The sequence below is a fragment of the Callospermophilus lateralis genome, chromosome 7 (assembly GCF_048772815.1).
Source record: "Callospermophilus lateralis isolate mCalLat2 chromosome 7, mCalLat2.hap1, whole genome shotgun sequence".
NCBI lineage: Eukaryota > Metazoa > Chordata > Mammalia > Rodentia > Sciuridae > Callospermophilus > Callospermophilus lateralis.
The window spans coordinates 52,780,405-52,852,493 of record NC_135311.1 but is presented as its reverse complement, the minus strand read 5'-3'; positions in this window follow the sequence as shown (position 1 = coordinate 52,852,493).

Sequence of the window (72,089 nt, the reverse complement as noted above, 5' to 3'; positions counted from 1 at the left end):
CATGCCCCCTCCTCCTCTCATCTTGCCTAGGTAATCAAAAGGTGGTGTAACCAAGGGCCACCCAGGGGGTATTAATAATGCTTTGCTGAGAGGAACAATTCTCTGGAGGCTGGTAACCTTGGCAACAGGTAGAAGAGGCCAAGTGCTCTGGAGGTATTAGCATTTTATTTCCTTTTGAATCAGCCCCCATCATCCTGACCCAATCATTTATTATCTAAACTGACTGTCCTTTTTGCTTCCCTGACCTCACCATTACCACATTATTCTACTTTAAACTAGTCTGATACCAAGTTAGTATAATTTGTCTCTACATAGTATGTTTCAAATGTTTTAATTTGATGATAAATTTATTTAGCATTAAACTTTGTGGAAGTGAGGGGTGAATTTAGTAATTGGATCTTACTAATGACACTGACTTAAATTTTTTGTGTGTGATTGTCTTTCAAAGGAATAAATTGCAAGTTAAAGCTATTTCTTCCCTATTTCTCCAAAGGCTAACAAGTGGTTTGGGAACAATGTAGTGCACTGTAACAGTATGTGAGATGAGAATTAAAAAAACCCCACATTTATAGAAATGTGAATTTTAGCTTCTCCCTTATCTTTCTAAGCCTTAGTTTCATTACCTGCTAACAAAAATGATGTTTGGAAGGTCAAATTCAACAGCAAAATAGAGACACATTGTAAACAGGAAAACTTTCCAGGTGATGATGCCATGTTTCAAACCTTGTATAAATTCAGGTATTATATGAGATACAAGCACTAAATGTTTTATATTTCTAATGCACATAGCGTATTTATTGAACCATTACCAAGGGTAAGTAGTTTAATCTGCTTAAGTTGCCTGTAATGAACTTTTTTTGTTGTTTGGTTCAGAAACTCATGTATATTAAACACTGGCTATGATGCAAACAGCACATTATAATGGGGAATAAAACAAAAAGTGTTCCTGCTTCATGGAGTTCACTATCTATCAGTAGAATTGGACATACACACACATACACACACACACACACACAAAAAAAAAACACGATTACATAATTGTTCATTGTGATAACTTCTCTGCAGAATCCAGAATCCCACAGAACTGAATTATGTGGGAGAGAATGACTTCTAGGGGGTGGTAGATAATTTGGTTAAGAGAGTTGGCGGTACAACCTTTGAACTTAACTGCACAGATGAGCTGATTTTAGCCAAGTGCAGACTCTTAATTGATGAGTGAGAAGAAGTGAAGGAAATGTCCAGACAGAAGAAATACCATAAGTGGGGGGCAGGTCAATGCTTGGTGTTTTCTAGGAACTAAAATGAGATTGCAGCATAAAATATGAGATGAGACTGAAGATCTGGACAAAGTCCAGATTCTTCAGAGCTTGGGGATGTGTTAATAAGGTTGGATTTCATTTTAATTGAAAGGGAAAGCCATCGAAAAGCCTAGTGGTAGAAGGAATAAGTATTCCATACAGGGCAAGTTGGTTTGCAGTGAATTTGACACATATAAATGACTGAGTGAGGTAGTTGGATGGATTTGAGTCTGTGCTCCTGGGGATCAGGACTGGCAATGCCAATTTTATGAGTCATTCAAGGTCATGGGAATGAATGAGACTTCCTAGGGAGACTGTGAGAAGGGAACAAGTACTCTGTCTGAAACCAAGAATCTCTAAATTGAGAATTTTTTTAAAAAAAGAATTAACTGGAGAAGATGACTGAAAAACACTTGTCAAAGAAATAGAAGAAAGTGTGGTGTCAAAGATTGAATGAAGCCTGTGTTTGGAGAATCAACTGGATCAAATGTATAAAAACAATTATGGAGGTCAGTGTTAACTTTACCAAGCATGTATTACATGGAATTTTGCTAACATGTGACACATATGTGATGGTGAAAGGCAAACAGAAGTTCAGGAGTAAAGTTAGGACAAGAACAAAATTGTAAAAACAAAAGATCTTGCCCTGTGGGTTGGGACGCTGAGGCAGGAGAATTCCTTTGTTCTAAGCCAGCCTCAGCAACTTAGTGAGGCCCTAAACAACTTAGTGAGACCCTGTCTCAAAATTTAAAAATTAAAAAAGTGCTGAGGATGTTGTTCAGTGATTGAGCACCACTGGGTTGAATCCTGGTACTAAATAAATAAATAAATAAATAAAGTTTTGAATAAAGACAGAGAACTATAGATATTTTTTTCTTCCTTTTAAAGATTGGAAATAGAAGAACATACTTATATGTTAATACCTAATTGAGAGGACAGTGGTGAAGTGGAGAGAACAACCAAGAAGTAAATTACCTTGGAAAGCAAGAAGGACTCTTTGTTGGGACTCATTTAATGGCCATAAATACATGGTGATACAAATCTGCTTAGTTGTATAAATCTCCATAAATATTCAGCTTCAAGAGTACGGAAACCACCCAACTGGGTTTATCCAGCTTAGTGTTTTTCAGAGCAGTACAAGAGAGGGAGAGGAGTCCATCCAACAATAGGAGTTTGCAAGGGAGTCATAATTAGTTGTGCCTAGGGTTTTTGGTAATAGACTGAAACAGACTTGACATTTTTGACAGCAACTTGTGTGGCTCAATCTAGTACCGAGATGTGCCCTGTGATGTATGCTCAATTTGAAGGTTAATATTTACTTGTTTCTTTATTGCATCTTTCCCAGATGCCTTGATGGGAACATTTTAGCAGCTAAAATGGAGAGCCATTTTTTTCTCATTGGCATTGCTCTCTTCAAAAAAATCAAGTAATCTATCTTGTAAGGATAAATAATTGTATGGGTTTCTGTAAAACTTACTTTTATGTTGAATTCTAAAATTCTTGTCTTGTAAACCTCTTTTAAAAATTTCTTTCTGAGTTGGCCCTCATGTGAAGGTGTGAGCTAAGACTAAGGCATGGTGGCCGTCAAGAACAATCTTAGGCTGACAGGAAAAGTGGGCAATGCCCCTGAGGCTCCGGCATCTACTTTAACATTTCTAATAGCAAAGTCAAGTTTACTATTTCCAGAAACTTCCTCGTTATTTGATATTATGGGTGCTTGCTTGACTTGCTGGGTGAAAAAAACGTTCCAAATTTGCTTCAAGAAATTAAAAAATATGACTTTAAATATGAATATGTTAGGTTAGGGCATTCATGTAAAAGAAGTAATCTCTCATATTTTGGAGGCTAATATTTCCCTGCTGGCAACTTATTCTTTCATAAGTCATACTTTGAACAGACTCTTTTAGATGAACTATCTAGTCTCCTACATGCACACACACACACGCACACACACACCACATATTCCACCTAGAAGACTCCATCCTTCCCATCTATAAAAATCCATACAGCAAATACTCCTTCGATCTTAGACCTGAATGAGAGTTTGAAGTCAGCCACCACCGCCTCATGATAGCCTAAGGATGACACAAGGTGAGAACACCTGTGGGGGTGGGAGAAAGCTTTTCAAATAGGGAAGCCTTCCTTGTGCAACTAGTCCTTCTAGATATTTATGATTTAATTGGATGTTTTGGTATTTCCTCTTCCTGCCCAGTATAACAAAATTTTACAGAGTGCTCACTGTCTCTGGTTGTTATAAGGTTAAGATAATTTTATTCTATGATTAATACATACATAATCATCATCAAACATTTATAAAAATCGGCAAGCAATTTAATATTTATTTATATACATGCACATATTTATATTTTAAATTTCTTCATTCTTTTCTCTATCTGTGGGTACTATAGTCCATATTTGGAAAATGAAAGGCAGTTGTTCACAAATTCTTGGAGAGATCATTGATAAATACTGAATAAATGACCCTTAAATTATCTCATTTAATTCTGACAATAACCCTTGAGAGGTGGAGGTACTGTCATCATGATTATGTACATATCATATATGACAAAATGAAGACAGGAAGAGTTTAGGAGCTTTAGTAACCAGCTTACAATGACAAAATGAGTAAGTAGTAAAAGCAGGATTCAATCCCAAGGCTTTCTATTCTAATTTCTGTGTTCCTTCTATTAAGACACACTGTCTTTCCAAAGCAGCATTGTAATGGCTAGGCAAGCCATGTGGCTGCTTTAGGTGGAGATAGGGAGATAGAAGATAAGAGTTGGGGGCCTGGTATGAGCTTCCCTTTAGAAAAAGCTTTGGAGGAAACAGTCCTTAGTACAGAAGCCCAGGACTTGGGCCATATCTGCCTTTCTTCTGGAAGGGTCTTTTTTTTTTTTTTTTGCTGTGACTTATTTTATAGGATTGTGGGATATTTCAAAGAGAATATTTGTAAGAACAAATCATGAAGAAGGCATATGATGACAGAACAGGCATTATAATGCAGCAGTTTAGTCCTAAATTAATAACCCCTAACTATAAATGTTATACCATTTATAAGGCCTTTTTTTCCACCAGAGGGAAAGTATTTATTTGTCATATAAACATGTGTGATGTACATAGTTAGTAAAACTGATAGTATTAATAAAAATCTTAATAGGCTTCATGATTAGAATAAAATGATATTTTGATCCAAATCCCTAATTAGAACAGTACATTTACCAACTGTTCTCATGGGAGATGGAGCCAGGATTCATCATTTAAAGTAATACCTAATTAATCCTTCTTTCTAACAGATGTCAGCCTTATTTTCAAATCTTTTGTAGACAATGACTTGCTGTATGAATCTTAATTGTCTGTCTTGGGTTATTTATTTTTTAGCATTATACTATAGTGGGTAAATAAAAGAGATACAGAAATAATAATTTTAACTGTGATTTGAGTCTCCTCGGCTGCTATATTGGAGATGTGGAATGTTGAATACCACAAATACATTCGTGATTACATCAGAATCAATTTAAAATAGAGTGCAGTAGTAAACCTGCTCATCACAGTATACTGGGCAGGGAGTTAGGAGACCTGAAGTCTAGTCATGATTCTGCCATGTATTGCATCAACTCCAGCAATTCATCCTATGACTTTGGACCTCAGATATACTGCATTTGTTTCATGAAACCACTGGACTATGTGCTAGAGTCCCTTTCAAGATAAAGATTTATTATCATTTAAAAAGGATGTTTTTGTAATTCAAAATCCATTTTAACTTACTCTGGGTATATGTATGTACATGCATATGCATCTGAAGAGAAACATATGCTTACTCATAGCTCTCTTTCTACCTATCTTTAATGTTTAGAATTCATCTCATACTGTCATTTGGTGAAAGAGAGGAGCACAATAGTGACAGTTGATAAAGTTACGTATGCTTGTAGATCTATACTATTTATTATTGGGATAAAGAGGACCACTATTCACCAGTAGATTTCAGCATGCATCTGTGGGAAGAATATTATATGCTGAATGCTTTTTCCTTAATGAGTTAGGAAAAATCAATTATAACAGAAATGGAGGATATTTAACATTAATTCCTATCAATGCTTACTTACTAAAGTCATGCATATTTGTGTTCCAGGAATAATGTGTCAAAAATGGCAAAATAATAATAGAAAAAATATAGAATAGATATGCAAAAAAATCAGTATCAGTATGCGCACCAATAATTAAGGGTAACAGCCTGTAAATAGGAACTCATGTATCACTACTGTTAAGGATTTGAACAATGCGGTTTGTATTTGGATGAAGATTATAAAATTTAACCTGTATGAGTCTGTTGGCTTTGAATGCTCTCTACATTGTTTAACAAAACCCCATGAATTTGGAAGCATTTATAATGTGAAAATGGCTAATCATAGCTGATCTTGTTCACAATTATCAGGAGCTCAATGTATACAAGTCTCTAAAACTTCCTAATAACAGCCACCCTTCTTTCAGTGTTACTCCTCTTCAACTTATTTTCTAGACCTTAGCCAATGTGATGTTTTAAAATCATATACATAGCACAGCTGCTAAACCTAATACCTCTTTATTACTTTTGGATAAAGTCCAAGTTCTTTCATATGCTCACCAGTTCTGCTCTCTGCTTACCCACCTGGTCCTAAATTCAAATTCAGTATCACCTCCTTACATCTTAGGTTGCTTTTACCTTTACTGGTCTAAGACCTTCACACTTTCATTTAAAAGTTTTTCACTAATCACTTCCTAAATGATTGTTACTTCTAGATAGAGTGGTGAATAAGATCAACAAAGTTTTTGCCCTGAGGTTTGGAGAGACATTTCACAAACAGAGAAGAAGTTATATTTTGTGATGGTGCTGAGTTCTATGAAGAGAAGAGGGAAATGAGGCAGATAGCTAATGGATGAACACCTACTGTGGCCTGAAGGGCTGCCTGTGTTGCCAGGTACCTGGGATGCTCTTACACTCTTCCTCAGCCATCTCACTCCACTTTCCAGCCCGGGCCTGGTTAACTTCTACTTACATTTCAAGTTTTTGCTTAGTTGTTGCTTGGTTGGAAGTCTTTCTTGACTTCACTCAGTATTAATAAAAAACAGGTGCCTCTCCACCGTACATGCCGCAGGTTCTCTGTGATTACTCTTTTGAAATACTCACCACACTTTAAATTATTAAATTCAATCCCTATGCTGTAAGTTCTATGAGAAAGAACCACTTATATCTGGGTGATATCTCTGTAAAAGAGACAGACTCATAAGTTCCCCACTCTAGGGAGCTTATAGTCATAAGGAAAAAGTGCTTGGGAAAATTACATAATTAAAGGAGTGAAATAGTATCAGTTTGGAACAAAAGTTTATAATATTATTTAATTAATCACTTTGATCATACATTTACCAAAAAAGTATAGTTTTTCAAGAATCTACAATGGAAAAATATTCCCATCTCTGTAATTTCAGCAATAACTTCCATGAGAAAGTGAAACGCTGAGGCTTGTATCTTAGTCTACTTTCTATTGCTATTTAAAAAAAAAAAAAAAAACCGAGACTGGGAAATCTTTAAAAAATAGAGTTTTATTTTTTTCACAGTTCTGGAGGTGGAGGGTTCAAGAGGTATCTGGTGAGGCCCTTCTTGCTGTACCATAACATGAGAATCTCAGGGATAGACAGAGCAAGTGTGTCAGCTATTGTCTCTCTCCTCATAAAGTCACTAATGTTGTTGTGAGAGATCCACTCTCATGATGTTATCTAATCCTAAGTACCACTCAAATGCCCAACCTCCAAATGTCCATTCACACATGAATTTGAGGAATAAGCTTCCAACACATGAACATTTGGGTAACATTAAAAACACAGCAGCCTGGGTGGTGAGAGTTATCTCGTAAAGATTTTACTAGACTAGATGAGAAAATCTCTCAGCATAGCATGGTGAGAGTGATAGAGACCAAGTTCAGGGTGATAATTAAACTGGGAGTCAGAGGCGTTTCCCTAAGGACATAAAATTTGAGCTGAGAATGGCAAGAAGGATAATTAGCATGGGGATAGTGATCTAAGGGAAGAGTAGAGAGAAAAGAGTTCTGAAAAGTAGGCAAAAAGACCAGATCACAGAGTGTCTTTATGGCCATTCAAGGAACTTGGCCATTATTCTATGTGCACTAAAAAACCTGGGGGATTTCAGACCGAAAAGTGGCATATCACTTAAATTTTAATGTTTCTCTGGCTGTTGTCTAAGCAAAATATTTCAGGAGACAGGAGAACAAAGAACAAGAAGAGTTGAAAGATCATAAGAAATGTAAGTGATCCCCTCTGTAAAATAAATGAAAGTTCATTCCTAATGAGGAAATGCTTTTTGCCTATCATAGCAGTGATACATGGGGAAGACAAATAAATATGTTTTCCTTTTCTTCATTTAAAAGACGAGTCCTCCATTTGAGAATTAATATTTGAACTCACCAATAACTATTGATTTAAGAGCAGTGATGAGCATTTCATGAGTGCCTACTATCTGTCAGGCACCATGCCGGGTGCAGAGGCCAAAGTAGGAAACAGGGCAGACCAAATTCTTTTTTTTAGGTATCTTACAAGAAAAGATAGAAATGAAACACATGATTGCACAAAAAAGTTATATGACATTAATTTTGAAGAATCCTGCAAATGACAAAAATCTTTAAAACACGTAACAGCAAGACATTTTCTAATTGGAAGTTTTAGGGAGGAGTTTCAGAATGGCATTGCATTATAGAACTGATGGTGCACTTTAGTTACACAATTATTTATTTGACTTGACTTTTTCAAAGGTGACAGCTTTCAGAAAAAGTCTTGACAGGAATTGGAAAGAGAACTCATGAGGCAAAATTTGGCCAGAGGTAAGAAATTCTATGCCAGGAACTCAGATAAATAGCATATGGGCATTGTGATCTATGGTGGGGCAAGGGAGATTTGCAAGTTCACTGATCATTCTAGGCAAGCAACAATGCATACATTCCAGAGTGTGGAGGGGAGTTTCATGTTTGTTACTTCACACTTATTCTTTCTGGCTTCTAAGATGTTATGGGCGTAAGTGGAGGGAAAAGGGTCTAGACACAGGGATGTTGGATTTGTAGATGGTTTAAGAATCTGGCTAGCTTTTTCAGTTAGGGTGAATTGAGCAGTTCCAGATTCAAATTATTAAATGATAATTTCTCCTTGCTAGTATTTGTAAAAAACTAAAGATCTGTTTAGAGTTCATTTACAGGTGCCCTCATCATACTATGAACATTAAAATATAAATTATATTTCCAAAATCTATGCTGATTCATAGACAAAATACTCAAAAAGATATAAAACATTGTATTGATTTGTGTGTAATTATCTCAAAATAATTTACCTGAAAAAAGTTATATAAATTCAAGCAGGATAAGAAATTCCAGAATGTAAGGTAGCTAGTGCTCTATCCCAATTTTGCTATTTTCCCAAACTTTCAGATTAAAATGAAAGTAGAAAGTGTTCAAAATACAGCCTTGATCAAACATTGTATGTTAGAAAGAGAATATCAAAATAAAAGTTTGGAGTCCATACTTTCATTTGTCAAATCCATCTTAAGCACATTAAAAAACAAATAAAACAGCAATAAACAAAGAAAAGTCCAAGTCCATCCTCAAGAAAAATATTTTTGCATTTAAGAACTCTTCACTGGGAAGGAGTTTTCACTAGCTACACTCATTTTCTGGCTCTCCTGCTTGCATTTAGAGATGGCCAAAGTTGACAGTGTTCCTTCCTGTATGCTGATATGGCTGAAAATCCCAGAGGCCAATCAGTAGTTTTTGCACACTCTGGTTTCCAGTCCAGTGTCCTTTGAGCAAGGATTCTAAGTGCAGCTTGCCAAGCCAGCTCTGTGGGTGGTCTTGGCCTCAAAGTCAGAGCCACGTCAAACTGAATTGTTTCCCCTCTGATCACGGAGCTCCTCCTTGTCCTACAGGCTGCTCTGCCTTCTCTGTGCCCTACAAGGTTATCGTCCTTGAAACTGGGTCACTGGAAACATTTTTCTTGCTTGCTGCACATAAGCCAAATCTCCTTCAGTTCTCTCTACTTGTTCTTCTAATCACCTGGAATATTCCATTCTTTCCTGGGAGAGAAAAGTTTAACTTTTAAAAAATGTTCATAAAGACAGAGCTTTGTCATTTGGAGATGTTCAGCCTTAACAATGAGTCAGGACCTAAGGCTTTTCCTTCACTGAAATCACACTCACTGGGAGAGTATACAGCAAGGCAAACCTGTGGCTTAACTAACTGCATAGGGGCTTACCATCCCATGTGCTGTTTGAGGACAATCTCTCAGCTTCTGCTGTCAACTTGGTGTCCATATTATGTATACTCACAAGAGTGCAAGAAAGATCCTTCTTCAAAGGCAAAGTTGAATCTTACTCTGATCTGTTACTTTCTTTTATTCATTCCCCTTCCATGATTTGGGCTCCTTGAACTTCTTAGAGGGAGCATCGGATTAACCTGGATTTTTTTTTCCTGCTCTTCAGTACAATGTTTAGATGTAAAATGTCTACCAAACTACCTGACACATAATAGATGGTGATTAAATTATACCTTTATCTCATTTCTTCTAATTCACTCCTTTTTAAAAATAATCGAAATATTAATTTTTCTCTTAATGATTTTTATAATATACCATTACCTTCCACATTATTTTAAATCAGTGGAATTAAAATAGCATACTTAATATGGAAAGATCTAGAGTTCATCAGAGAACAGAGTTAGGACTGGATTTCTTTGTTTGCAGCTTTTACAATTATAGGAAAAGGAATATACTTAAAGAATGAATTCATCCTTTTTAAATTGAAAATAGTAATTTTTTTGCTGTTTTATAGGAGGAATCTTTGAATCAATAAGTAAATCATACATTTTAAGGTCTTCTTGAAGTGATAATTCATGTTACAAAAATCTCTCAATAATAAATAACTTTAAAAGGTTTTACCATTAGTTTCTATAAAAATTGTTTTTTAACTACTATATATGAAAGAAAATCCCTCTTATTTCATTGTTTCAGGAAGGCCTCTTCCCTCCTAAAGGGAGATGTTTTTATCCACTCCTAATGGCCAAACCAACTCTTTAGATAAGTGGCCTTTTGGGGAACCAACTATGTTACCATTGTTTCACAGGTTTTTCTATAGGTAGTTCAAAAAAGGGTAGAATTTCTTTTGGGATAGATATTATCATGTCCCTGAAAGTGCTACAGATTTTAAAAAGAATTCTTGAGAAAGCCAAGAAAGAAATTAGTCTTAACTTTTAGATACTGTGCAAAAGGGAGTAGAGCAAGAAAAAATATTCACGGAGAAAAGGAATTAGATTGGATCATTTTGTGCTTTCTTCCACCCCAAATTCACCAAAGTCCAAATATCTGCTTACATCAAATACTTCTATGCACGGGTAGGAAGAGGCACAAAATAAATACTTCAAAACTTTAAACATTATAAATTACTGAAATTCAATAAACTCAGAGAAAATCTGTGTATATAAAGCAGATTTATTTTCATTATGTGAGCATGAAAATTAAAAAGAAGTTTCTATAATTTTAAAAAAGCTGAAATGATTTTCTTCTATAAAAATTGTGTTCTCCAGTTTCATTGCCTTGTGCCAGTTTTCAGCCTAGAGTGAATTTTTATGGTTGAGTCATAAACCTCTGAAAGTCATACCACTGGTTTATAGTGAAAGGCTGACATGGCTTTAACCATAGTGAGGCAAGGGCTGGGGTGAGAAGCCTGGAATTAACCCCTTCATTCTTTCGAGCTTCAGAGGTGGGTGGGGCGGCCTTGGTGGTGTGGTGCAGTTATAAAAATGCATATCTCAAAAGTCATCAAGCTTGCACATGGGTTTTATTTGTTTCTTTTCCCTTTTTAATAAATACTGTCTTTAGCAGGGATGCGGTGGTGCATGCCTGTAATCCCAGCAACACAGGGGGCTGAAGCAGGAGGATTGCAAATTCAAGGCCAGCCTCAGGAAGTTAGCAAGGTCCTAAGCAACTTAGTGAGACCCTGTCTCAAAAAAAAAAAAAAAAAAAAAAAAAAAAAGTAAAAAGGACTAAGGATGGAGCTCAGTGGTAAAAGCAACCCTGAGTTAAATCCCTCATATCAAAATAAAATAAAATATAAAATGTAAGTAAATAAATAAAAATACTGTCTTTAGACTTACATTGAATAGTTTCATTTCTCAGGCTGGGATCAAAGCAATCTGCCACCTCTCAACCATTTAAATGGTCGGGCTTTTCCCTCTTCTGATTTCCTGCACACAGCTTGATTAGGTTGGTCTGAGTCTCTTTTGGGCACTTTTCCTTTCATTAGACCTGACAGCTCTTTTGACTTGCAACTTCTAGACATACTCTAGGATCACTTATGTTCTTTACATTTATAAAAATCAACTCCTGGATTTCATAGGATGATATAGATGGAAGTGCTTTGGAAACATGAAAAGCATTTACGGATACAGTACTGGCATTTTATCATTTGGGAACGTTATTTTGGGTAAGTAAACCAAATTTCTTAAGCTTTTTTTAGGGAACATATTTCAGACCTGGATTGACAAGCTGCATTTGATGACTGTTATCACAGGGATCTTACTTTGGACAACTGATTCAATTAAATTAGAACTAGTTAGGTCTTCTAATTTGAAACTGAGAAATGACTTCAAAGCTCATACCCCACAAGAGAAAAATCAGTTTTGGTTATAATTGCTTCTTTGGCGACGTTGTCCATATTTTGATGAACAAGGAAATGATCAAGCAACTGTTTAAGAGGATCAATGAGCTATAAGTGGCCTAAAATAACTGACTCATGAAAGCAGCAGAGCTCTTTCCAGGCATCTTAGGGATCTCAAATATGTAGGAAGTTTCTGCCTTCACTGATAGGGCATATTTGGAATACAAACTGCTGAGGGATTACAACCATGTACTATAGAGCGCTTAGTACATTGTGAACACTTAAAAAAACATAAATCAATTATAATGACATGTTTGGAAAAAAAAGAGTAAAGGAAGACAGGCATTTTCTTTGTAGTGAGATACCTAGGAAATTTTATCCTAAAATGGCTGAGGGTACAGCCCTAATGAAATAAGCTAAGCTGGGACAGATCCATCAAGTCAATAACTACATTAGCAATTACATCCTTTTAGTGAAAAAGCAATCTGGGCCATGTCTCCACAGCTATTGAGGGGCAGTCTCCTCAGCTGTGCTGGGAGAGTCCAGTACCTTTGGCTGCCTCAGCTCTCTGGGGCTTTCAGTTAAAGCAGTTGATGGATTAAGTTGGCAGCTTGCAATAGCCAGCCACCAGGGTTTAATGGGTCTGGGGTTGGAAACTCATGGAAAATGCTGAGGGATTCTACATCCAAAGCATAGAAATGGATTTTGTGAGCCCTGAGAAGTTTCCTTTCCTTCTTGTTTTTCCTTTTCAATAAACTACTGTCTCAATGAAGACTGATAATGGCAATGTGAATAACTGCATGCTGCTAAGAATGGAAATGCTGATAAACCATGTTTTCAAGGTGTTCTTCACAGAATCACAGTCCCGTAATGAATTGTAGAGAAAAGTCTTGTTCAATGACTTGCCTAAAGCCACAGAACTACTTAGTGGGGAGAAACTAAGTCTAAACCCTAAGGTTTGTGAAAACCAGTCAGTGTTGTACTGTTTCTCACCTTTTCTATCTCGTTCATTCTTTTTGGGACTGGCCACCAATTGAATGAACTCTATTAATGTCCTATTGCTTATTTACTGTGGAAGGTTGTTTCCTTCAGTCATTCTCTCCCATTACCTTTTCTTCTTTCCTTTCCCTCCCTATTCTTCTTTCTCTCTCTCTCTCCAGCTACAACTGTGTGATTTTTAGGGATCTTTTGCACATTTACTTTCTAATAGGTACGTGATGGAAGGTGCACAATAATAATACTAAGGAAGATCTTTTTGAGAAAGTCTCTTAAGGTGACACTACATCTATTGGATTTTAGGATGACAAGTTTTAGATATCTTATGACAAAGAAAAGTCTTAACTTCTTCTTCCTCGTATCCAACATGTTGTTGTAATTGGTTTATATTGATTGAGAACTCACAATGTACTAAGCACTGTGTAATATTGGGAAGTGGGTTGAATGGTCACATGATGTTGCAGAATGACAGTGAGTTTTACAGCCAGGCATGGTTTTGAATCCTGCCTCTGATCCTTTCTAGGCATGCAGCATTAGGCAAGTAACTGAACACCTTGAATCATAAATAGTTATCTTTTTGAAAAAAGGTGTTAGTAATTTCTACCACACAGGCTGGCTAAATGAATTGTGTAACACATAAAGTATGTAGAACTATGCCTACAAATAAGTATCTCTGACCCCAAATCATTTTCTAATTACAGTGAGTGGTTCTTAAAGTGTGGACCCAGACCAGCAATATTACTATCATCTTGGAACTTTTAGAAATGCGAATTATGGATCCCTACTAAATCTTACTAAATTAGAAACTCTGGGGTTTGGATTCAGAGATTTGTGTTTTAACAAGTCTTTAAAGTGATTTTGATACTTCCTGAAGTTTCAGAACCACTCTCCTAAGGCCACTGGTACAGGGACCATAATTTATTTCATAATTGTCTTTAGCATGCATTTTTTTTTCCTAATCGGTAGTCTTGCAAGTCATAAAAATGGTACATATATTTTTGAGTATTAGCTATCAAAATAATGAAATCCCATCATTTATCTCAATATGGATGGAACTGGAAGTCATTATGTTGGAAAAAAATAAGTCAAACACAGAAATACAAATACTATATGTTCGCACTCATTTGAGGAAATGAGTAACACAATGGAATTAGTGGTGGTGGTTGTGTCACTAGAGAGCGAAAAAAACAGGGAGGAAGGTGATGGAAAGAAGTTCCACAAGGGCCACCAAAGTACAGTGAGAAAGGAAGAATTAGTTCTGTTATTTTTTTTCTATAGCACAGTCGTTATTGATTTAAATGATCTGTGATATATTTAAAAATGACTTGAAAAAAAGAATACAAATTTCCCACCATATAAAAATGATTAATGTTTGTAGAGTTAGAAATGCTTTTTATTACACATTATATTCATGTATTGATTTACCACAATGTACTACATGAAGATGTACAAACATTATGTCTAAATAAAAAAAAATAATGCAATGGGTATGTTGGCCACTATCTATTTTTATTTTCCATCCTGTGTATGGAGTCCAGTTTGTGTGTGTGTGTGTGTGTGTGTGTGTGTGTGTGTGTGTGTTTGACAATCCACCAGGATTAAACCCCATTGTCATTCCAGATTGCTTATTTTGTCAGTTTAGAATTTCCAAAATCTGACAAGTGACAGTGAGTTAAAGCCAATACAACCAGTGGAAGATGAAAAACCATTGTTTTAATTGTTTTGGTGACTGGTTCTGTGAGAACTAAATTAGTCAGTCTTCACTAAAAGTGGTTCTAGTTCATCCCTGTACATTTAGCCCTGCTTAGAATTGCTATTTACATTATTTAAATGGTTGAAATATCATTTAAATGGTCAGGCTTTTCCCTCTTCTGATTACCTGCACACAGCTTGATTAGGCTGGTCTGAGTCTCTTTTTGGGTACTTTTCCTTTCATTAGACCTGACAGCTCTTTTGACTGGTAACTTCTGGACATACCCTAGGATCACTTATGTTCTTTACATTTATAAAAATCAACTCTTGGATTTCACAGGATGATATAGATGGATGTGCTTTGAAAACATTAAAAGCATTTATGGATACAGTACTGGCATTTTATCATTTGGGAACGTTATTTTGGGTAAGTAGGCTTGGAACAGTCAGGTGGTTCAACTTTTACTTTTGCTCTGCCTGCCTCTCTCCTTCCTCCCTGGGAATTTCTTTTTCCTTCTCTGAAGACTGGAGTAGTTTTTCCACTAGCACAAAGAATAAACAAAGCAACAGAGTTAGTATTTGGAGGAAAACAACCTATTGACATGTATTTGCTTTTGGAAATAGACAAATCTATTTAACCAGCTTTATAGTACTGGAGAAGCTGGATTATGCTGCTCTCTCAATAGCAGCATAGAGAGAGGCAATACTGCTGGCCAGGATATGTCAGATGGCCAATTTTAGGGGATGGGGATGTGGAGTCAGAGAGTTCTCAGGATTCAGATTAGTTCTAAAAATCATCTACTTGGTGATATTTCTTATTTCTCAGTTTATTTCTATTGAAATACATAGGAGAGGCATCCTGTAGGGAAAAAATAGTTAAAATTTCTATGAATTAATTTTATATTTCTGGCTTCCACAGTTGCCTGGTGCCTTTTATGTAGGGTTTCTTCCAAAATCAAATGGCAAAAATATGCAAATAGCTATTATATAAATAACACACTCTGAAGATTCAAAGATGCTTCTAACAGGATGCAGTAACTCCGGGTGAAATTGCTAGTGAAAAAGAAAAATGATTAAGAATATATGGCAGAAAAAAGAGTAAGCAAGCTCAAACCCTCAGTTAACAGAGTTAATACCATGTTGGCTAATGCACAAACAGCTTCAATTCCCTTTAATTAGTTTGGAGTTAGGTGACAACGTATTTAATCAGTGAGCTAACAAGTGCAGCTACTGATTGCTCTCACCGCCCTGTGCGTATGTGTTGACTGAAAAAGTAAATAAAATTACTTTCACTGCAATAATAAAGTGGCATCCTAATTTTATTATAGTAGCGACCTTTCAGAAGTACCATGCAGCAGTGAAAATTGATTATTTCCCAAGTACTTTCCCCTTTCTTTAACATGTCACTGTTGTTTAACCCTTTGGAAAAGTGATGGCTAAATTGGACTCCATCTTTGTCAAGGAGACAGATCACATCTTCCCCATGTTCTGTGTCTTTTCTGCAAGGTACTGAGATGGTTTGAGAGTCTTGCTTGAGTTCACATTAGCAGCTATATTCCTAGGTGGCAAAATATGGCCCTGAGCAGACACACAGATCTGTTCAAAATTCAGTGTCGTTCCAATTAGTAGTTAAACACACCTAGAAACTGGCAGAGTGTCTGCTTGTGTGTGTGTGTGTGTGTGTGTGTGTGTGTGTGTGTGTGTGTTTAAGTTCCTTTGTCAGTGAGAAGGGAGTAGGTGGCATTTTTCTCACCCTCTTCATGACCTATATGGATATGCCTATATTTATTTTACATTATTTATCTTGAATTTTGCTATGATTCTTCTAGGTTTGCAGTGAACTCTCAAAAGCAGCGCTACTCATTCAGGAAATGTTTCTCCCTATATTCTCAGTCCTTGAGGTGCCACAGTGTTTAGGATACTCTGTAGCTCAAACTGTTTGAACAAATAAGATATGATAAAATTGTCCAGTAGTGACCTGCTCCTTTGCCATCATAATGCATACGAGGTGAAGGACATTATCTTCAGTAGATTTTCTTGCCTTCAAGCCTCACTGAAAATACTGAGACAAAGACTTTACTGCAAAGCACTTTTTCATTCTTTTTTTTTTTTGGTAAAGATTCCTGATCTAGCATATCAGGAGGAATTTTGATTGAAAGAAAGATGGAAACTGATGTGTATTATCTTCTTCATCACTCGTTTTATCTTTTGCTAGATACCAGGTAATTCTGGGAAACAGACACTATCATAACACCCATTTTTTTTTTCATAGAGAAGTGAATATTGTAGTTGTAGCTGAACTCAGGCTTGCACTTTCAAGTAATGACCCTCAAAATTATCTAACCAGCACTATCATACATCTTCCTATCCTGTAGGCATTGAGGATTCTCCAACTTATTTTGGGTATCCTGAAGGTTAGAGAAAACTCTGAGTTTTCTCTTATCTGGCTAGTAGGACTCATAGTTTTCCTCATAGGACATATCTGCATAAAGCCCTCTGTTTCTCAGCAGACCTCTCAGGACCAGAGATGGATTCATGGGGGAAGTCACTTATTTTCTTCTTCAATGACACAAACTCTTCTCCTTAAGCTCATTCAAAAGACAGTAGAGTCACAAGCCTTGGAGCCAGCAGCATGGGTTCAATCTTGGACTCTCTCATTGTCGATGTGACAAATGTGATATTTACCTTTTCAACCCAAACCTTTTTATCTTTAAAATGGATGTAAAAATACCCAATATATAGACTTATTGTGAGATTTGAGATCATAGGGCTATTTTAAGGTAATCCAAGCTATGTATGGAAACAAACAACCTTGAACTGACATCTAAAGCGAAAACACAAAACAAAAATACCCCACACAATTAAAATAAACCAACAAAATGTTATGTCCTATAGACTTGCTCCTCATGTTTATAGTTTGCATATGGTTGGTTAACAGATATTAGGAAGACTGAGATCATAATCAAATGAGGAGAAACTAATTATGTTTTTATTATCTGTAACTCAGATAATATACAAGTGCCCTGGCTTTTGAAATGTCTTTCTCTATTTCTACAGGTTGACTTTTATGCTTTACAATTTCTCTTAGTCCCTCCCAGCTCCGGATTTCTTCTTTCTTCAGAATTTATTTGATTGTGGATTACCTCAACATCACAGGTATTAGAAGCTGTGTTCCAGTGACTTTTCACACCTGGATAACTAAGTCCTTCATGTTCTAAGTCCTCAAGGGACCCAAGGCTTTGTGGTTGGCACTGATGGTTGTGAGCGATAGATTACATTGAGGTTCATATGCAAAACATTTGAAATTGTGATTTTATTTATTTTTAAAATTTCTTGGCTTGTTCTCAGGACCTGGCTTGTTTAAGGCATCTGCTTTTATACCTTGGCTGATTTTCTCTCTGGAAACCCATTACCCTTTCCAGATCCTTCTGGAAACACACAAGTTTGTATTTAATTATGCACAGAAATGAATTCTTTTTTCTCTTCTCTTTTAGCTTTTATTTTTTCTCATCACTTTATTTTGACCCATCAATGTGCTTTGTTAAATTCCAGAGAGTAATTTTGCTGCTCTCTCAGGAGGCAGTAGGTACTGTAGTCAGTTTTTAGTTTGACATCATCTCCCCTTTCTTCCGTAATTGTATGTTAATGCATAAAGTTTTGAACCACCTATTTATTAAATGCTCATTGCAACGGTAAGCAAATGAGGAAGGATAAGGTAAGCAAAAGGGTCACGTACATCTCTGCGCTTGAGCTGTTCACCCTGGTCACCTTTATTATTCCTGTCTATTAATAACTGTTGTGACTTTGGGAAACATCAATAAAGGGAAAACTGACATAAAATGTATTCTTTCCCATAATGTGGTATCATCAAAATGTCACTAAGTCACTGCCTTCATAATAGAAAAGCCAAAATACTGCATTAGCATTGCTACTCTGGGAGTAATAAGGTTAAAAAAAAAATTACTACAGACATCAGGGAACGATCTGAGAAGAGCTGGGTCCTGAGGGCTTCTCATAATTGGCCAAAGAGGGAATGGGGTTGTAGCTCTGTGTTATAATGCTTGTCTAACATGCACCATGTCCTGGTTTGATCCCCAGAGAAAAATGGCCACAGAAATGAGAACGAGAATGTGGGCTCTAGTTAAGGTTTTTGTTTTCTTTTTTATTCTTAGATTTCCAATTCTTCTTCCCTTGTCACTAATGGCATGATATATCCGTGTTTTCTTGTCCCCTTGCAATGTTCATTGAGAAGACATTATGAGCAAGTTGGCAGGGGATTATTTATTGTAGCTTCTTAAAAGTAGCTGGAAAAGTCAGAAATGTTGATATGCAACTGTGAAGAAAGGACTAAAAACTGTTGGAATATTGATACATTAATCTGGGCTTTCAGTTTGTAAATTTTGTAATAACCCCAATTTAGCATTCTCATATGTACACAGAAGTTCAAATTCCTGTTTTCAATGGCAGTGATGATTGAAATGAAGTTATATTAAGGCATCCAAAAGAGGTTGTTAAACTGTAACCTCAACTGTGATGATAAAAGGCTTAATGTAGAAAGCTAACCTATATATCAGAGGCATGCTAATCTATAAAGTATTACAGGATTCTCAGAACAATGGCCCAAATGGACATTTAGCATTAGGATATTTTGTTTGTCTCCTAATAATTCTTGTAAAAAACATTAAGTAGTTTTAGGTGGACATCAATTTTGCTATTCAGCCCCTGTGGACTAGGCTATTTTATCATCTGCAGGAAATCAGAGAAAAAAATAATTGTATTGTAAAAATGATTTTGGCTAGCTTAAGTCATTTTAATTGCTTTATTTTTTCCCCCTTGAAACACCTGATATTTAGTAGGCAGAAAAAAAGGATGCAGAGAATAAACATTTTTATAAATAAACAATAAACACCAAAGGGTATTATTGACTGCAGTTAAGCCTCCTACAAAAATAGATTAATGCAAAAAAGTAAGACTTTTTCCCACAAATTGGCAAAACAGAATGTGCAGTACTAAAGTTCTCTCCGAGACTGGGAAATACCATCATTTCAGTGAGGAGCACAGGCTAAGTAAATGGTGGTTGCTCCTGACATTTCTGTGCAATGCAGGCATTTCTTTCCTCCTTGTTCTAAGTCCAAACACAGGGCAGAACCAGCCAATAGAAAAAGATATGGAAATATTTCTCTGAAGCATATCCACTGGCATTTTCCTGAAGTTTCAGCACAGACTGGGAGCTTTTCTTGCTTTCAAGAAAGTTCTTTCATCCTCAGAAGATCCATGATTGTGCCCTGTTAGTAATGTCTCAGAAAGAGTTAAGGCTTTTCTTCCCATTAAAGTCAGCTTCTGAGTAACATCAGTTTTCACCTAGGAATCAGGCTTGTCACCAAGGGAACAGTTTTGGAGGAGCAAAGGCCTGTAGGTGCATTTTTAAGTCGGAGGATTTGGCTATTACCAGGATTTCTAATGGATAAGCCTAAAGGTTGAGATGATTGTGTAACAAGATAGTAGTTGCCCTTTAAAAAATAAAGTTAAACAACATTTACAATTTGGGTTAAAGCTGAATTAGAATGTCCTTAATTTCCCTTGAAAACATCGAAATTTCCTTTGATATGAATCCTGGCACGTACACATCGCTGTTTTTGTCATCCACGATTTCTAGAGGACAATGATGCCAAACAGAGAATCCATTCTTGAGGATGGTGGGGGAGAAATATTATGCATTCATACTTAAAATAAACCAACCAACCAACAAGTAAATAAACTGAAACAGCTGGAAGTAGCTGGCTGAAATTCATCCTTGCCTGTGGCTTAATATTCTATGAAAACTGGGAAAACATTTTTTTTTTCTTCCACTTGGTGCAGTGAGTAGTTTTCAGGTGGAAATGACAGATCAGAGACAGATTCCTTCCTTGGTTTAGTACAGAACTCAAAACAATGGAAATAACACATAGCCAAAATGGTGGAGGTGAATAACTAAATGTTTGCTTCCCATTCTTTCCCCCTACTCAGCTCTTGACAGAGCTCTTCCTATAAGAGAGCAGTGTACGGGCTCAGTGGTGGAGCATTTGCCTCGCATGTACAAGGCTCTGGGTTTGATCCCCAGCATCACAATAAAAACAAACAAACAAAAAATGTAAGCTAAAGGCCAATAAAGTTAAGAAAAAGAGAGAGAGAGAGCAGTGTAGTAAATTGTTTATGAATACGAGCCAGGGCAGCTTGAAAGACATTGCTCTGGATTTCAGTTTTACTAATCTGTCACCCTGAATAGCCCAATTTCCTTTTTTATAAAATGAGGATGATGACTCTATTACATTGTAGTGTTGCCAAAAAGATAAGGCATGTGAAATGTTTGTCACAGTGCTAGGCATGTAATAAATGTTCAGAAACTGATAGTTGGGGTGAGGGTGTATAGTTCAGTGGTAGAGCACTTTCCTAGCATGTGCAAGAGCCTTGGTTCTATCCCCAACAACACACACACACACACACACACACACACACACACACACTCACGAGTCATTGAGTTATTGATTAGAACAGAAAGAAATATGGCTGTGGCAGTCTGATTAAGTAAATTGAATTTACCAATGGATTAATTAAACAAGGTACTGATAATTGTGTGGGATGTTGTGGTAGTCTTGGTCCTATAGTAACGAACACAAGAGCCAAGTCTCTGCCCTTGTGGTATGTTGGGAAGAGTGGATACAGGCAGTAAGTTGATAATCATACAAATTAGTTATATGACTATAATTGTCAGTGCCTTGAAGAAAATTTCCTTTATGTCATGAGAAAATATAACAGGGACCCTCTGAGCCCAGGAAATGTCTCCCTCAGATGGGAACAATGGAGCAGAACTAGAAGGATCAGAGGAGTTAGCTAGGTACAGGAAGCTAGGACTGGTAGCATGTGCTTTAAGTAGACAGAATACTGTGTACCAAAGGATAATGTAAGAAGGAGCTGAGATATTTGAGGTAAAGAGAACAGGCCAGTTAGAAGAAGCAGAGAAAGTGAGGAAAGAGTCAGAGGAAAGAAGTTGGAGAGGGAAGCAGCAGTCAAGTTACACAGAAACTTGTGGGTTTTTCTATCAATTTTGACATTTTTTTTTCCCTGAGAAATGTCAGAAAGAAGATAAAGGGATTTGAACATAGCGAGTGACATAATCAGACTTGGCATTTTCTGGAGGTCATTCTGGCTACTTTGGGGGAAATGAGTGGGAAGAAGAGTGGAGTGAAGTTAGACATCCACTGGAGAAATCCTTGTGAGAGGCAATGGAGTCCAGGACTAGGCTGGTGGAAGAGAAGACCGGGAAGGGTGAATGGATTCGAGCTGTGTTTGGAAAGCAGAATTAGGAGTTGGTGATGAACTGCAGCCTCTGGGATGGAAGAGATGCAGGGCTCCAGGAAGAGATGCAGGGCTCCAGGTCTTGGTGTGAGCCTAAATGTGAATTCCTGACGAGCTAGTTCAGTTAATAGCAGGGCTATCAGTGAGGTTTGCAGGTATCTTTTCAGGATTTGCTTGCCTACTATAGACGCACAAATTCGTGCTATCTGGTACTGGTACTGCACATTTAAATTTAGAAACACATATTCAAAATTTTTCACAATAACCTTTTGTAATATGTTGCTAGACAAATAGGTTTCCTATAAAAACTCTCCCTTTGCATATCCTTGCTGTGACTCTGGTGGGTTTTGTGTGTTTATTTCATTGTTTTTTTTTTTTTTGTTGTTGTTGTTGTTGTTGCTGGGGATTGAACCCAGTGTCTCACACATGCTAGGCTAATGCTATGATACTGAGCTATATCCCCAACCCAATTCTCCTTTTTTTAAATAAATTTTATACATATAGATATTTTCTGTTGTTAAGCATTTTTTCTGTCTTCCTCCTCCCTGTCCTTTTTTCCCTCTTTACTCTTTCACAGCATGTTTTCCTTCCTCATTAACACTCATTTTCATAATAGCTGGCTATGAAAAAGGCCAAAAAGATGGATAAAACCAGCCACTGAACATGAGGTTAGAGAGCACAGAGGGCATTCTTGAGACCTCCCTGTGTTCGCTGAGAGGCAGTAGGAAAGGGATTCTCCAGCTCCAGGAGGTGGAGAACTGTGGGACCCTCAACACTGCTGTAGCCTCATTCTCATTCTCAGGCAGACGTGAAGATAGCTGCTGTCTTTTCTGCTCCATTGGTGAAGCTCTACCGGTAGCGACTGCAGCATTTTGTGCTGTTGTATGTACTGTCATTGCCCAGGGTAGTGGAGGAATATGCAATTAGGGTTTCTCTCGCAGTCCTTTGTTATTGTCTTTATTTTTGTCAGTCTTTGATGTCTTTATTATGTCTGGTGCAAAAACGTTAATTCAAGCAGCCTCCTAATTTGTTTGATTCTAACAAGAAACTTTGGTACTCTGAGTTGTAGTTTATAATTTAAGTGTTTAAAGAAATGCCTTCTGCCTTAAAATTTGATAAGATTGTACTAAAAATGTTTATAAGTCAATAATTGAATTTTTACTGTTAAAAATAAACATATAGGGGCTGGGGTAGTAGCTTAGTGGTAGAGTACTTGCTTAGTATATGTGAGGCACTGGTTTAGATTCTTAGCATGGCATATAGATAAATGAATAAAATAGAGGTGCATCAACATCTAAAAATAATTTTAAAAAATTAACACTTTCAGAGTCCTGAAACATAATGGGCTTGTTATATGTGCAATACTAATATGACATGGGTCCAACCGTTTAGTGTGCTTTTGTGCTTCCTAAGCTGATAATATTAAAAAGGTTCTGATAATATTTTTTAAAAGACCTTTCACTAGGTTAGGCATATACTTTTTATATTGGTTTTGGACTTGACACTTTTGTATTTATCCTTGTATTGCTGGGCATTATGTTTGGATAAGAATGTGTGTGTGTAACAGAGAGAAAGACACAGATTCTATAGGTTTTTTGTATTTTACTGAATCATTCACAAAGGAAATGAGAACTGACTCTTTTGAGTTCTAACTGTGTATAGGCACTGTGTGGGATGCTTTTTTTTTTTTTTCAGAGTAGAAATTAGAAGTTTATTAAAGGACAGCAGAAAAGACTTCTCCCGGAGGAAGAAGGGGGCCCAGGAGATGGAATCCACTGTGTGGGATGCTTTACATGCTGTTTTTACTGGTCTTTACAGGAACTTCTTTCATACATGAAGAACCTAAGGCCAAGAGAGGTTAAATGATTTGCCCTTCATTACACAGTGGGTAGAAGGCTGAGTTATAATCTTAATCTTGGTTTTTGAACTTCAGATTCCGAGTTCTTTTCTATATTTCCTACTGGTTCTGTGACGATTTCTTACATCTTCATCCAGTTCATCAACTGTGGCAGTTTGCAGAAAACTGACACTTGGATCCTGCCTGCCTCCTCAGGGCAGAGAGGACACTGCATACAGCACAGTTGTATCTGGTGTAGACATTCATATCTATGGACGAATAGTGCGTTATAGTTAGTGTTAGCTGAGAATAACCTATGAAGACACCACACACATGCAAAAACACCTGCACGGTTATGAAGACTTAGAGTGGCAGCAGTCCATGAGGAGTTTCTCATGGATTGTGACGTAAGGCAGAGCTACCTCAAGGCCAAATTGAAGAGTCGGCATTGATCACATTAAAGCTCTTCCACATGCCTCTGAGCTCAGCTCAAACTTGGAGTAGGATCTGGGAGCTGTGCGTTGAAGTTCCCAGTATTATGTTTGTAGGATTCTGCAAGAAGCAGAACCAGTTTGCCCAAAAGTCTGCAAAGCTTACACAGTTTTATTTAGGCTCACAGGGTAAATATGATTCAATTCCAAATCATTACTTTGTTTTCCATTTTTATTTGGATGAACAAGAGCTCCAATTTCTGCAGAACTGATGATAAATTGAGCATGTTTTCTGTCACAAAAATTGACAAGATTAAGTGTCCCGTGGTCATCACGTTTCTGATTATGGAAGGATCATTAACAAGCAAACATCTGGCCATTATTCCTGATGAATCTGTTCCTTGATATCTCTTGACAAGGAGAGTGGGAGGGGGTCAGTGGATTCAAGCACAGATGAGCTACATCGTGATGACCCTGGCCATTGACTCTAGTAGTTATTGTTAATGAAGCATTCTGCATAATTGATTATTTGATACCAAAAGATATATTCATCATAATATGTAGTAGTGCATGTGCATTCTCTCAGAAAGAGAAAATCTGCTCAGGAGATTGTATGTTTGGAGCTCTGGAGGGTGATGCGGCACAATGAATGAAGAAGAGGTGTGAGGGATGGTGTAAAACATAGATTGCTCACAGGTCCTGACATGGAGCTGTGGATAATAAAGGAAAACGTGCAAGGTCTTTTCCAGTACCCAGAAAGCCTTACACTCCATGAGGGGTATTCATGGGCTGAAGACAGTCCTCTGATTGACTACCTGCCATGCAGCCAGTGGCAGCTGACACCTCAGTGACTTGCTGAGCATACTGTCAAGAAGGACATGCATCAGGGCAGTCTCCTGCCTGGGGTGTGCTATTTCTGGACCTTGCTGCATGGAGGCAGACTGTTAAATTACATCTTTCTGGAGCCGCTTCTGCCACCTCATCAGGCCATGTGTTTAACTCCAGAGTTCATGGAGGATAAAGAACAACCAAGCAGGTTTCTCCTTGAGCTCAGACAGAAGAATAACTTCTTCAAAACAGTGTCCCTTCAACTCCAAAGATGTGTATACTAATTTTGTGCAGGGTGGAAGCATCTTTCTACCTGGCAGCCCCTGACCCTTGGCTCCTCCCATCTGAGATTTTACAACCCCTGCCATGAGAGAGGAAACAGGCCTTAGACGTCATCCAGGCAAGGACTCTTGTTACAGAATGGGAGGACGAGAAACCAGAGAAGTGACTGGCTAGGTAGGAGCCAGGAGGGAGTCAGATGCAGATCTTGGATCAAGCACAATGTGCTTTCGACTACATTCTGGTTCTTCTGTGTGCAAAAGGGTAAGTCTTCCATCTGAAGGGAAATGTGGAAAATAAAGGCAGATACAATTGTCCTTTAGTACTTCCTAAAAAGGAGGCATTCGGTAGGTGTTTTAAGGAGTCTTTTGGGTCCTGTTTGACATTTCCTCTTTCATTTCTTTTCTCTACTTCTCCTAGTCATTTTGGTTCTCCCTTCATAGAGACCCTTTTATATGTCCCATATAAGACACTGAATGCCCCCGCCTGGTTCTGGTTCAGCATGAGTGCAACAGCACTCTTCTGTCTCCCTCCCTCCAGCCTCTTCCTCATTCTGTTCCCTTTTTATAGTGCTGCTCAAATCAGATTTCCATATCCCTGACTAGGATACTCTGCTGTTCAAAGTTTTTCAGTGTCAAATCACTTCTTAGAAAAATAAGAACCTTAGGAAAGTATTCAATTTCATCCATTATCTGTCCCCAACTCTCTTAGGTAATGGAAAGTGAATCAGCCTGGGAATCAGGGAACTGAGGGCATCTCAGCTCAGCCATTAGCTGTGTGACATGGGGCAGGCGCTTAATCTCTCTGTGGTTCAATCTCCCTGCGTGCTATGCAAGAGGTTACAACTGGATGGTCCCTCACACATTTTCAGGTTGTTCTAATTCTACCCTCAGCACAAACTACTCTTGATCACAGTCCCTGTGCTTTGGCCAACCACACCCCCAACTATTTCCTAACACAAACCATTCTTCTTATTACTTAATTTCATCATGGAATGGCCATTTCATCCTGTTGAAATCCTATCCATCCTTTAAGATGCAGCCAAAAAGCTACTTGGAGCCATTTCTGATTGCATTTTTGAAGAAATAGCAGCTCCTGACTGTGTTCTCTTATACCAGTTCTTAATGGAAAATGTTCTCATTTCTGTACCTCTTCTATAGCACTTTTATATGATGCCTGTCTGCGCACCTACCTTCTTTTTTTCTTCTCCTTAAAGACAGAGCTGTGTCTTGTTTATCTTTGTTTTCTTTATAATGCCTGGCTCACTGCTTTTCACTGAATAGATGCCCAATAAATATTTGCTGAATTGAAAATCTGATGTTTGTTCCAGAAAAAAATGTGTCCTCTCTTCCTGGAAACTGATGGAGGTAGTATCTAAAACCAGCAGGAAATTAAGTAATGAGACTTATCTATAACTCACCCCAATATTTATGCTAATTGGCTCATTTAGGTGTTGTTGGAGCATTCAAAACTAAACAGATCTCTTCATTATTGGATAATCTGCTGCACCTGTATTAATTGGTGACATCCATCTTCTCTATTACTTTCTACTTTCATTTTTGTAGAAGGAGGTCTTAGCTAACATCTGAGTACATTTCATAACAGAACTGGACACATCTGGACATATCTGGCAGATGGATGGGAAGTTCCAAAGGATTTCTGTTTGTAGAGGAAGTGAAGAATAGAATGAATGCTAATGGCAGAGGATGTTTGATAAGCTTGGTTAGTAATAAACACCTACTGGTCAGTGAAGAGATTTCCTTCTGAAATGCTGCAAAAATGGCTACCATTTAGTACCCACTGTCAAGCATGGTTCTGAGGGCTTTACATAGTTATGTCTGTTTATTTCTATCCTATATTATTAAGATGGGCCTTATTATCCACCTTTTAGAAATGAGGAAACTTAAATCCAGTGTGTTTGCTACATTTAGTGAATGGCAGAGATAGAATCAAAACTAGGTGAGTCAGAGTTTGGGCAATGACAGACCAAATTTGTTTTGTGGCCTGTTTTTATGTAGCTCTGAAATGAAGAATATTTTTTCCATTTTTAAAGGGCTTTAGAAAAGCAAAATTAAAAAAGAAGAAGGAGGAGGAAGAGGAGGAGGAGGAGGAGGAGGAGGAGGAGGAGGAGGAGGAGGAGGAGGAGAATATGGAGTACACCAAGTTCCAAAGTATTTACTACCTGGCTCTTTATGAAAAACTTTTGCTAAGCCCTGGGTTAGAGCACCCAGCCCAATTCCTGTTCTGTATACCAAGGCCTTTAATATAGTCCCTGGACTTAGTTCCCCAAGGGACTTTTTTTTTTTTCAAAACTAGGGGACAAGGTATACTGAATAATATCCCAAAACAGTGATTTTAATGATGATTCTTTAAGATATTGGGGGATAAGAGCATTTCCTCTATTATATGTGGCAAAATATGACACAAGGAAAGAACAGAGGCATGGAATGCATGCTAACTTCACTTCCTAAAGGTTGCTGAGACTACCACAAGCTTTGGTGTACAGAGAGCTCAGAGCTTCAGCTGTGCAGGGCAGTGGCTGATGTCAACACTTTGTGGCATGAGGCAAATCTTGAACTTCCCTGAGAAAAGAGAAAATAAGAAAAAAAGATAGGTAGTTTCATGGTACCTGACTATCCATATTTTTATGAACAAATGCTAGTTAAAACCCACATTCTATCTACAAGGGAGGAATGAATAGGAGAAGCACAGATGTTTAGAGTAGCGAAGCTATTTTGTATGATACTATAATGCATGTCTGCCATTATGCTTTTGTAAAAGCCCTAGAAATGCTCCACAAAAAGAACTCACCGTGATGTAAACTACATGATCTTGTTAATAATTATAAATATTGGTTCATCAATTATACCAAATGTATTGTACAAATAAAAGATGTTAATAATGGGGAAACTGTGCAGGAGATTGGAAAGGGAATATATGAAAGTGTATTTGTGCCTAATTTTCCTGTAAACCTAAAACTGTTCTAAAAATAAAGTCTATTAATTAAAAAGAAATCCCTAGGTCCTATCAATAAAAATATCCTTTATAGTGCTCCTCTTCCCAGAAGACTTGTGTGGCCTAAGGAAAACCATCTATGTCCTAAAATTTATTAATTAACTGCAAATTTGTCATTTGGAATGAAAATCATGTAAAGTTTCCCTTACCAAAAAAGACATTCAGTAGTTAATGGAAAAAGAAAACTGTCCCTCAGAAAAGAGTTGGTGGAAAGTTTGAACAAATGTATCAACAAAAGCAAATATTTATTAAATTCTCATCAAGTGACCAATTCTGTGGTGTCATTAAGCATACACAAAGAAATGGCTGTTACCCATAAAGAAAATGGTAGGCCAGCTGAGTGATGGGATCCAATGTATATGCACATGAGTGGGATTGCATTTTTCACTTAAAAATTAATTATGAAGTCTCTACTTGGTTCCAGATACTATTTGAGTCCTCTAGGGAAAGGCTCTCTATTCCTTTGGAGGTTATAGTTTAGTCACAAAAATCAGATAGTCAGATTTTTTTTTCTTATTGACATGCTATTTTTAAATTTATATGTAACAGTTGAATGCATTACAATTCTTATTACATATACAGAGCACAATTTTTCATATCTCTGGTTGTATACATAGTATATTCACACCAATTTGTGTCTTCATACATGTACTTTGGATAATAATTATCATCACATTCAACCATCATTAATTACTCCAGATGCCTGCCCTTCAGTAGATGAATGGATAAAAAAAATGTAGTATATATACACAATGGAATATTCCTCAGCAATAAAAGAGAATAAAATCATGGCATTTGTAGGTAAATGGATGAAGTTAGAGAAGATAATGCTAAGTGAAGTTAGCTAATTCCCCCAAAACAAATGCTGAATGTTTTATTTGATATAAGGAGGCTGATTCATAATGGGATAGGGAGTGGGAGCCTGGGAGGAATAGACAAACTCTATATAAGGCAGAGGAGTTGGAGTGGAAGGGAGGGGGCAGATAGCCAGATTTTAAAAATGAATGAAATAATTTTAGTTAGAATGTATAGACTTTATACTTAGGAAAGTTTCCCTGAGCAGGTGACATCTAAACCTGAATTGTAGAAGAGGTTATATATTGATATCGTAGGCACGGGTGAGGTGGATGGAGAAGGTAATTTCTCACTCTCATGCCTGTCGTTATAGAAGGGGAACTAGAGCCAGAGCCTACAACTCCTTTCCTCTACCCTTAGTTTCTCTTCTCCAGTGGGAAGAGTGATGTATCTAACTGCTGATGATCTAAGAATTTCATGGTTCTAAAGACAATAAGGCGGGGATTACTATACCCAATGGCTTTCACTTCCTGAGTCCTATTATGGCAGGCCTTTTTGGTTGACTCTACTGAAGTGTGCTTGGCAGAATCTTGTCTCCAATTCTGTCTGCGTGCTGCTGGGTTTCATGTTGGCCATGACAGGTAGATTGAGCTGAGCCATCCTTTGTTGAGCCTTGCTGTTTCTCATCAAGGGAAGGAACAGGAATTCCCACTTCAAACTGGGGTCTGAGCTTTGAAACACACCAGCGTTTATGAATGTTATTTATACACCATAGTTTTTGATAAGTTACAACATTTCCCCCCTATTTTTCTGGTTTAAATTTTGCATGTATTTCTCGACAGGAGGAGTGGTGAGTGACACTCTGAGTTCTCAGAAATAAAGATATTAAAGAAAACAAATCAAAACAACTGCTGACAAGAAAAGAGTGGTTTGGGATCACAGAACACTTATCTTCCTATTGTCTGCAAGTACTTCATCGACACTGCATTAACCTTCATACATTATGTTTACTGTGTTATAAAATATGAGAATACTAAAAATAAACTCTGAGAAAAAGATAGTCCTTTAAAATGCCTTTTTAAGACCACAAACTTTGAATTTAAACCAGAGTTTGCTATTTTCTAGTTGTGTGTGTGCAAGCTACATAACCTTTCGGTGTCTATTTTCCATTAGCAAAATGAGGATGATGTTCTTATTTTGAAGGATTTTTCTGAGGATTCTAAATTGTGACAAGTATCTAGACTCTGCCCACTCGTTATGGCTATTTAGTAAACGGTAGTTAGCAATGGCTTACAGGAAGAGGCACAGGCTGGTTCTGACTCCACATGTACTAGAAAGATACGTACCACTTGCCTGGAGTAGAGTTGTATGGGCCGCCACTCTACACACACGCACAGATCATCTTTCTGTCCATTTGCACATTAACTCATTCTTTCACTGAATGTTGACATCCACTGTGTGTTGTAGGGATGCAAAGAAAAAGAAGTCTTGATCTCTTTTCTCAAGGAATTTCTAACCCAGAGGGTAGGAGAAGATAGGACCTTACAAACAATGACACACAACTGAGTTTTAATTAGAAAATGAATTTGCTATGGGAAAACTTTTTTTTTGTGGTCAATAACTACAGCAAAAGTTAAGGTTTGTGGTGAGTCATCCCGTGTCATACAAGAAGACTAGTCATCCTTCATTGAACATTCTTGTGATGAGGAGATCCTGGTCCCAGCCCTGGGGGTTAGAGCAATAAATTTCATGCAATACACAGATGTTGAAACAAGCAACAAAGCCATGCTTTTACCAAACACATGGTTACTGTGCAATACTCCATTTACATTTTTTTCTTAAAGCTAGCTTCAAACCAGGAGTCCTTGAGAGTCTCTGAGGTTTTCTACCAATGAAATTCTAAATTTAAATAATTCATCATGTTACCATTTTAAGCTCTATTTCATAGGTAATTTATTGCAACGTGCATTCTGATTTGATTGTGTTAGATAAGTGAGCTATATAATAATGAAAATGCTAGTTTGAGTGATTTATTTCATAATAAAAATAGAAGACACTTCTAATTTGTTCAGTTTTCAAAAGTAGAAATTTGGTATGAATGGTTAGATTTTATCTTTCATTTCTTAGAGTTCACAAAGAAAGAAGAATTTAAAAATGAGACTGTAGAAAAAAATAATCTTCTTATTCCATATATAAGTTCTTGGAAGACAGTGTTTATGTCATTGACTATGATTGGCTTGATTCATTATCCTTACAGCATTAATATTTATGTAGTTTCCACTAAATTTCAATTTAAAAATATTTCATTAGTTGTCAATGGACCTTTATTATTATTTATTGATATATGGTGCTGAGAATTGAACCCAGTGCCTCACATATGCTAGGCAAGTGCTTTGCCACTGAGCTACAACCTCAGCCCCTACATTTCAATTTTAAAGAAAGCAGTCTTTAAATTATCTGTTGATGAATGATTATCACATAAATATTGAGTCTGCTGGTAAGATTTTAGTTGCATGGATTATTACTGTTATCATTACTACCACTGGAAAAGTCAAATGTTTTGAACAATTAGTTTTTCCACTGCTGACATGTCCTCAGAGAATTAAGCCACAACATAGGTATGGGAAAATTGTTTATGAATATCACCTAGGTTTTCATTCTGTAAAGCAGAGTGATCTTTGGCTAACAAGGATGCTTTTATGTAACCCTGAGCTGATTAGCTTCAACTCTTGGTACATAGTCTGCTCTTTGAAAGTGTAATTTCTGAAGTGAGACTAGCAGGATTCAGATTCTGTTATTGCCCATGCTACCAGTATAACTTCTGGTGAATTAATTAATGTTTCTATCAATAACTGTCCTCCTCTTTGACACGGATTGGGGGGGGAGATAATCATCCCCATCTCATGTGCTTTAAATATATAAGAATTAAGCGAATAAACCCCCGAACATGGTACTAGGCACATAAGTGTCTATTGCTAATAATCCCCAACAATTTTTGATGATGGTTAGTTTCACCCCTAGTCTACAGATGAGAAAACTGTAGGATGTAGAAGTAGAGGCCTTATCTATACACACAGTTTAGACAGTAATTACAGATAGACTTAAGGAGTCTGACCCTAAAACTCATTCAGGCAGAATGAGCAATAACAAGTTTTAAGTTTTTCAGTATAGTTTTTGTCCCCATGTATGAAACAATCCTTGGAAATCTCATGCTTGTTAATATACATCTCAAAATATAGCTGCAAGAGGAATGTGCTGGGGTGACACAAACAGAGGATAAAAAGTGTCAACATGCTTTTTTAGAAATATAGTCATGTGAGTGAGGGAGAGAGGAGGCTGTATAGTATAGCTCAAGGAAATAAGCATGCCAGCATGGTATATTATTGTATGCCGGCCCACTTGAGCTTTAAGACAAGTTTGGGTGGAAAGAAATTTATTCCTTTTACTGCTAGGTTTAGGATCAATGTTTATTAAAAACTTAGAATTTCATGCATATAAGATTGTGTTATTTATTGTTTGTGTTGTAAACCCCCCCACTCACATTTTGCTTATTGAAGAACTCTCTGGTGTGTGGAGTGCCATGTTTCCAATCAGCTAACATTACTGGTGTTTTCCTCTAGACACTTGGCTCCAACCCCCAGAGGTCTAACCAGAAGAAGAAAGAAAGCTGATCTTTGTGACAGAATATTACTATAAGTAGATCAAATATTTGTAAGTTTTTTTTTCTTAAGGGAGATTATTGGGGGAAGGGAAACAGTGACTTAAGATAAACACCAATAAAGATGCAGCTTCCCTCAATCATTCTGACCCAGTTTTAATGTATGTGCACATTTTCTAAGTTCTGGTATTGGTCTAACTCAGCTCCCAAGATTATGTGATCTCAGAGATGCCCTTCACTCCTGAGGATTTCATACACTCAATGGTGAATCAGCCAAGAAAGTCCTACAGAAAAAAAATGGCAGAGAAAAAGGGGTACTATTAAGCAAGCTCTTTTGCAAAGAATGGCTAATTATTCCAAAACATGTTTCTGTTTCTTTCAGAATATTCAGGCTGACTACATTTCCTAATTTCCCTTTGTAATGTGGACAACAGTGATGTTTGAAACTTTAGACTTGGCTTCTGAGTGTCCAGTGATCTTCTTTTTTCCTCTTCTGCTGAATGAATGCAGGGGATTTTGAAGACTTTCTTCTGCTGCTGGACATCATGAGAGAGAAGTGAACTTATTTTGCATTATGTCTTTGAGGTTTGGTTATTAATCTATTCCTGATGGTGGAAGTTGAGAGGAACCTTCTTCATGAAGGTACTTCCTTAGAAGTGAAGTACTTTTTTTCAGGTAATGCTATTGGCAGAGAGCCCTCTAGCTCTCAGCCACCTTGAAAATACCTACACCAAAGAAGCCAGTCTTGTTTAAGGTCATCCTTCTTTCTGGGAGTGGCTTTAAACCAAAGACTGGTGGACATTCTGGTATAAGGACTGGGTCCCCTCAACTCAGCTGGTGAGAGTGTTGAAGAGTCATCTAGATGGTAGTGCTCACATGAGGTGGAAGAACTTTGTTGAAACTGTACTGCAAAACCTTTTTTTTCTTTGTAAAGCAACTTCTCCCACTTTCCACAGGTGCATCCATGTTTGTATCAACATGGCCAAACTCTGTCTCATTCTGTAAGGTAATGGTAATAAAAAACATGTCAGATATGCACTTTTATATGAACCTGCTGCCTTATTCGAAGTGCATCTCTTTGCACAACAAGGATTTAAACAGTCACTTATTTTAGACCCAAATATTTCCTTCTTTTGGCTTCTGTTGTAACACAAAGGAAAAATTGAAATGAGCAATGAAAGATTGCAAATTAATTCAAAATTAATTCCAGCTTATATGTGTATTGGCTTAAGTTGAGATTTTAGTCTCTTAGTGACCTGACTCCAAAATTCAGATTTCCTATTTTCTTCTGTGGGAACTCAGAAATCTTACCTTCTTTGATCTTTAGTACCTTAATCTATAAAATAGTTAAAAGAGTTACTGTGGGGATTAAATGTAATGCTAATATTTGTAATACCACAGTGCTGGAAGCATAATATCTGAATATCTGCTTAACCATGGTTGGCTATTATCATATGGTCTCAGTTTCCCTAAGCCAAACTTGGCTAACTTGCTGCCCAACTACATAATCCTGTATTCCCTTTTGTTTTTCTCTCATTCTTCTTTTGCATGTTCTTCTTATCCTTCAGGGTCCACCTGAATTGCAATCCCTTTACAAATTCTTGGCAGCTCTATCTGGGAAAAATCTCTCCTTTTCCTGAGTTTCCATAACAATTTACCTTTACTTCTCTTATGACATGCATGTATTGCCTCCACTGTTAGATTATAAGAAGCTCAAAGTCAAGTCCCATATCTAATTTAGTTTTAAATTTCTTAAAACACTTGTATAGTGCTTTGTATAAGGTAATTGAGCCATACCAGTAAATAATGTTTATTGATATAAAATCAATAATATCAATGAATAATTATTGCATAATTGCAATGTCCTTGCCTATAATTTGTGTGCATGCAAAATAAATCAAGATCAGAATTTTATACAAGACTTGCCAAGTTGAATAAGATATTATGGTGTTAAACAGAAAAGATTATCCCAAAGCAAATGCCAATAGACTATTTCTAATTTTTTAGACAGGATTAAAATGCAGCTAAATTTAGAAAAGAGCAAATATATCATGAAATATAAGGGAAATCATTTACTTGTCAAATACTTACATTGTCTTATATTATGTGACAAACAGTTTCCTATAATAAGCATTTATAAATATAATTTAATCTTCATAATAACTCTGTGGAGAAGATGCTGTTGTTAGTCTCAATAAATCGTTAAACAAACGGATAAGAGAACTTAAGTAACTTACTCAGAGAACAGTCAAATGAAAAGAATGGTGGAGTCAGTTACCAAAGTCTGTGCCTTTGCTACTACTTTCTGCTTTCTTCTTCCCCATTGGGGACATTCTTACTATGACATAAAATTTTGCTTTTCCTAATTTGTATTATGGTAAAATCATGCTCTGTTCACTGATGAGAATGACATGTTAATCATTGTGCATTGAGTTCCTGGTAAGCAGAGTTCATCTCCTATGTCATTGCTCAGTAAAGGTAAATCTAGAAAATGATCAAACAAAGGGAGTACCTGGAACGATAATCAATGCTAGGTGCACAGTGGGTAGACTTAAAAAAATGTTATTGAATAAACAACTGAGACTGGAAAGGATAGGAAGGCTCTTGTTAGCAAGCCATAGAGTAATCCCAGATGCATTTGGGTAGTTAGCTGCAGACTCATAGACTTGAAATGTTATGCTTTATGAGAAAAATAAATCAATAGGCAATGTGCTTGGAGTTCAGCTCTATCTTTTTTTAAAAAAAGTTTTGGTCTAAAAATATACTAATTTTGCTATCCACATATGTGTTTAGAAATCACATGCATCTTTCTGCTGTAAATGACAATATACTTAAAACACAATAGATCTTAACCATTCTGGAAAAAGAACTTTATAGCTATTGGAAAAAAAGAAATTTGCTAATTCTTTGTAGTACAATGCTCAGGGCTCAGGGGATGAAGAATTCCCAGAAGAAGAAAGCACAGTGTAACATATTTTTTATATAGTTCAAAAGCAACTACATACTTATATATGATAAAAAGAAAGGAAAATCAACAAGGGAATGATAAAAAGAGAATTAAGTATACATGTTACTTTGGCACAGTGGGGCAAGGGGATGTTATAATAACAAATAACACAGGAATATTCTATTCTTAGGTGGTTTGATGGGTTCACAGAAGTCCATCCAGTAAATAAGCATACAAATAAACTAATAAGAAAGAGCATTAATGACCAATAAAGCCAATGCTCATGAACTATGTATTAAAATTAATTAATCTATTCTAGCACCTCCAATATAATAAAAATAAAAAGTGATCATATATATTTGTAAATATAAAATGGTATTCAAAAGTTCTTCTTCTTTGTTTTTAATGTCAGGGACAAATAAGCTAGAAGAAGTCAGTCTTGTACCAGTTTTAGTGACAAATTAAATCCCCCTGGAAGGAGTGTGGTTTGATATTTAGTAGATAATGGCAAATGCAAGAGTTCATTCATTCATTTACCCTTCCTTTATCCACTGAGGAACTTTCTATCAAGCACTGAATATTGCTGTGGAACAATTACATGGTGAGTGGATGAAGTAGAGGACATTCAAAGGTGCACTGACTAATTCATTCATATGCTTTTCAATTGATTCAGCACTTGTTTAAGACCCTGTTTTGCAAAATTTGGGTGCTGGTGGTGCTGTGGCAAGTGAGACTATTATCTTTGCTTGCACTTTGGTAGTGAAAAAAACATATTCTTTAGGTTATTACCATGAAGTGTGACAAATTTTGTGATAGCAGAAGTACAAGTTACTAATAGAGAGCCATGAGAAAGAAAAGAAGTGATTAGTCATTTTAATGCTTGTGAAAAACACATAGAAAGTAATATTTAAGTGGGGTCTTAATGGCTAAGTGAAGGTTACATGGTAGAGATGAGAATGGACATTCTAAGTAGATAGGAATATAGAAAGCATGAACATAAGAAGATAGCAGGCTACTTACTCTTAGTAAATGAAAATAGTTTGATATGGCTAGGACATTAAATTTATGAAAAAGAAGGGTTGTAGCATAAGTTGAAGCAAAGAAGAGTCATGGTACATTTTTGAAATATTACATACTGTACTAAAATACTATATACCATGCTAAAGAGAGGAACTTTTTTATAATAAGTAATAAGGAAAGACAGATAATTCTGTTATTAAAAAAAGTGAAGATTGGAATGGAAAGAATGGAGTCAAATGGAAATTAACCTAGCAAAATTTATAAATAATTTTTATTTCCAAATCTTTGCCATTGGAAAAATATGACTATAGAGGGAACGATTTTTTTTTCTAATAATGTAAGAAAGAATTCACACCCTGTCTAAGAAATCAACTGTATATATCCCTATGTGTGTACCTTGTGGGTGTAGGTATGGTTAAACATTTAACATTCCTCTCCAAAAGTCATACTGCAAGGTTTAAGAAATATAAGGAGAACTCTTAAAAGATCTGCGGGTGGTATATTTTAGATGGAGGGGATTATTTCAGTGCAAATATTTTCAAGATGAGCTGTGAAGGAAAAGAAAGGACTCAGTGAACAAGAAACAACATATTCAGAGAAAAGACATAAATATGAGAGCAAAATTTCTCAGGAATTCAATTGGGTTGGGAATTATGACAGAGATGGAAGAATTTTATAAGAGGAAAATTTTGTTCCTTAGAAGATGAAAAAAGAATAAGTAGATGGGAGGTAATGATTAGCATTTGGGGAACTGAGATGTATGGTGGGTAAGGAGCTCAGAATCCTTAATGAAATTGAAATGAGACCATCTGCAAAGAAGTGAGTGGTGCATGCCCCAATTCCAGCAATTTGGGAATCTGAGGCAGCAGGATTACAGGTTTGAAGTCAGCCTCTGCAATTTAGGGCAACCCTAAGCAACTTAGTGAGACCCTGTCTCAAAATAAAAAGTAAAAAGGACTGGCAATGTAGCTTATTGGTAAAGTGCCCTTGCGTTCAATCCTTAGTACCAGTAACAACAAAAATCCCCCAAAAGTGAGATTTTAGATATTAAAGAATTAGATAAGGGGTCGATTGTAATCGAGTTGCCTAATAATCTGTGTTTGAGCTTTCAAAGTCCAGTGGCAGTGGGAAGTGAAAAGTAGCAATTGTAATGAATGTGAAGTGGGATAATATCCTGTAAAGAAGTGATCAGAGGCACAAGATGATGTAAGCCATGTAATACTAAGATCTAAGCATGGTTAAACTCATGCACCAACTCAGTGATGCAGGAAGAGGAAGCTGTGGGCTGATTCTGGGAGGCTATCAACTGAGGTTGAAAGTTGGTCATGACATTGATGTGAACGTTATCAAGAATGAAAGGAAAGATCAAGCAGGAAAAAAAATGTGTACATAGTTCTGCATGTAAAATAGGTCCTGTGGGGTTGTAGATAATTGTTCTAATGAAACAAAAACACTGTAAAATGCATTGGAATAACAGAAAGGGTGGTAGAATCAACATTTTCATTCATATTCATATTTAGCTTCCTTGGTCCATGACCTAGGTTGCTCTTCAGATGATCAAGATAATGCACTTTACTTTGTTTTAGTTCATTTGTGGGGCTAGAACCTCGTGCATACTAGGCAAGCACCCTACCATTGTCCTGCATCCTAGCCTAAGGTAATGCATTTAAATGAATTTTATTTTTAAAATTAAGCTCATATGAACAAAATATATAAATACATAAGCATAAAATGTATAGCTTATGTTATGATAGAGGTTACATTGTCATGTTTAGTCTATACAAGTCCAATTCCTTCTTTCATTTCTTTAGTTATTCCAGTTCATCTCTACTCTTAACTTCTAACCCTTTCCTTTTCCTTGCCATAGGCAAATTTTCTAATGCACAAAAGCTGTATCTTTTGGTTTGCATAAACTGTTACAAAATGTGTATTGTTATTTCAAATATGCAATTTTAATGACCATAATAGCATTATGCAATATACTTTGTTCTGCCTCTATTTTTCACTCTGAGCAATGCCATTAAATGCCATCTATGTTGCAAGGGTAAAATCGAAAATGTTGATTCTTAACTGTACATTCTATTCCATGGCATGTATTTGAAATATTTTACCTGTTTTTCTCCCAATAATGGACATACAAGTTAACCTCCACAGAAAACACTTTCAAGAATACACTTGTTCATGGCCTCTTAGGACTTCTGCTCAACTTCTTTGGTATATATTCATCCAAAGTAGAATTGGAATTTATAGTGTCTTTGTATTGACTGGTTAGAGTCAGATTATTTTCCAGAATAGCTACTCTGGTACTCACCCCCAACAATAGTGTCGATGGATCTGTTAGCTTACATTACTGCCAATATTTAGCACTATTCACATTTCTAATATTTACAGAAACACTAGGTTTGTACAGCTTCTTATTCTGGCTCCAATTTGCATTTGTTTATTAGAAAAGTATAACATTTTTTCACATGCTTCCTGAAGTTTGGGATTTTTCTCTCCTATATTTTCCTATTGATTACTTGTATCTATTTTTTTTTCTATTGGGGTTACTTTTTATCCTAGCTAATTTTCAGGACTTGTGGCAATATTCTGATTATAAATACCATGTTAGTTGTAGATATTGCAAATATCTTCTTTATTCTCTGTGTCTTTCCTAACTAGATATAGTATTTTTGTGGAACAGAAATCTTTATTTGTAACGCAATCATGCTGGAAGAGGAATGAGTCGATAAATTCTGATTCTGTAGAATTTTAGATTTTTATATGTGGGGAGAAAATGAGTTATTGATATATGAGATACCGTAACATTAGCATGAACTGGTACTGAATTTCCATGACTTGGTCCTGTCCTTTACCTTTGGGAGAATTGATATTTTTAACTGTTCCTTATACCTGTGAGATAGCTTAATATCATTTTAATACCTTTTTCTATTGCTTATAGTCAAAAGAATCTTCAGTGATATAGGAGATGGGGAAAATGAGGACAAAACAACATTATCAGGATCACAGTTCATAAAATATGATACAAAGCTTTGAGATTCATAAATGTCCAGCCACCAAGAAGTGTTCCCTTCATAGCTCTTCAAGTATACAAAGAGCAATACAGTGTATTTCCACACAGTGAAGTTTCTATTATATTATTGATGGGTAAATGCACTTCACACTCAGTTACATAATTATATTCTGTTATAGATACATGCACTAATAAAAACATGACAACCTGAGCATTAAGTAGCCTAAACTCTATTTTAAGTTCTGGACCTTAAAATAAAAATCTCAAGGTCTTTTTTAAAGGAAAAAATCTGATTAAGAGAAGTTTTCTTGATTTTTAATGACCCACTAATCCTAGCAGCCTTTGCCTTATTATATATTTGGATATACTTAGACATTAGATATATCCTCTTTCCAGCACAAGCATCTTTCAATATTTGGAAACATTTAGACAATAAATACATCCTGTTTCCAGCACAAACTTTGTGTCTTATCAACAATCAACTAAGCTCTTGTAAGGGGGCAATGCATTACTAAATTATGTCAAAAAATGTGATTGCCTTAGAGAAAAAAGAGAGAACAATTATTCGAGTTTGGATGTTAGGTGTCTCCCAAAAGCTCACATGTGAGACAATGCGATAGGGTTCAGAGGGGAACTGATTGGGCTGTGAGAGCCTTAACCCAATCAGTAAATTACTCACCTGATGGGAATAATTTGAGTAGTAACTAAAGGTAGGTGAGTGTAACTGGAGGAGGTGGGGCATTGGGGGAGTGGCTTTGGGGGTATATATTTGTATCTAGTAAGTGGAGTTGCTCTGTTTTCTGATCATCATGTGAGCTGCTTCCCTCTGCCACCCTCTTCCGCCATGATGTCCTACTTTACCATGAGCCCCCAGGAATGGAGCCTGCTGTCTATGGATTGAGACCTCTGAAACCCTGAGTCCCTAAATAAACCTTTTCTCCTCTACAATTGTTCTGGTTGGATCCTTTAATCACAGTGGCAGAAAAGCTGACTAAAACAGAAGTGTTTAAGGAATGCAGCTTTGTGTGTGTGTGTGTGTGTGTGTGTGTGTGTGTGTGTGTGTGTTTCTGTTCTTTAACTAGTAATTGAACCATGTTAGATCCTAAAATGAAGCTTCCTGGGAACACGTGATTGTAGTTCTGTCAATAATGATAGTTTGGTCTGTTGTTAACTATTATGGTTGTGATGTTAGGTGTCTCCCAAAAGCTCATGTGTGAAACAATGCATGAGAGTTTAGAGGTAAAATGATTGGGTGATGAAAGCCTTAACTCAATTGGCAAATTAACCCTCAGACAGGGATTAACTAACTGAAGGCTGGTATGGGGTGGCTGGAGGAGTTGGGTTCCTGGGGTCATTCCTTTATTTTGTCCTTATTGAGCAGAGCTCTCTCTCTGCTTCCTGGTGTGATGTCAGGGGCTGCTTCCCTCTACCACACTTTTTGGCTATACCACACTTGCCTTGAGCCCCAGGGAATGGAGCTGGTCAACTATAGACTGAGACCTCTGAAACTGTGAGCCTCCAATAAACTTTTCCTCCTTTAGAATTGTTCTTGTCAGGTCTTTTAGTCACAGCCCTGAAAAAGCTAAGTAAAGCAGTTACATTACAGAAAATAAAATTTTCAGGTCAGTGAAAGTGAGAATTTCTTTACTCTTTATTCTAGCACTTCATTAGTCACAGACTGTCATGGGTTGGATGTAAGATGGCCATGAAAAGCTCACGTGTGAGACAAGCAAGAAGGTTCAGAGGAGAAGTGATTGGGTTGCAAGAGTCTTAACATAATCAGTGAATTAATCCCCTGAGATAGGGATTAATTTGAGTGGTAACTCAAGTGGTAGGATGTGGCCGGAGGATGTGGGAATTGGGGCATGTATATATTTTGTATATGGAGAGTGGAGACTCTCTTTCTGCTGCCTGTTAAACATGTAAGCTGGTTCCCTCTACCACACTCTTCCGCCTTGATGTTCTGCCTATCCTGGAGCCCCAAGGAATGGAGCAGAATTTCTATGGACTAAGACCTCTGAAACCATGAGCCCTCAAATAATTTTCCCTCTTTTAAAATTGTTCTGATCATATATTTTAGTCACAAAAGCAAAATAGTGGACTAAAACACAGACTTTGCTTTGAGAGTTCTAGGTAGGACTCAGGAATCTATACACTGAACCAGCACTCAAAGTACTTCTTAGGAGAAGATCAATGGGCAGCCCAAGGGGAACACTATATTAGTCCATCAGAATGAAATGGAAAGCTCTTCAGGCTCCAGTGGATTGGTAGACAGTTAAAACTGTAGGTAAGGGATTTGCTAAGCTGAATTGCTTGGAGTGAAGATCTTTGAGAATTTCATGAATTTATTGTCTATCTAGAATTTATGAACCACTGTGAATTTATTAAATCTATAAGCTACAAAAGTATCAGATGGCATATATATATATATATATATATATATATATATATATATATATATATATATATATATATAATACACATGCACACACAGTTTTTGCTAGTGGGAATTTGATGGGATGGCATATGTGAAGCAGTGATTTTATTCACTTACTCACTTAGCAATAATATACTGAGTTCCTACTGTGTTAAATAAAGTCAGTGTGGAAGATGAAGGTATATGGAGATTATAAAAAGTGATCCCTGACTTCAAGGAGTTTATGGAACATTGGAAAGACCAATGTGGGGCAGTTAATTGCAATTATGTTGAAATGAGGATTACACTAGGTATACAATGGTAGAAAACAGTAGTACTAGGATGTAAGTTCCTTTTATTCATTCAAAAAATTGTTAATCAAGTACTTGCTATGTCTAAGGTAGTATGTTAGGCATTAGTAACACAATTGAGAATTAGATGAAGATGATCCCTGACCTTATGATAATGACAGTCTAGAGGATGGCAGGCACTTAAGAGTTAACAGGCAGTGACAATGTAGTACAGTATGACTGGAAAAATACCTAGTATTATGAAAGCATATTATGGGAACATCCAGGTTATACTTTTGGCTATAAGAAAAGATGTACAGACTGATAACTGAAAGTTGATAACTGAAGGTCAGGAAATGAAGTGGAAACAGAATAGTCCACATAGAAGGAATAGTACCTTAGAGGAAGTGGCAGTGAGGTAAATGATGGCATATTTGAAGATATGATTGTGTGACTGAGCTTAGCATGGGAGAAAATGCACTAGAGGTGTGTAAGAGCTAGAACTATGAATCATATTGAGTTATTTGGATTTTATTATTCAAGCTATGGAAGAACATTGAAAGATGTTATGTAAGGGAGAGATATGATCAGATTTACATTTTAGAAAGCCACTCAGGCTCCAGTGCAAGAAGTGGATTTGTATGCAGTTAAAACTGCAGGTAAAAAGGGTCTGGGGGTGTAGCACTCACCTAGCATGTATAAGGACCTGGATTCAATCCCCCATACTGCAAAACACAAAATCTAAAGTGAAAAGAATTGTTGGGCTGGTATATTATCCGAGTTGAGATCAGATGGAGACCTGAAATTAGGACAATTGTTTGGTTATAAAAAGAACTGGGAAGGTTGGAGCAGAGAGGTATGAATCCTGTAGAATCAAAAGCACTTGGATATTTTTATCATGTCTCATGCAGTGCTTTGCTCATTGATGACTCTAAAAAAATTATATATAATCTAGAAATGATTTGAAGTATGAGGGAGGATTTTATGTGCAAATATTACATCATTTTTTAAATAATGGAATTGTACATCTGTAGATTTTGGAATGTGCAGGGTGGGGGCAGCATGTCCTGGAACAAATTGCCTTAGATACTGAGGGATGATCATATTATCATTATTATTGGTATTGCTGTTATTAGTACTATTAGAAGATGTTTCACAGAGTAAGATTATATTGAATTTACAGTTAACTAAAAGCCTTAGGACTTTTCACATGAAGGGTGAAATCAGTTTTTATTTTTTTTTATTTTTTGTTATCTTACACATATGAATGAAATAAGCTCAGTCTTTGCTGTGCTTTGGTTCTTTTGAAGGTTGATGGGAAATTCTGAGGTGTACCAGACTTAATGCCTATGGCCTTTATCCATAGCACTGAGAGAAGAATATCTAGGTGAAGACAGATAAAAATTTGATTCTAGGTTTTGCATTGAAATGGATCTGGTACTGTGCTGTTTATATATATAATACTGGAGCTATTTTCTCATTCAGCATTTGGTTTTCTGGAGAAAGAAATCTATGGAGACAGAAATTTGCTTAGGTTGTTAATTTTCATTCTTTCTGTTTGTTTCTCTGTTTTAGTTTTTGTTTGTTTTTAACACTATCAAATGACTAGTGGAACTTTTGAGTTTAGAATTCACTTTTGTTTGCTTTCGTTATAATTGTTACCTTAAGTGGCTCATGAAACATTTCTACATACATTATCTAATTTGGTTTTCACAACAGCCCCATAGGGTGTATAGGTCATTCTTTTTCTCAATTTTACTAATTAGGAAATGGAGCCTATTTGTGATCACACAGGTAGTAAATGGCATCTATAAGATTCATATTTGTATTTTCTTGTGTCCAGTTTAAATTTTAGAGCAAGAAAATACAAATACAAATATGAATATAAATATGAATACAAATACAAATATGAATACAAATACAAACATTCTCAAGCTGTTATCAGTTTCAGGGATTCTTAGAATTTACTTGGTGGTGACGATAATGAAACAAGAAAGAAATTCTGTGTTATAGACCCAGTTTTTGTGGGTTAGGCATGGTGGTAGGCCCTATTAGTTGTCATCTCATTTACTCCTCTATGTGGAAAGCACAGAAACAGAAAAAGAAAAGTTAAATAACTCAGCAGGCCTCAAACTATGCACAGGCTGCATGCCAATTTTTATAAGTTTGTTTAAAGCTCAGAAGGTTTCCAATGTTAAAATTGATGGTTAAGTTCTCAGTCATCTTACAAATCCTGTTATCAAATACTATTTTTAACGTTGGTTCTGAGGCAGGGTGAGTTAGGTGTGACATTAAACCTAGATGTACTGGAAAGGATTTCCCTGCATGAGTCTATCTTCTATTAGGGCTCAGAAAAATCATAACACAATGTTTCGTGGAAATTACAACTTGTCTCACTAATGGTGATCTTCTGAGAAAAGAATTGTCATAACCAAATTTTCCTAGCAATTATTCTCAGCTCTTCAAAACACTTAAAAAATATAATTTAAATATATATTTTAATGGTTCCGATTAAAGTATGAGTAAGGAAAACTTTTGAATCAGTTATTTTTGCCCAAGCTATTAAAAATTTAACAAACTTCCTCTGTGAAACAAATGATCATTAAACTTTTTTTGTAAATTGTTTATGTTTATAAATTTCAAAGAGAAAATTTGGCTTTCTGTGCATGTACATTTCCCCCCACTTTATCACAAACCTGTCAATATTTTTTATCTATGATGGCTTTATAAATAACAAAGTTATTTGGTTTTGCCTTAGTTATTTCTATGTACCTTGGATTTTTACTTTACTTTGTAAAAATGTAAGGAAAAGAGAAAGACTATCTGTTATTTGTGGCTGAATGGCATTAGATGAATATTTTATAATCAAGTTATACAAATATCTTAGAAACTTAGGCAACAGGTATATGTTTATTATTCAATGCCTTCATGAAAAAATAGATTTTTTTAGCTCCCGAGGTTATACTGGTGTACATAATTTAAAATAAAACCTGAGAAAAGTAAAAGAGATTAAATAAATATTCATGAAAATGCCCTCTTCAGGAAATAGGGTCATTTGAACAGTCTATTCCATTAAAAATCACTTTATTTCACTTAAATTGGTTACCTCGCAGGGAAGGAAGACATAAGAATACTAAGGGATTGATTCTGAAATCTACACCAAAGAAATGACTTTGAAGTCTCTCCATTGCATTAACCAGATGGAATGTATTATAAAAAAAAATCTAGAACTAATCAGTTATTTTAACCTATGTACTCAGAGAAGTACCAAATACACATTTAAGTGCTATGTTATAATTTTATGAAAACTTAGCATACTAATAATAAACTGCAAATTAATATTGATTTGTATAATATTTAAGGTGATCTAAAATGAGAAATTGCCTCAAGGTAACATACTGACAATCATTTATAATGATCATTAGAATTAATTCACAATCAGAATAACAAAGAATAGATTGTGAAATCATTAATACCATTTGATTTTTATTTATGAAAAATATAGAAATTAAACCAAATGATCTTTATTCAAGAGATAATAAACTTGAAACTTGAACTTTTTAAAAAATTAAATATCAATAACCATACTTTGCAATCTAGAACAATTTTGTTTGAAAATTCAATCTAAACCATTTATAATTATTATATAGTTTCTGAGACTTCTGTTTATTCTATCATACAACTTTATACTCCATTTCTCTTTTTCTCCTTTTGTCTACGAAACTGCTCCTTTCGAGGTCCATATATTTCCCAGACCTTTGGGAGCTATTAAAAGAATAATGGAAAATGTAAAAGGTTAAATGAAGCTATCCTAGATTGGCAATAGCAGCATTATCTGAAAGTTTGTTAGAAATGCAAATTCTAGACCGCTTCCTATTAAATAAGAATCTATGGTAATTCATCTGCAAGACAGAGCCGAAGAAACACTAGGAAGTACCATGAATACTTCTGAAGCTGTGTACCAGATAAATTTCCCTTCCTGTCCAAACCTCTTGGTCATCTTGAGTTAGAAGTGTTGTGGGATAAGGTCCAGGTTGTCCTCCTCTTGCACTGGAGAACAAATGCCTTTCTGTTTTCAAACCTGCTGCTCAATCTGTCACTGCTAGATTAAAGGGCGGAGGCATAAGAATGTACTGCTTTCTGAAAGATCCAAGAGAGCAGACAAGATTGAATTAATCATGATCTGAACGTCCTGATCAGGAATTCTGTTATCATTCTTATAGCCTTAATGCAGAACCAAGTTTTGGGTCTGGCACAGGTCCTGGAAGTCATTGCTAGAATGCAGGCTACTTGGTCTATGAAGATAGAGAACATTAAGACAGAATGGCTACTTCAGTCATCCTAAGAAGACACAGAATGGCTACTTCAATTCTGCCATTCTATGTGACCACTTCTTTTTATTTATGATTAAAATTTAAGACAGAGCACATATATTTTTTAATTTTTGTAAATTTATTTATTTATTCTAATTTGTTATACTTGACAGTAGAATGCATTTCAATTCATAGTACATATATAGAGCACAATTTTTCATGTCTCTGATTGTACACAAAGTAGAGTCATACCATTCATGTCTTCATACATGTACTTAGGGTAAAGATGTCTGTCTCATTCTACCATCTTTCTTACCCCCGTGCCTCCTTCCTTCCCCTCTCTCCCCTTTGCCCTATCTAAAGTTACTCCATTCCTTCCATGCTCCCCCCCATTCCCCATTATGGATCAGCATCCTCATATCAGACAAAACATTCGGACTTTGGTTTTTTTGGGATTGGCTTACTTCACTTAGCATGGTATTCTCCAACTCCATCCATTTATCTGAATGCCATGATTTTATTCTCTTTTAATGCTGAGTAATATTTCATTGTGTATATATACCACATTTTCTTTATCCATTCATCTGTTGAAGGGCCTCTAGGTTGGTTCCACAGTTTAGCTATTGTGAATTATGCTGCTATAAATATTGATTTGGCTGTGTCACTGTAGTATGCTGTGTTTAAGCTCTTTAGGTTTGAACCAAGGAGTGTGATAGCTGGGTCAAACGGTGGTTCCATTCCAAATTTTCTGAGGAATCTCTATAGTGCTTTCCAGATTGGTTGCACCAATTTTCAGTACCACCAGGATATAGGTAATATATAACATATATATATATATATATATATATATATATATATATATATATATAGTGTGTGTGTGTATATATATCTATATAGATGTATAGATATATAAAGAACTCAAAAGTCCTGACACCAAAAAAACAAATAAACAAATCAATAAATGGGCCAAGAAACTGAACAGACACTTCTCAGAAGATGATACACAATCAACAAGTATATGAAAAAGTATTCAACATCTCTATCAATTAGAGAAATGCAAATCAAAACTAAGATTTCATCCAATCTAGTCAGAATGACAGTTATTAAGAATACAAACAACAGTAAGTGTTGGCGTGGATGTGGGGGAAAAAGGCACACTTACACCATATTTTTGTTTGGAAAGTACAAAATTTAGTATGTAGAATAATATTTTTGGAATTTGAATAATCTATTTAAAAATGAAGCTCAACCTTTTAAAATTATTGACCATTTGTTTTAAAACTTAAAACTGAATTGAGAAAATAAAAATGTTAGATTAATGGTACATTGTGAGCAGATATTTTGTCTTTATTAAATTTGCTTACTAGAAACTATAGCATTATTGCCTATTATTGCTTAATTCTAATAAGTATGTTTTTCTGTTTTTTTAATGCATAATTAGAAAATTAATCTATTACTTTTTCTTTTGGTAGTATAACATTTATTTAATTTTGAAATAATTTTTACTGGTATGATTTCATATATAAAGTTCAAGAAAAGAAATTCTCATCATCCCTATTTTTCTATTGGCTATTTTAAGTATTCCTTTCATGACTATAACTGGTATAATTTTTTCCTGTGGAGAGAGTGTTCACAGTTGACCTGCACTGGGTATAAAGACACTAGATACACCTCTTCTCCCAGACATTTTTGCCAGAAGGGGCTTTGCTTCAGTGCTGCGGTTTCTGATCTTCTTTGATTTCCTGAACTTGAGCAGTAGAGTGACATAGGTTTTCCCTAGTGCGGAGCAATGATTGCCCCTGGAAACAATTCTTTATTGGAAGTATTTCATTTCTATGCTTTTTTCAAAAAAAGACATTATCTAATTACATCTGGGAGTGATATAGGACTTAAGAAAATCTGACCTAGAGGGATTTCTTAATTTCACCATGTATTAATTTGTATCCAGCACTTAACATGAGGCTACGAATGGATAAAATATTTTCTAACCCATATGCTCTTCTCAGAAGGCACTGGGTGCTCTTAAGCTTTCAAAATTTATAGGTCTCCAGAAGTGTTATTGTTTTGAGTTGCCTATTTTCTTATTTATTTATTGGACATGGAAAACTTTGAATGCATTGCTACTTGAATTTCTGCATTTAGTCAAGATTGAGGAAAGAGGAAATTGATATATTTTTGAAATTTTAGAAATAAGAAAGTATATCATGTCCAGATTGAATGAGTGAATTAAAGAGGCAGTTGTGTTTTCAATTGCTATGAGGGTCAGGCAGGGAGCAAAGAATTGGGCAATGGGAAGTGGACTGGTTCAGTGTAAATGAGGCTGATTCTTGGTTCAAACTACACAGAGTTGCCAGATTATTTGTCAGAAGCATGAAATATTAATTTTTGCATGGCAGTTCTCAATGTATCAAAATACTTTGTAAGCTAAGAGAGATGTGTCTCATGGCCAGAATCAGACCACAGGCCACCAGGTTGCCCCCTCTAGAGAAACAGATTTCCATAGTACTTTCCAATAATTAACAGTTGCTTCTCTAAGGAAGTTATTTCTCTCAGACACTATAAAACCAGTATGTGTTAATTCTTATCCTTTTTCCCCCCTGCTTTATCCTTAAGGAAGAAAACAATGCCTGTGATCCATTTTCTGCGTAAAAATGCAATGCATTTAAAAACTTGAGCAATCCTGTGGAGAACCTATTAATCTCACAGTGAAATGATCGCAAAATATTCTTATAATATTGCTCACATACAATTTTCTTAGGACTTTAGCTAAGAGGATTTAATGGGACCCTGTTTAAGACAGGAGGAGAGAGTCACATCTTCTCTCAGTAGGGTTTCTTTAAAACACTAAAGGAACTCCTGATAGAGCTGAAAGCTTTTGATATGCTTAAATTTGCTTAATTAGCCCTAATGCTGAATGCTTAGTCAAAACATATTGTGTCATAGAGTGAAAAAAAAAAAAAAAAACCTCAAAGACTGTTCCTAATAATGGCAATTGCTTTGGATAAGGAATGTGCTGAAACCATCAGGCTTCTGTATTCGTAAAGATGTTCACACTGGTATGAATGCAGAATTCAGAAAATGAATTTTTTTTGTACATTGATGGGATTCAATTTGATATCCTCCTGCATTAACTATTTTATCTGTATGTAAAACTTACTGTTTTATTAAATGGTATTATTTATCAATATCTTTAGTCCTATTCAATCCTTTTCCCTATAGCAACAATTTAAAAGCTTATGGAGACAATCAGACAAAGATAATTATTACTTCAAGGTATTAGGGCAAGTTTTTATATGCACTCTGCTAAATAAGAGTATCTTAAACACATCTAAACTTCAGTTTTCCTATTTATATTATTATTGTTACTTTTTAAAAACTAAGAATGAATTTTTTAGCATTTTTATCTGAGAGAAAATAATAGTCCCTGTTGGAAGAAGATGGTGCCAAGTGTTTAGGGAATTGAAACACTTTATTCATAGATGTGCATTTTGAAGAAGCTGGTGCAGTGCCTTGCACTCTGTAACCACCCAGTGAAGAGCTGAGTGAGTAAGGAACACAGCTGCCCTATTTCTAGGTCCCTGTCTAGGCCTAGTTGAACCCAAGTTGGACATGGAAAGCCTGTCATTAAAGGCAACCCTTTCAAAACATGAATGCTCCTCATCTCCTTGAACTTTAAAATTCCAATCAAAGTAAGAGAGGTAACTTAAAGGAGGTTAAATGTGAAGAATGTCTGCTTCAAGAATCCCACTTTTTTATTCTTGTAGGATCTTTCTTTTTAAATAGAACACATTAAAACCTACTCACACATTTGAATTAAAAGTTATGTTAATCATCAAGCAAATAATATATCAAATTTAGAAATCCTACTCATTTCTAATTATAGTTGCCAGAATGGCAGGGCTTTGTGAACTAGCAAGCAAACATGGAAAGACATTCTTGGTAAATCAATAAATGAAACATTTTTAGAGATATGTGATTAATTATTTAACACAAGGAAACATTGCGCAGCTTGTACTGTGTCTACATACAATTGCGCAGATTCTTTTCTTTCTAACTGAAAGCTAATTGTTCTTTTTAAAGTGCCTAGGGTACAAATCACTTGTTTCTAAGTGTGTGTCAAACTAGCATGGTCTGTGCCTGCTTGTGAATATACTGCAGAAGCGAATGTGGGAATAAATGGATTGCACCATTTCCAGTCTTCTTTATACCACCTCAGAGGCATCTATTATATAGGTAAGCATGCTGGAGTAACAACTCTGTTCCTTAATACAGGGCTCCCTAAAAAATAGCCTATTCAGAATATGTTGCTCATTCAGTAATGATTTCCGATAGTTTATAGTAGAATGTAGGGAGCTATGACAATGATTTATAGCAAGTTATTAAGTCATTGCAATGTGACATTAATTAAAGTATTTTCTTAAAACTTCAACCTAGAAAAGAAAAAGATGTAGACACAGAAATGTGTAACATTTGGATAATTTCATGGGCCCTAGAAAGAACTTTCTGGGTTCAATTTCTGCTTCCACTACCTATTAACAGGATGCATTTATTCAGTTTATTAACTTGTCAAGGATGTAGTTTTCTGAGTTGGAATGTGGGCATAATGATAATAACTGTACTCATTGACTGTAAGGATCAGATCAAACAATGCATATAAAATGCTTAGGCCAAGCACGAAATATTCAATGATTTTTTAGCTGTTATTGTTTCAAAATTACGCTGGAAATTGGGAGTATTTTCATCATTTCCAAAAATATTTAACCATTATTTGAAAACCAGTGCTTCATATCAGTCTTGTCTTATAATTATTCACAATAAATACTAGGAAGCACACTCTGCTGTCTAGCAAAAGGCAAACACATGTATAGATGCTTTTTTTTTTCTTTAAGAAATCCACATTATGGCAACATTGTGGGTGCTTACTTTTCACACAGTTCTTTAAGAAAATTACATAATCTAGATTCCTACCAAAGATATCAGAAAGCAATTAATTAGAAATATGAAGATTGGCCATGTTCTTACCATTAAAAATATAACTAATTCAATTACAACAAAAAAGGTAGAAAAATTATAAAAGGGTCAAATGTTTTTCTTTCATATGTAGAAACTAGGGGGGAAAAGTGGGAGTAGAAGAATCCCATAAAAATAGAAGGGAGATCTGTGGAGTAGAGGAAGGAGATTGAAGGGCAGGAAGGAGGGATGGGGAAAGGGAGGAACCGTGGAAGGAAATTGACCAAATTATACTATGTACATAAATGATTATACTACAGTGAATTGTATCATGTACATCTCCACGGAGCACCAATTTTAAAAGTTATAAATGAAAAGAAGGAAGACCAGTAGAATAGAGAAAGGGGAAGAGAAGTAGAGAGGAAAGGAAGAAAGGAAATAAAGCAGTATTAGAGACTGACATGGAGCAAATTATATTCCATGCATATAGATTATTTCCAGATGAACCCCACTATTATGTATAATTATAATGCATGAATAAAAACATTTTTTAAAAAGGCAGAATTTATGCTTTGTGTTGTCTTAGAACTTCTTTTGTACCTCAAAATAGTCCAATAACATGTAAAATTATCATAATACAGAATAATTAAAATTATAAATAGTCTGAATCATCAAGAAAGTTAATTGGCTTTATTGGTATTGTTTTACTTAAGAAGTTAGGGAAGTGTTATATGTAAGAATTATCAAATTGATGGTCTACAGGAAGAATCTGACCAGTGAATACTCTTTGTTAAGTCATTTTATTTTAAATAATTGAATTATCTGCTAATATTTTAAAAAATCAGCAATTGTCATCTAACAATTGAATCTTTCTTGAAAAAATAAATTTGGTGATACTGAATCCGTATTCTCACTTTTCAATAATCAGGTTTAAGATATTTATTTTTCATAGCTGACAGGAATAAAAAATGCTATCAACACTTTGGAAATTTGTTTAACATTTTTTTTATAAAGTTAAATATACAAGTAAAGTATGGCCCAGAAATTCTACTCCCAATTTAACCATGAGAAACAAATGAATGTGTCCACAAAAAGACTGATGTAGGAATGGGCATGGGCATTACAATTTTAATCATAACTCAAACAAGAAAAAACACTATGTCCTTCAACAGTACAGTGGTTCAACAAACTGGGATAGCCATGCCGTGGAATGCTACACAACCATTAAAACATATAAAAATCAAATTATGTTATTACATAGAAAAATCTTAAAAGCATTAAATGGAGCAAAAAAGTGACACACCAAAAGCATATTCAATATGATTACATTATGAATGCAGTTCGAAAATAGGGAAAATTGAATTTCAGAAGCTAGAAACAACAAATAGCAATTGTCGGCATAGGGGGATGCGGCAGAGTAATTATTGACTAGAACGGGATATGTGTGGACAAAAGGATATATATATATTTTTATATGGGTGACAATTAGGTTCATGTGCCAATATTGATGAAGTTCCATTCTTAAGATTTCTTCATTTTGTGGCATGTACCTTGTTTCAACAAGTACTATTAGCATAAAAACAAACGAATATTTGTGGCTGAATATCTGCCATATCTGTTAGCCAGCAGGACTCTTGTAGGTATTAAGCTTGAGACTATTAAGGAAATATTTGTTACTTAAATGACAAATTTTAGCTCTCTGGAAAACCGAGCTGTTCACAATAGTATTTCCTGGAAGGTTCTGGAGAGCTGCAATTTTTGACACTTTTTCTAGCATGTTTTTCTCAATGTCACTCTCTGAACTTGCTTTACTGTAGGCATTTCAGTTGTGTATCTGTTCTTATACAACAAGTGATTAACTGTTAGCACTCATAACATTTCAAACATCTCAAATTAATGGAAGCATGGCTCTACACAGCAGGTAGCAAGCTTATGGTGAAATAGTGAAACTTTTTACCCTGAAGACTTAAGGCACGTTCAAAATAACAATAAAAAATTTGCTGAACACCATAAAATACAATTATTTATTTCAAATCTTAGATTTTATATCTTAGCTCACAGATCCATGACAATTTTCTAAAAGAAGCTATGAATGGTTTCAAGTTAATGACAAAGAGGTCAACCAGTTTTCTTTCATAATACATTTTTTGTTATTTCTATCAAGGACTAAACTCTAAGCTGAATGGATTAAATTTCTGTCCAAGTCTGAGGATTTCATATACATTACATTCAGTCTCTACCTGAATACATTTTTTTCTTTATAAAATCATAGCATAAATCTTTATATTTTTCAGAAATTTATATAGACAAAAACATAACCATATTATTGGTCAAATTTGTTTACATTCAGAAGCATATTGTTATTAGGAACTTCATAGAAGGGTGACCTATTCAAGGTCAACTCTTACATTTGATAATAAACATTAAAAGTCATTTATGGACAACACATGTTAATAATTAATAATGCACACACAGTTAAGTGTTGAGATTAAGCAATATTTATGCATGTAATGCATTCTTTCTTCAATGATTTATGAGATAGAATTTTTATCTAACTGACATTCCCAGGTATCTAATCAACCAGAAGATATTGCATTTTCATCACAAGGCAGAGATGTTTCAAATTTAATTATAATTCATTGACCTACAGCGGTGCTTTCAGGTTTGATTTGCATAGTCATCACCAGTAAGTTGAAGCTGACCACTAATTAGAAGAATTATGAGTCTAAAGATTTATAAATAGATTGTAGTAGTAGGATTTTATTTTTCCAAGTTTTTTTTAATGCTCCAAATTTGGAGATGTTACCCTGAAGTCACATTGCTATCTACTCCACCTTGTCCCTGCTTATGAGTTATTCCTGTATAGGGTTTCAGCATCCTTTGTGCCCAGGATATTACAGTACATTCGTACCTGATGCTCCTGCTTCCAAGCACCCTTGCTTCGCATTGCCCTCATGAGGCAGCTTCATCTGCCTCAAAGACCATTTTCACAAGCTTCTGTGCTATTGAGGATATTTCTAAAGTCAGAAAGCAGTATGAACCCCTTCTAAGAGCACAGATGGAGATTCCGTGTAGGATCTGCCACGATGCAGACAGGCAACCTTATGTAAGTCTTAACTTTGTGACCTTATTTTTCTGACACATGGATAGATATATTAAGTGCTACCTGCTCTGCCACCTCATTTATTCATCTGATGTTTTCAGTGTCTGTTGCACATAACGAAGGTCTGAAAAATACTAAAACACCAGTAGCTATAACCGAGCCTTTGATAGTATTGAAATCTCCAGAAGTAATCCCCATGAATAATCAAGATTGAGGTGTAATATTGTCATTGAAGGAAATTGTGGAAGAGCCTTCTGAAGTGGGTACATTTTCTAAAAGCAGTAAGCATTTTTTAATGAAATCATGTTTAAAGCACTTGTTTTCCAGATTTTTTCCCCTGAGTTTTATTGCCTTTTTACTCAGTTTCTCTATGACAATCTGTTCCTTAATGTCCTCATGTCCATAATAGGTCCAGTTCTATTATAGCACCTATCCCAATATTTTACACACACACACACACACACACACACACACACACACACACCAACACACACAGAGGAGAGAGAGAGAGAGAGAGAGAGAGAGAGAGAGAGAGAGAGAGAGAGAGAGAGAGAAATCTGTCTTTGACCACATCTGAATCACCCCAAAGATATTTTTGGTGTATTTGTGTTAAAAGTGCTTAGTCTGAAAGCTTATTGTCATTAAACTGTGAAACTTGATGCCTATGCTCCAAAACATATTTTATTACTTTATCTTTTTCTTGGGCTTACTATCACTCTCATCTCTGTTTCTTTTTCTCACTCTTCATGCCATTATCTCCTCAAATGAGACTTGAAACTCACTTTTTTTCCTTACTATGTTGTACACATCACGATGCAGCCATGCAGGTGTTCATTTCCCCCCAAATATGAGGGCCATTTAAAACATTAAATTATCATTATTCATTGCACTGCACATTCATGTGGGCTAGTTTTTTTTTGTTATGGCAGTGGGCTCTTTGAAGGAGTTCCCATGGGTCGGGCATGTTTCACATTAAGTGGGAAGCAGGGCAAGTTAATGTCCTCTTTGTGAAGGAGACTTAGCATATGCTCTTTGGGTCATTTTTTATATCTGGAGTGTACCTTGAGCTTAAACCAAGAGGCTCCTGTGAGCAATGGCAGCTTGATTTCTCCATTTCATGTGGAAACTAGATTGCCACTGATTTTATAGAATCAGTTAATAAGACCTGGATTGCAGTCAACTTATTTCATAAGGATGTTTTTTTTTTCTCTTTTATATGCTCTCGTCAGGGTGCTATTGTTTTTATGATTGAATTTGAACTGTAGGAGAAATGTCATGTACACACTTCCCACATTTCTTTTAAAAAATTTCATGGTGATATGGACACACATGATGGCTTCTAATCTTAAAAGTTACCAACTGGTGTGGGAAATGATTTTCTTTTGGTACCAGTGTAACCAACATAAATCTGTGACCAAGTGGCAGAAGAGTTGGGGGAAAGTTGTTACAGATGCAAGGGTTTCTTCTATTGTAGTCACCCAAAATGGAGAGAATACTAAGGTAGGTAATGATAAGTACTCTAAGACTTTCATTATTATGATACAAAATCCAAAAAGAAACAGCAAAAGTTAGTTAGTAGCATTCTTTGGAATTCAGCATAAACATAAAGTAGCATACTTTGAGAAATTTCTGGGACTGTGAGTATTCAGTGACTTGATGGATGGATCGTCTTTCAGAATCTCTAACTTTTCAGAAATGATGCAATGGGTAGTTTCTAATGAAGAAATGCAAGGCTGAAGAAGCCAGACTGCATGTTCTTTGTGATAATATAGGTTGAAAGGGATGACAAAGGTGGAGTTTTTTTTTTTCACCTTGGTAGACATAAATATTCCATAAGCGTATGTGTTAATTCAGACGTGAGATAGACAAATCAGCTTACACATTTGACAGCTTCACGGCAGCTGGCTGCAGATATGGATCTTATTTTTTTTTTTTTTTACCCTTGGGATTTTACAAGGAAAACATATAGTAGAGTGAATTGTAATGCAAGAAAACTACCCTTATTAGCGATTGACAGCTGTATGTTTCTGTCATCTTTAAGAAGGAAAGAAGTCTGGTAATAAAGGAGCTCATCCATAAATCTGTATATGATGGGAAGAAATCCTGTTAGAATTCTGTACATGGGAGCATTCCAGCATATTGCAGGCAGAGGGTTCTCCATCTTACTCTCTTTCTTAAACATAATTCCTGTCTCCTAAGGGCTTCAGAATTTTGTGTATCATTAAATAAAATTAATCACATGCTGTAACTATAAAGATAATGCAATTATTTGACTTCATTAAAATACATTTTTTTCCTTTCCTGCAAAAGTGGTGAATATGTATTAAGCCAACTATACCTGTTTTCTCAGTTTATTCCCAGTAATAAAAAATAGGCACTTCTGAAATGGCCAGATGGAATTATGGTTAAAAAGCAAGAAAAGATGAGTGACTAACTCATCTGCTTGACACTCCAAATACTTAAACTTCTTGGCATCTTTTAATGCCAAACTTATTGAAGGAGTGGGGGGTCCAATTGCTTCCAATTCCTGCAATCTAATAATTCCTTTCACCACTGTGGTGAGAGTGCTCACTAAAATGGTTTCAGCTGACTTCTTCATTTGTCAAATTCAGTAACCCTCTCTTGGTCCTCATGCTTAATTATTTTTTAAAAAATATTTTGGTGCAACCGATGTGATTGATGTGATTCTGCAATCTGTATTTGGGGTAAAAATGGGAGTTCATAACCCACTTGTATCTAATGTATGAAATATGATATGTCAAGAGCTTTGTAATGTTTTGAACAACCAATAAAAAAATATTTTGGTGCATTTAACACATTTGATCACTTTCTCTATCATAAAACTCTTCCCATGGTATCATGACAATATGATATTTTGAAGTATATATTCTTATTTCTTTTCTGTTTCTTATTCTTTATTTTCTTCCTTTTCTAGGAGATCCAAAGACATGGTCATTTTCCTTGCTTGTTCTCAATGTTTCAATCAAAGATTGTACCTCCTCTGTCTCTTGTCCTCATTGCTAAGGAGACAACTTCCAAGAGGGAAGAAAGGAAGGGCAGAGGGAAGAGGAGGGAAGATAATCACAAACCTCCTGTGGAATTTATTTGCTAAAATTCCACTAGAAGTCTCTATTGAAGTGAAAATAAGAACAGAATCTCCTTCTGCAATCATTTTCTGATCCTTATGATTTTTTTTTTTTTTAGAGAGAGAGAGAGAGAAAATTTTTTGATATTTATTTTTAAGTTTTTGGTGGACACAACATCTTTATTTTATTTGTATGTGGTGCTGAGGATCGAACCCAGCGCCCCACGCATGCCAGGCGAGCATGCTACTGCTTGAGCCACATCCCAGCCCATGATTTTTTTTTTCTTTGTCTGACTCCTTTTTCAAGGTAACATTCTTTGTCTCACTGCCTCAAGTCTGATTCTGAATTTCTTTCCATCATTTTTGGGTCATTGCAATAGCATTTAACAAGAAAGCTATCCCTATAGGTTTCCATTTTGTTGATTATTACTACATAATTGTTTTCTCAAGTATAAATCATATTAGGTCCTTGTTCAGTGCCATCTGTATGTTTCTTTGCCCAGTGAAAACTTTATGATTACCGGGACTTTACTTACCTCATTTATTTTTATTATATCCTCAGTCATTAGATGACTGGCTAATAGTAAGTTTTCAATGACTTATTGAGTAAATAATAAAATAAAGGATAAACTCTGAATACAGACTGAGTTCAATGTTTTCCACAGTTTAATCCCATACTATTTCTTTAAAATAGCTATTTTTACTCCTCTCTGGGGATCCTACTTTCCAACAGGTTAATCTACTCCCTAATCTCCAGATGTATCCTTGTAGATCTATTCTATCACTCCCTTTTGAGAATTCTCAGAATAATTTTCTCTTCCTAGAATTCTGCCTTATAAATGTTGCTTTGTAATTAAAATTCTAAAGTCTGACTTCATTAATATCATCCGAAAACCATATCTTATTCTTGTTCCTATGTTTATGGAAGGCTCCTACTGTTCTGCTATGTGCTTTCCATGTTTACCCTTGACATTTCACACCCATTCTCTTGAGTAGGTATCAATCTCACCAATTTTATAGCTGAGGACTTCACAGCTTTGAGAAGTGAAGCCACATGGAATTTGAATTGCAGAGCTGAGATTTGGGCCCTGGGCTGCTCAACTTCAGAGCCTAGAATCAGTTCCATGGCATTCCCGGTCATGACCCTCCCCCTACACTCATCATATGCAGTCTGCATTACTTGCTTGTTTTTTTTTTTTTTTTTTTGTATTTCCTTATATCATTGGGTAATTCATACAGAGAGCATGTATTGCCCTTTATCTCTCACTGTGTATAGCATAGATTTGAATAGAGATGAACAATAATGATCTAAGGGTCATTATCACTTCAAAAGATTTCCTACAGATCAAAACATATACTTATTGGCTTGGCGAACTAATCACTGAACAGATATTACCTGTTCAGCACTTTATACTAACATGAGTATGAAATCCAGTTGGTAATATACACTTTCAGAAACTTCAGTAGGCATAAAATAAGAACACCTTTTTATTTATGCAAATAATTAAGAATAAATGTCAGGCATACCCCATTCCTGCTCGTTTCAGTCATTTTAATGATACATGAAATATACAGAAAGACTTTGCCAAAGGTCTCTAAGGAGAAAGGGCAACACCACTAAATAAAGAAGGATGGTCATGCTGGGGCAAACTTGAAAGGAGGCGGCATTTATACAAAATGCAATTTACTCTGACAGTAATTTTCCGAATTTCTCTGGTTATTATTGAAGATATATGTGTGTTTGAATAAGAATGCTCCCTCTTTCCTCCCTAGCCAGCTGCTCTGTTTGATCCTGCAGTGAAGTCACCATCCTGTGTTAATGGCTTCACAGTTTGTTCCTGGAGAAAAAAAAATTATGATGATGTCACAAATTTGTCATTTTGACTTCACTGCGGGGTCAGGCTGAGGGAGAAAATGGGTTGTAAGGGATAAAATCTTTCAGGCAGAAACTTTTTTTTTTCCCCTCCCTGTAACAAGAAATAGCTAGTATTAGGACAGACACTTAAAATCAAATAGATGAAAGGGTTCATGACTTTAAATGTTCACAGGTATCTCTTCAGAAACAATCCATCTGAAATTCTCTTACTTTTTAATGATGCCAGGATAACTCTATATTTAGCCAGTCTTTCTTTCCCTTCTCTAATACACCCCAAAGTCCCCAATTTTAAAAGGCAGTTTTCCTTTTTGGAGCTTTTTTTTTTAAAGCCTCTTAAACTGTTTGAAAAATCACAATAATATAGCATCTTTGCATAATTATCAAAATGCTACATGGTCCCAGAACTTTTAACTGAATGCACATGAACTTCAGGCTTAAGATAGAAGGGTAAAAGCAGTTTTATCACTTGTCTTTTCTCAACTCCATCAAAAATAATGATAAGTTATTTTTTTAAAAAAAGACAAAGTAACTTCCAGCTAAAGTGAAAGAAAAAAATAGCTATGATCTCAAAATATGAACTATATGCACATCTACCAAATGAGGTGAAATCTGGGCCAAAACAGGGCAGGATGCCGAGAGATCACACAAGCTTCCTTGAACATTAATGGGTATAGATTTTTTCCAAAAGTAAATGTTACAGTCCAGAAAGGCATATACAATGATTCTTTGATTAAAAATGACAAGATCCAGGGGGTTTAGTGACTGTAGAAAAGTGCAGAGCGTCCCTGTAGAATCCAAGTTTAATAGCATAGAGTGGCAGGGGAGGTGGCACTGAAGTAGAAACTAAATGAATGCTCACCGTTAGTATTGACTACAGCCTCACCTCCCATGCAGGGTGCACACCAGGGGTGCAGCTGGGTGAGGAGGCAGCAGCACAGGGAAGATTTGCTATAAAAGGACTTTCCTGAGTAACTATGATTACTTGGACACTAAGGGGAGGTCTACACCTAGGAAAAAGGAAACACAAATTTCAGTCCATACTCTACATTTCCTTATCTTATAACCCGTTCCTTTCTAGTTCTCTCTTTATTACTTTTCAGCAGACAACTGGTCTCACTTAAATGTGAGTAATATTTAGAATCAATAAAATAGAGAAAAAATAGAGAAATAGTCATAAGTCATATTAGCTAAATAGATATCATGAGAATACTTAGCCCCCACTCCCATGCAGGAAGAATTTAGATAAGTAACTTTTTTTGGACTCCTCATCTAAGGAGTTAGAAAAGAAATGAAAGATCACAAATAAATGCATATATATTATATAGATAGACATAGATATCTATCTATCTATCTATATGCATATGTATGTATATTTATGTAGCCAGGCCATGGTTCTTTAGGTGTAAAAGGCAGACCCACCTTCACACATAGAATTTAGGAAATTCAAAAAGGATGACATTAAAAAAACACTGAACAAAACCAACCAACAAGCAAAAATTACTGGCTGGCTCCTGCCAGCCAGAAGATTAATCAAAATGTGCCTGATAAATACAAAAACAATATGAAGTGGGGGAAAGTGAATTCTGAATTTGTTATGATATAAAATTGTGACAATCATGAAAAATGTAAGAAAGGAGATGACAGAAAGCTCAAGACAAGTTTATTCCTCTTCCATGACATTCAACCAATAGTTTTGTATAAGTTTTAAACTTGCAGTTGAAAATTGTAAAATTTCAACCTTTTAAAACATTTTTATTAGAGTAAGTGATGTGTATTTGGAAATAATATCTCTTTACTGAAAAGCATTTATGGAAGTTCTAGTACTTTATTTCCAAAAATAAACTTTTTATGCTCTTAAATTAAAAAAAATAATTTCATATTCCTATTAAATTAGCTTATATGATATGATTCCACTTTTGCAAAATAATTATTTAAAGCATTTTTATCTATCTATATTTAACTACTTGTGAATTAAGCCACATAGGTCTCCTCAGATAACTTCTCAAGCATACAGCTCCAACTGCATGCATCCTTATTTATGATCTTCCATCTATACAGATGTAAATGATGGCTTAAATTAAATTTAACTGAAGTTGATGATGACTATTTCTAGCTTGGGAAATTTGGAGTGGTATTTTTACTTTTTATTTATTTATTTTATTATTGCTTGACCTTTTATTTTTATCATAATTTTTTTCTTTTGAAGCAGAAGAGTGTTTTAGCCAAATTTCTTAAATATACAAGGAATAAAATCTTTTACTTAGTTTGAACAAATAATCTTTGGTGACAAATTCCAATAATATTATTTAAGAGTTTATACATGTTCCCATAGAAGTCTTCCTTTTAAAAAACTCTGGCTGGGCATGGTGGCCAATGCCTGTAATCCCAGTGGCTCTGGAGGCTAAGGAAGGAGAATCAGGAGTTCAAAGCCAGGCTCAGCAATTTAGCTAGGCACTAAGCAACTCAGTGAGATCCTGTCTCTAATAAAATATAAAACAGGGTGGGGATGTGGCTTAGTTGTCTAGTTCCCCTGAGTTCAATCCCTAGTACCTACCCCTGCACCATAAAAATAACATCTCATCCCTGCCTTGGTTTTAATCTCATTGCTCAACCTTCTCTTGGGTTACTTTTCTACCTCCCTGTTGTTAGGCCCAAGTTTAGTACTAGTTCTCTTTTCCAAAACCTATAATTTCACCAAATTTAATACTAAGTTCCCAACCCTTCTGCAGGCTCTTTTTAGAACTAAGCTCTTCTAGAGTATTGATTCTCACTTCTATAAGGATGACCATCTGATCAATTTCTTCACTCTATCCTCTCTTGTGAGCTCCAGTGTTCTTCTCTAGCTGCTTTTTGAATCTATTCATTTTAATTTTCTGCAATATTTCCAAAATAAAGTTGGTTAAAATCAACTTGTTTCTGACGTATTCTTAAAAATACACGAACTACATGTGTGCATGTGCGTGCGCATGCGCACACACAGGAGCACACACATGAGCACCCCCCCCCCCCAAATAACAGAACCTTGCTTTTACTTTCAAAAAAGTCATTTTTATTAAAATCTGTTAACTGCCAAATGTTTCAAATGGAGTTGTCTATAACAACATTCTACTTCTTCACCTCCCACTTAATTCTACTGTGGAAATAATTTGGTTTTTATTCCTTCTTCCCAAACTCTTCTCGTCAAGGTCACCAGTGCCTATTATGTAACATTCTGATAGCAAGTGTTTTTAAGCCTCAGCTTATTTGTCCACTAAACAACATTCACTGCTGGCAAATATTTCCCCAGTCAGAAACAACCCCTTTCTAACTCTGTCACACTACATCCTTCTCATTTTGTTTCCTTTCCACTCTACTTCTCAGTCTTCTATGACTGCACTTCTTGCTCTATTCCATTTAGAAACATTGCAGATTTTCAAGGCTTGTTCTGAGTCTCTTACTCTACATTTTCTTCCTAATGGATATCATCCATATCTATGATAAAAGTGTTTTCTAGGAAATTCCACATTTAACCTGGGGTCTAGGCTTATTCCTCTGGATGTCCCGCCCATATCTCTTTCTACTTAAACTTCTAGTTGAATATTTCAAAAATAACATCAAGCTCAACTTGTCTAAAAATTTACCTAAGTTCCTTTTTCAAACCTGTACCCACTGTTGGAGGGAACTTTTGTAATACTGTTTCCATTAATTCTTGGAATACTGTTTCCATTAATTGCCTGGATAAAATGAAGTTTTCAGAGAGACCTCTTTGGAATAGCCACCTAACCCAAGTGCTATTGTTGCACATATATACAACTTCTATTTCTATTAGTTGGTCTTGTCATGGTTCATAATTATATATTTATTTGATTATAATTGATACATTTGTTATTTGATTAATGCTAATCTTACTTTTAACATATGGGTATGAGTGTAAATATATATTTATATATACATATATATGATTTCATGCATGTATATGTGTGTATATATATCCATATACATATTATATCAGTCAGTTTTCCATTGCAATGACAAATACCTGAGAAAAACAACTTAGAAGAGGCAAGATTTATTTTGGCTTATAATTTCAGAGGTTTGAGTCCATGGACATCTGGCTGTATTGCTCTGGGCCTGAGGTAAGGCAAAACACCATGACAGAATGGTGTGGCAGAGGATGGCTGATCAGCTCATGGCAGCCAGGAATGAGAGAGAGAGGGAGAGGGAGGGGGAGAGGGAGGTAGGGAAGGGGAAAGGGAAGTAGGGAGGGGGAGAGGGAGAGGAAGAGGGAGAGGAAGAAGGAAGGAGAGGGAGGGGGAGACAGAGATGGGGAGGGAGGGGAGAAGAAATCAGGGACAAGAAATAGTCCCGAGGGCATGCCTCCATGACTTACTTCCTCCAATGGTGCCCCACCTACCTATAGTTTCTACTTCCTCTCAGTAGTATATTCAAATTAGTAATGTATCAAATGGATTACCCACTAAAAAGGAAATCAGTGATCTAAAAACTCCACCTCTGGATATTGCTGCATGTGGAAAAAGGCTTCAACACATTACGAATCTAAACCATAACATATATAGAATATTTATTTTATAAATAAACATAATTACTTTAATTATATGTTGTTTATTGGATTTATGCTTCCTATAAAGATTGCAAGCTCCATTGAACCCCCATGGCTTTGCAGAGTGTAGTGTGCTCACAATAAATATTTTGAAATAATGTATTTTTTTGAATTAATGAATAAATGGTAGAGCATTCTTTTTAACATTCCTTTAAACTTTGCTATCATTTTATCCCTTCAGCCATACATCATAGATTTAGCTGTTCTCAAGCAACTCTGAAATAAATCTTATTTCTTAGTTGTCTTTTTTCTTCTAATTTCTGGTGCTACCATGCTGGCCCAGGTCCTAATTACCAAATGTTTAATCAAATTTAAAATTCAAAATTTGGTTCCTATGCCTCTAATCCATTCTTAATACTAATGTTAGATTAAACATACAAGAATTGTACTTTGTATCTTCTATGTTCCTTGTTCTCATAGAATGGTTTGCACAGCATTGTACCATAGATCCCACATTTCTCCTTCTGGTTTGCAGCCCTTTCCACCCTGCCACCATCACAGTAGAGTTGCATAATACTCCACACTAATGAGATACACCCCAAAGTCAAGGCCAGTCAAAAAGTTACCTCCTGTGCAATGGTCCCTGATCACTCTGCCAGACATATTATCTTCCTCATATGACAGTGTCCCTAGTGTTTATATTTATGCACAATATATTAATTCTGACTTTTAATTAAATACATGTATAATTTTTCAAAAGAATATGTGGTGTGTGTGTGTGTGTTGTGTGTGTGTGTGTTCTTGGCAATTTGATTTTACACTTATACACAGTAAGAGCAATACCTTCCACTTCATTTCTAAATGCTTATAATTACAATAGGTGCCAAAACATTTCTTTTGTTGTAGGCGTTGTTGATTTTAGGACTAGAAGAATGCCAGGATATGAGTAAAGGTCCGTGAATGATAATAATGATGTACTTTTAAAAAATTATCATTGTTATTGGTAGCAATAAAACTATTTATAGCGAGTGTTCAGTTCTTTATATTGTTCCAAATGACTTCCTAGTTAATGATTTCATTAGATCTCCTCGGGACTAACTCAACACTAACAATAGGAGAACTGAAAACTATTCTTTTAATTTGTAGAAATAAGGTTAAAGCCTATATTTTTTTTGGTACTTAAGTCAGAAACAAAGGTTTATGTATTTTTTTGTGTCACATTCAAAAATGTAAAGTTTTAAATATACATAATAGCAGCTTCTAAATGTTTGGAAGCTAATGAACATGTCCTAGATGTACTGGAAGATTACATTGATGTTTATGCTGATTTCAAGATTCAAAACTCACCTTCAATCTCCAAACAACCTTTAAATTTGAGTGTTCCGGTAAGGAGAGGGGTGGGGGGAAGAGAAAGAAAGAAATTATTTTCCCTGACTTTTAGACCAGTATCATAAAAGTAAATAGCTCTAATAAAAAAATGTTTTAAGACCGCATGAAAATGAATTCTTTTTGCTCAAATCAAACCAGTTCAAGAAAATTTGCCCCCTTTTATGTTAACCTCATTAATTTCATGATCTTTGGATGGCATGCAGCACCCCAACTGTGCAGATTAGTTTGTACCTTTGAAACCCCCAGCATCATATATTTCTGAAGATTAAAATAAAAAATACAATATAAAACTCTGAACTTGTGTAATTAAAATGCAGGCATTTGTTCAAATAGCTCATGCATGTGAGCTATAAATAATCATTTGAAATTCTTTTAAAAAATAAAATAGTACAAGGTAGAGAAATGATTAAGCACTTCTTTTTTAGTGGTGGCTGCTCCTAAAAGATTGGGGAAGAAGACTGGTTGCTGTGAGGTGGCTGGTCAGGCATGTGTGCATCCCTTTTCCCAGGACCCTGATATTAGTACAGAATAAGAACCCTCTCAAGATCCAGGATTAGTCAATATCAATTAATGCCCTTGCATTTCTTAAGCAAAAATGGGTTATTCCTGCTGCATCATTTTGACACAGCAGTGATTGTTAGATACTTAACTGCCACCCACTGAGTTGTCCCAGCTTGACAATATTATACCTTGTAACTCTTCATCTGTAAGAGTTCATTCCAGATCCATGAGACGCTTCCTATCTTTATGTACATAGCAGCTTTCCTACTTTTTTCTTCGAAATTCAACACTAGACAATGGTTATTCAAGTGATAGCTCTAATTGAGCAATTTTGCTTGTAGTTTCAAAACACGCTCACCAGAAAGTGGTTCTATTGAAAGAGTGGTACCAGACTACTACTTAGGACACATCAAATTATAAGACAGCTTTTTCTTTTCATTTCTGGAATGGGTTTAGATTTTTTTTTTTCACCATATGTTGGATGTAAAACTAGGGACCAAGAAATGTAAACATCAATGATTTGAGGCTTAAAACATTTTGGGGGCACTCTGATTTATTTTGCTAGAAAAATAATTTCTGTTTACAGAGAACTACATCCTTAACAGTCATAAGAAGCACAATTTGCCTTCCTGGACTTATTCCCCTCTGATGTTTTTTGCACTCCTTGAATGATTACAGAAATGAGCAAATAGGCTTGATATGTATGGAATAATGACATAAGGGTTCAACCTCTAAGCCATGGATTCAGATGCTGTGTGTATCAAAGTCAGATAATTCTCTGCCATCAACTATATTGCTAGAGTCTTAACTTTCTCTCTCAGAAATGAATTCTATGATGAGAATTTCCTGATTCGTATGAAAAGCTTGATTTGAGGGGCTATGGGATTTTTTTTCTAAGATAGATAAATTATCAAATTATGTTTGTAGATATGTGCATTGATAATCTAGTATAGTGATCCCATGAAGAATGAATATAATTTCTCTTGCAAATGTAGGGAACTATTTCATTGATTTTTATTTTTTAATTTCCAAATAAACAGGAGATGGAAAAAAAGAACTTAAGGCATAGACTTGGCATCATGCTGCAATGTCTTTATATGTTAGAAGGTATTAAATATTTTCCCTCAAAGTAAAAATTACTTTTTCATGATTCAGCAAAATGTCACATTGCTTAATAAAATGAAAACATATACACATCATTAAGTTTGGAAAACATTAATTAAATACTGAATGGGTTCAGATAATTACTTTTTTTTATTTTTTAAAAAACAATTATTTGTGGCAGTTGAATGGTATGCAGAGATTGCAAATACTAAGTCAGGCCCATAGATCTTGTTTGTTGGGCCTTTGTGGTCTTGACCCAAAGAATTTTCTATCATTAAAAAAATTCCTTGTCAGCCTTTTACAATTTCCCTACATATCCCAGTGGGACTGATTCCAGGATTACCAGCAGATAACGAAATCCAAAAGATGCTCAAGTTCCTTATATAGAGGCATATAAAATTAGCACCTAACACATGCACATCTTTCTTTATACTTTAAATCCCTTTTAGATTACTTATAATACCTATTACAATACAAATACTGTGTAAATAGTTATTTTACTATATTGTTTAGGGAATAGTGCAAGAAAAATTCTGGACATGTTCAGTACAGATCCATCTGTTTCCTGCATATTTTCTGACTGGATTTGGCAATGTGAAACCTGTGGACATGGCGAGCAAACTGCATAAATCTAGACTTTTAACTACTCTTGAAAAAAACTATCAGACTGTCCATACTCTCACTTTCTTACCTTGAAACAGGAGGCAGGAGCAGTGTGGCCACTGCTCCTCTGCTTCTGCAGGTCTCCTCTCCCACCAACTGTCTTGAGTTCAGGTTCTTCAAATTTCCGGAACTACCAGGCCTCTGAGGTCGTCTGTGCATAGGACCCAAGTGTTTCCTTTTTTTTTTTTTTTTTTTTTTTTATGATGTTCCTTGTATGTTTGTTTGTTACCTGTAATAATAGTTTGAAAAGCTTTAAAATGATGGAAGGTGATTTACATGCTCTATGTGGCCAGTCATGGAGAAAGAACACCTGGCGTAAAGTGTATTCAGTATGGACGTCAGAAAGAACCTGCAGGAGATTGTAGGGCCTTGCAGTAGAGCTGCACCCTAGTGGGCACGAAGCCCACAGTCAGCAGGTAAGGCAGCAGCTAACATGGGCAAACTTGCTCTTGAAAATCCCTTTGATGTTGACATGTTGGAAACTGAGAGGCCACCCCTCAGTAAGTCCAGTATAGTCAGTTTCCCCTCCCACCTTGGAATACAGATTTTATATATATATATATATATATATATATATGTATGTGTGTGTGTGTGTGTGTGTGTGTGTGTGTGTGTGTGTATCCCCCCCTTTTTTAGTTGAATAACATATAAAGTGATTAAAATGAATTTAGAAATTACATGTACTACATCTTTAAAAATTGGATGAATCGGAACTGCATCAAGTTGATCACCTGTGGGAAGTGAACCAGCAGAGAAAAAGGGGAGAATCTCAATTTCCCTCTTGTGGTCACTCTGGGCCTATGCTCATTGACAAGAGAAATGCTCATAGTCCTTCATTCTCTCTCTCTCTCCTCTCATTCTCACCCCCCTTTTCTAAGTGCATTGACTGGAAGTTGAGTAAATTCGGGTTTGTACCTGTGGTGTAAATACACTGATTCACACTACAGGATTACCAGAAGCTCACTTTGATTACTTTACTAAGATGTTAGAACATGAGACGAAGAAAGGGAAGAGTGGGATCTGATTTCTGATGAGAACAATTCACAGAGAGAATCAAGGTCTTTGTTAGGCCTCCTCTGTGAGTGAGGTACTCTGATATATGTTCAGAAAGAAGAGACATAAAATGTGATCATCTTAAGCTGTGTTTTAAAAGGTTCAGACTTTTATCCCTAGAAGTTTAAGAAAAATTGGAAATTTTCAACTGTTTTATTGTGGCATCTGCATGCATTTAAAAGAGAAAATCTATTTAAACATAAAAGAGAGCAAGAAGGGAGTAATCTCATAATAAAATAGGGTCTTTAAAATACAGTAAGCTGTTTTAACAAGTCACTCCTGCCTCCTACTTTTTGGCTGTGAAACATCTTCAAGGAACCATCAAATTAAATGTGAAAGTAGGTCACATGCACTTGAAAAAGTGAATCAATTCTATAAGACAAGTGAAGGTTAAGAGCCATGTCATTATTACTGAGGAAAAGAAGCAAGTCAAAGGAGAGTGGTTGAACCTTGGAGGTTGAGGGAAGAATTTAGGGTTTCAGAACTAAAATAGGTGCTCCCCAACATTTGTTTCCTGACTGAATAATCACAGAAATGAATGGGGGTAGCTTAATCTGGGAAGGCTTCCGAGAAGTTGCAAGAATCTGGGCTGGCCTTAGGAATTAATTAGCAATTTGTCCTGGTGAACAGTCTAAGGAGGAAATCCTGGTTCCAAGTAAGGATAATAACGAGATCACAGGTGTGACAAAGTTTAAAGTATTAGAAGAAAGAAAGGTGCCAGGGGAAGGTTCATGTCCCTCTTCTCTTTCATTGATTCCAAATGTCAGAGATCTAATGAATAAAGTGAAAGCAAAACTTAGAAACTCTCTCATTATATGCTGAGCAGAACTACAACCATGGACACATATTATTCAGATAAAAAAATAACTGGAAACATCTGTGCTGTCTAAACTGTTTCACAATTATGGATTTGCCTCATAGTTATATCCACATATATCATTTCATATAAAAAAGAAAAGAAAAACCATATTAATTGGTATTTGTGTGTTGGGATGAGCTATGTTACCAGCCAAGGATTCATGTTGGTGTTGGTGGGTGTTGGTGCTAAGAAAAAATATGTAGGAGTAGGAGAGAAGAATTCCAGCACAGGATTATTGGTACTTATGTATCAATATAGAAGAACTTCAAAATGAATTTTAGTCTTATTGATTTATGAAATGATCATGTGAGGACCTCTAAAATTAATGTTTCTTAAGAATTTTGTTTAATTTTTTATTTTTTTAATTTTTTGAGTTCTTTGTATACTCTGGATATTAGGGCTCTATCTGAAGTGTGAGGAGTAAAAATTTGTTCCCATGATGTAGGCTCCCTATTTACCTCTCTTATTGTTTCTCTTGCTGAGAAAAAACTTTTTAGTTTAAGTAAGTCCCATTTGTTGATTCTTGTTATTAACTCTTGTTCAAAAAATTAAACAATAAGAAAACAAATAACCCAATCAACAAATGGGCCAAAGACCTGAACAGACACTTCTCAGAGGAGGACATATAATCAATCAACAAGTACATGAAAAAATGCTCACCATCTCTAGCAGTCAGAGAAATGCAAATCAAAACCACCCTAAGATACCATCTCACTCCAGTAAGATTGGCAGCCATTATGAAGTCGAACAATAACAAGTGCTGGCGAGGATGTGGGGAAAAGGGTACTCTTGTACATTGCTGGTGGGACTGCAAAATGGTGAGGCCAATATGGAAAGCAGTATGGAGATTCCTGGGAAAGCTGGGAATGGAACCACCATTTGACCCAGCTATTGCCCTTCTCGGACTATTCCCTGAAGACCTCAAAAGAGCGTACTACAGGGATACTGCCACATCGATGTTCATAGCAGCACAATTCACAATAGCTAGACTGTGGAACCAACCTAGATGCCCCTCAATAGATGAATGGATAAAAAAAATGTGACATTTATACACAATGGAGTACTACACAGCACTAAGAAATGACAAAATCATGGAATTTGCAGGGAAATGGATGGCATTAGAGCAGATTATGCTAAGTGAAGCTAGCCAATCCCTTAAAAACAAATGCCAAATGTCTTCTTTGATATAATGAGAGCAACCAAGAACAGAGCAGGGAGGAAGAGCAGGAGGAAAAGATTAACATTAAGCAGAGTCATGAAGTGGGAGGGAAAGGGAGAGAAAAGGGAAATTGCATGGAAATGGAAGGAGACCCTCATTGTTATACAAAATTACATATAAGAGTTTGTGAGGGGAATGGGAAAAAAATAAGGAGAGAAATGAATTACAGTAGATGGGGTAGAGAGAGAAGATGGGAGGGGAGGGGAGGGGGGATAGTAGAGGATAGGAAGGGTAGCAGAATACAACAGTTACTATTATGGTATTATGTAAAAATGTGGATGTGTAACCGATGTGATTCTGCAATCTTTGTAATGTTTTGAATAACCAATAAAAAAAAAAATAAATAAAATATAAAAAATGCTGGGGATGTGGTTCAGTGGTTAGACCCTGGGTTCAATTGTTAGTATCATAAATAAATAAACTAAGTTACCTGTCCCTAGTTCTGTACCCAAGAAAAATGCAAACATGTCCATGTGAAATCTGGATACATTTTTTTTGGGGCGGGAGGTGCTGGGAATTAAACTCCAGAGGTATGTTCTACCATCAAACTACATCCCCAGATCAATTCATATTTTATTTTTAAAACTTTTTTTTTAGTAGTAGATGGACACAATCCTCTTTATTTATTTCTGTGTGGTGCTAAGGATTGAACCCAGGGCCTCACGCATGCTAGGCAAGCGCTCTACCACTGAGCCCCAGCCCCAGCCCTCATTTTATTTTTATAAAAAAAAAAAAAGAATTTTGTTTTTAATCATTACTGATCAATTTTTTTAAAAAAATTCTTCATTAATGCAGAGAAGAGAAGAAAAAAAACATTTTGAAGTTACTGAATTAACCACATCCATGTTTCACAGGATTTGCAAAGCCACATCCAGAGATTTGGGAAGCCATTGATAAGTG